At 38.8% G+C, this 72089-nt stretch overlaps 2 protein-coding genes, 2 non-coding genes and 1 pseudogene across 5 annotated transcripts; 2 read left to right on the top strand and 3 right to left on the bottom strand.

The window, feature by feature from the left end:
* Positions 1-9514: 9514 nt before the first annotated feature.
* On the bottom strand, positions 9515-12640 carry LOC117632063 (WAT1-related protein At5g64700). Of its 2 annotated transcripts, XM_034365437.1 has the most exons (7): positions 12367-12640; positions 12206-12268; positions 11970-12086; positions 11362-11623; positions 10791-10949; positions 10306-10457; positions 9515-9847 (listed from the first exon to the last, which is right to left on the bottom strand). In XM_034365437.1, the coding sequence occupies exons 1-7, from the start codon at positions 12537-12539 to the stop codon at positions 9670-9672; spliced, it is 1104 nt and encodes a 367-aa protein (XP_034221328.1). In that variant the 5' UTR covers positions 12540-12640; the 3' UTR covers positions 9515-9669. The 2 variants fall into 2 exon arrangements, with proteins under 2 accessions (XP_034221328.1, XP_034221329.1); XM_034365438.1 differs by lacking the exons at positions 11970-12086; positions 12206-12268.
* A 21873-nt stretch (positions 12641-34513) lies between these two features.
* Positions 34514-38124, top strand: LOC117630341 (annotated as a pseudogene).
* A 7691-nt stretch (positions 38125-45815) lies between these two features.
* On the top strand, positions 45816-57457 carry LOC117630340. Its single transcript, XM_034363076.1, is given in 5 exon segments — positions 45816-47650; positions 52361-52376; positions 53846-54385; positions 54467-54968; positions 55443-57457. Coding segments are annotated over 5 exon segments (4908 nt in total).
* LOC117633339 lies at positions 46374-46480 on the bottom strand. The gene has a single exon (XR_004586647.1). It is a non-coding gene; the product is annotated as a small nucleolar RNA R71 (small nucleolar RNA).
* Positions 52556-52662, bottom strand: LOC117633342. The gene has a single exon (XR_004586650.1). It is a non-coding gene; the product is annotated as a small nucleolar RNA R71 (small nucleolar RNA).
* Positions 57458-72089: the final 14632 nt, after the last annotated feature.

Here is a 72089-nt window from a genome sequence, read left to right as displayed (position 1 = left end):
TTTTAAATAGATACTGTTGTATGGGTAATAAACCTACACCATACAATAAATAAAATAAATGTGGGAATAAAAACCACCACTAAAAATATAAGAGGTGAAACCGTTCATTTTTATTAATTAGTAATTGGAAAGCAAATAAATATAGTGTATTATATTACCATAAACTTTTCATATTAATATTATATATCATGGGATGTCAACCTGAATATCCTTTCTCTCTTTTTTCGTGGGTTCCTCTCAATACTAGAGGAAATGAAAAGTAGGGACAAATCTTAGTGCTAGTCTGCATTCACGTTTGTCTGCTTCCTTGAGTGATAATTTCACGAACAAAGTGGACGAACCTGCACAAGCTCCTCCTGCACACCTTTACTTGCAAGGAAATTTTTTTTTTTCCGATAGATTCTTCTCAAAACCATGATGAAATAATATAATCTTATTATACTAATATACTAGCTATATAGCATATTATATAAAATATGCAAAAAGTGATGGATATCAAGCTTGCTACTGCCTTTCCTCCTGCAGAGCAAGTTAAATAGTGTAGGATAATACTAAAGTAATTGAAAGATAAGGAAGCAGAGGACTTATTTTTTTTTTTAGTGGGTTCTCTATTCTTTCGGTGGGTTCTATCAATACCAAAGTGCAGAACACTATCTCTTCCCTCTTCTGTGGCTACTATGCTTCCACCTTGTTTGAGTTGCTTCTCTTCACCTTTGCTTGCTTCTTTGCCCATAAACCCTTCATCACCTCTTGAGTGGTGTTGAGCTTGTAAACTTGGCCAAGAACAAGAGCATTAGTTGACTGGTCTTATGTGCATTGATCCAACGTCGCCATCTCCATCCTCAAACTCTACCAGAAGTGATAGCCAAAATTTGTTGAACCTTCATTTACATGGAAGGCCACCTGCCTCCCAGGATATTTACATGGCGTAAAGGGGTTTTATTATTTTATCACTATTTTTGTTAGGATTGGAGGGGCACATGGTGGTGGAGATGAGCAGATCAACATAGTGGCTAGGATTGGTCTTCGTGATCTCACTTGCACTCACAGACCAAATTTTTTTTTTTTTTTTCTTTCTTTCCCACTTGGATGTTGATAACCAAAATTGCTGCATCAATTGCTTGACAATTTTCTATTATCTCCCTCTCTCTCTCTCTAACACGGAGACATACAAGGAAAGCTGAAGAAATGGCAAGAGAGGGAGGAAGGTAGGGGAAAGAATCTGGGTTTCATCAGAGATTTCAGTTGGTATATTTGAAAGCAAAATCGTGCTAATAACGTGTTGTAAACTAAAGAGATTATGGAGAGAATTGAGATGGAGAGAGGGCATAGAAGCCTGATCTTTTCATTGAATATTTTTATTCGCTATTACAAGTGAGGGGGAAGCCTTATTTGTAGGCAGAACATTGTGGTTGTTTGATCATTCTTCTTTGGCTTCACGTGGGTGTTGGCAAGCATCATCATTACCATTTTGGGCTCCACATTCCTGACTTTACAACAGTCGTTTTGATTTTGGGCTTTATTTGCATTTCTTTTAGGCTCTAGCTTTCAAACTTTGGACCCTTATGAGTACTGTCTTAAGGGGAACTTTTTCAAGCAAATATTTCTTAAATACGTAGGAGTTAGATTATTCTTGTAAAACTCTTTGTAGATTGAACATCTAAAGCTTTTTACCTATATTGACCTTAGGTCCCTTCATGCATTCATATTATACATGAAAAATTATTTTATATAAAAATATTGGCTAAGTATGAAAATTGATTTTTCAGAATAATCATTTTCTCAAGATAATTTTTGGCGGTTTTTATTCCTTACACATCAAATAAGAAAACTTAATTTTATAGGATTTTAGTATGAAGTATATATTGACTTAATGAGCCATCATTTTTAGCCTAAATCGTATATATTTTACACTAAAACTGATTTTCTCAGTAATGATATATACCATACATCAATGTCATCATCGACATCAATTCCGTCTAATTTTTCATATCAAATTTGGTTACGTTACTTTTATAAAGCAAACTCATCTTGACACTCCCACCCACAGGAATTGAAGTCGAAAATGACATTGATGTGCAACAATAGGTGGAGATGATATTGATCGACTTGAAGGAATAAGAATAGAAATGATTTGTTTGAAATAGCACATATGGAATACTAATGATAAAAAAAATAAATAAAATAAAATAAAAAAAACTTGTTAAAAACTAGACTTACGATTCATGAATTTGTCAACATTCATATCAAGGGTGAGGAAATGAGGATCTCTTTTTGCTGGATCGAAATCTTCATTATGAAAGGTAAGGAATATCATGAGGATCCCCATCTCCTTTATTTAATGGATGCGTGACCAGCTTTGATTTGCTGCATGCAAATTGAAAAGAGACACTACTATCAACTGTTGGTGGTCCCCTCATCAAAAGAAGCTTGTTGTGCAAGGGGTTTAATTATAGGTCAAGTAGTTAAGAGTATTACACTTAAGGACTTAAGTTTGATTCTCTGTTTTTCTAATATTGTTTGTATTAGGAATAGCAAAAAAAGCTTATTATGTTCACCAGACATCCCAGGAAAAGATTCATGCTCTCATCATTGTATCGTTGCTTGCAGACTGAAATTGCTGATCAATGAGCACTATGTAGCCAGTATCAGTGACATTGCTGAAGTAAATTTACTATATAGTTTATATGAGAGAAGCCATAGCTTACTTTGATTGTAGGTTTATAATTCCAAGCTTCTATTCTCTAAGTTTTCATCCAAAAATCATCCTTATAGGGAAAAAAAAAAAAAAAAAAAAAGAAGAAGAGAGAAAAGCTTGTTGGCAAGGGGTTTAATTATAGGTCAAGTAGTTAAAAGTATTACTATGAGAGCAAATATTTCATACTCCAATCACAAGACGCTATGTGGAAAAGAAGAATATCCCTTAAATTAATTAATTGAACCCATTTATTTGGCAAATTAATTAATAGGGATGATATTTTAAATATGAGATATTATATTTATTTAATAAAATAATACCACCAATTTAGATATTATCCTAATTAAGAGATATTATCATCATCAAATTAGAAGATTTGGATCCCAATCAAATACCTAATTGACTCAATCTCTACAATTTTGGGAAAGAATAAACTCCTTCCTAATAATAGTTTTATTCTCTACGAAACCCTAGCCTCTGAGGCTCCTGTAAATAGATGGCTTCATTCATCATTCAAGGTAACTGAAAATCTACTTCTAAAACTCGAGAAAATACCTGAAACTCTCCATCTCTCTCTCTCCCTAGCCGTCGGCGACGCTGCCACACCACTTTCCTCTCTCCATATTTTACATACATGGCTTCAGCCACCACACATGGCTCTGGCTGTCCGGTTCACACCATACTTATATCTTCATACCCTTTTTTAGCTATTGTTTCTCATAGATTCAATTGAACTGACTTAGGCATCGGAGGGCCTTTGGCCAACACCCCCAAGGTGTGGTCGATTTACTCCTATCTTTTACAAGAATCGAGGAACAGAGGGAAAAAAGATCAAAGGTTGAAGAATCACTACTACAATAAAGTTAATAGACAACAGTTTTTAGCTGTTGTTGAAAGTCTTCTAAAACCGTTGAGGTTAGGAGTGTCGTCTTTTCTATCTATTTATGACAACGGTCAAAAACCGTTGTAATATGTCACTTTCAACAACGGTTTTTCTTAAAAACCGTTGTCAATTCTCATAAAAAAACAGGTATAAAAAAGTGACCGTTGTAATATGGCCCTTTCAACAAATGTTTTGCTCAATAACCGTTGTAGTATAACTCTTACTACAACAGTTATTGAACAAAACCGTTGTAATATGGTCATTTCCACAATGGTTTATATAATAACCGTTGTAGTAAGTCACTTCAATAACGGTTTTGATCAATAACCATTGTAATATGGTTCTTTCCACAATGGTTATTGATAACTTTGTACAACATTTTTCATAATAACCGTTGTAAATGTCCTTATTATACAACGGTTGTTGGGTCTAACCGTTGTAATAAGATGATTTCTAACCGTTGTAGTTAAGAAGGTGACCGTTGTAATAATGATATTCCTTTAGTACTGAATATGATTTTTTTGTTTTTTTAAATTAATATTGTTGCATTCCAAAATTAATGAATATAGGCAGGACAATGATGTATTCATATTTCAATATGAAAAGTATTCGAACACTACAATTCCAAAAGGGTAATGATTTTCCCACTCCAATTTTATCTACTTACACTCCTTTTTTAGTTATAAAATGGAGTGTATGTGGATAAAATTGGAGTGGGCAAATCACCACTCATTCCAAAATTTGTTCAATTAGAACAATTTAAGTCTACAGGCAATCTAAAGCTTTGAATATAGTACATGCATCCCAAAGCTACCAACCACAAAATCTAAAACTTTGTACATTCTATGTGAAAATTCTACCATTCACAAAATGACAACCAAAGTGATTGCCACATAATCATGTGGAAAAGAAACCAAAATAGTGGTTGATAGCCTTGTCCACTCTTCTGAGCAAAAAAAACCTTATCCACTTTGAGGTCTGAGCTACACATAGTTAGTCATCACATAATCTGTCCACTCATGCCGTACGTCATCAATTTGATTTGGGTATATGTACAATCATTTGTTTTACTCCACTGTAACAAGATATCAAAAATAAGACTTAGCCAAGTCTCATAATATAAAAAACGTGGCTTAAAGATATTTTGCCAAGCATCAAGGGGAGCGTGCTATCAATAAAGATCTTCAAACACTGTACTCTTTTTCCTTCGTCCAGGTTTTTATCCCACTGGGTTTTTCCTGGCAAGGTTTTAACAAGGCAGTGTCGCGCGCGTGTCAATATACACAGAATTTTATGTTACACGTGGTTATGTACTCTTTTTCCCTTCGACCAGTTTTTGTCCCACTGAGTTTTTACTGGCAAGGTTTTTAACAAGGCATATTCCGTATCATTTGTGGTCTCTAACGGGGAGTGTTGTAAAGTCAAGAATGTGGAGCCCAAAATGGTAATGATGATGCTTGCCAACACCCACGTGAAGCCAAAGAAGAATGATCAAACAACCACAATGTTCTGCCTACAAATAAGGCTTCCCCCTCACTTGTAATAGCGAATAAAAATATTCAATGAAAAGATCAGGCTTCTATGCCCTCTCTCCATCTCAATTCTCTCCATAATCTCTTTAGTTTACAACAACAACGACGTACCTCAAAAATAACATAAATGCCCTAAAATGAGCAGGATTGCGCTAATATATGTCAGCTCTTAGGTCGAATAGGATGAGATGCCTTGGGAGACGAAGAGTATTACGCTAATTTTTTTGGTTTATTATCACATTCTTAGAGATATTTTTGATTTATTGTAGTGTGTGTCTATTTTTTGAAGTTGATGCAGTTCTCTTTAATAATGAACATGAATATTTTGTATGGTTTAATCTATTAACTATGAATTAGAATCCTATCGTTTCATTTCAATGGATCTATTTTGAATAGAAATTTTTTTAACCTTTTACACGTTGACCCCCAGAATGAAAATTCCTAAATCCACCACTGATGTCAAAGATAGTCTCCTACATACTGAGCTATATATGTGCAGGAGATATGCATGCCATTTTTGTTTTTTCTTTTTCTTTTAAGTTTCACCTTAGCAGTTGTGTTTTGTACCGACAGGAACTGTAAGTTGCACTTTTGTTCACATCAAAGTCATTTTCCAATTTTCTGTCCAAAAAAAGAAGTCATTTTCCAATTTGATGATAGACGGTGGTTGCTTTCGAAACTGAAGAAAAAGAAAGAAAAAAAGAAGAAAAAGAATGTTTTACTTTTTTTTATCACTAATTTACAATTCCAGCAAATATATAACGTAAGGAAGCTACTCTCTTTTTGCATAGTGCCACCTTTTCACAAAGAGACTGAAACGTAGTCATCTGCTGAAAGGCCCATATCCTACTCAAAGTAAATCACTTCATTTGTCATATACACTTCGGATAAAGACTACACTGCTCAAAGAAGAAGACAGATAAATGATAGAGGTGTAGAGAGAGAGAGGGAGATAAAATATATATTAAAATCTACGAAATATTCATTTTCGGTCCATGTAGTTTGTTAGGATTTTCTATTTTGGTTTATGTGTGATTTCAATTTGGTGCAATTTGATTCTTGTAGTTTAATATCCATTGTGATTTAATAACACGTCCAACATTCCGTCAAAATACCATTCCACGTGAGCCATTGCGGACTTATAGAGGCGCTAGGAGGTGATGCACCTCTTCTCTCCGAAGCAAGCGTTGCAGGTGTCGGAAAGTTGCCCCTTTGCTAAGTCCGCTGCGCACTCCACCTGTTCGACAAAAGTCCTCCAACAGTTCCTTTCTTTTGCTGCATTGCACGCACTGCATGCAGCACGCGTGTCTTTTTTTAAAAAAAAAAAATCTCTGGTCAAAACGACGTTGTTTTGGAACAAGAAAAAAAGAGAAAAAAAATTCGTAAAAAAATGACAAAACTCCTTCAATAAGGAGAGTTCGCCTTTTATTATTATTATTATTATTTTTTTTTTAAGTTCCTTTTTGATATATTCTTTCCGTCCCCATCACACCAATCGAAGTCCTCATAAAAAGATCATCAAATTCATAATTTTTTTTAATCTCAGGTTTTTTTTTTTTCCTCCTTTTTATTTTGTTTTGAGAGAATTCATTCTTTTATAGAAACTGATTCATTGATTAAGTCTTGTGTCAAGAAAGAAAATATTGTATAGATCAAACTTTTACAGTAACTTTGAATGTAATTCATAGTTAATCTATAAAAAAAATAATATGAAACATGCTGCTTTTTTTTTTTCTTCTTCAGGAAACTTCAGTTTCATTTTTCTTTTAATAATATGTTTTTATATTATTTTATTTTATTAATTTGGCTCTCTCTATATTTGTATGATCATTAGCATATACTTGGGGAGGAATAGGTTGATTTGGCTCTCTCTTTATTTTATCTACTCTTGAAAATATAATGCGATGTTTTCATGATATGAAACCTCGTATGCAACAATTTTTGGTTAGTTGTAATGTTATTTTTTATTATAAATTACGAATTACATTGGTATTGTTTAAATTATAAAGATATTTGGTTGTCATTTTTTTAAAAAGCTTTTAGCCTTTCAAAATTGCACCTCTCTCGAGAAATTCCTGAATACACCAGTGCAAGTGAGGAACATGTGCTTACTCTTTTACGAAATTAAATAGAGTTCAGATATCTTTGAATTGCGATGAATATCATATTATAAAAGTCAAATCATCATAATTAAAACCACATAAACTAAAGTGGAAACAAACTATAGGACCAAAGACAAAAGTTTATCTCAACCCTCTTCTTAAATTGAAATTTATCTTGTATATGCTCATTAGTAATGCTATTTGAAGACACCTATTCTCATTCTCTTTGAAAAAACAAAAAAGTAAAAATAACAAATATTTTCAACCGATTGACCATTGATTTTCTTTTTCTTTTTTCAAAAGAATATTTTTTATTGACAATGTTCTTCATAAGAATCTTGACGGCACTAGTACTGCTGATGGATATAACGCAAAGTAGAAAATCAACTTCATCTATCCATATACTTAACTTGGTGGTTGCATGCATTATTAATTTAATTAATCAAAGTGGTATGAGAATCCCATCCCCACCCACAAAGGTTTATTTGATTTATTACTTTGAGAATCTTACCCTATAAATATAGAATATATTGTTGCTACTTTGTTTACTATATTATTGTTACTGTCTTTTTCTTAAAATATTTTATTTCTACTTTACTTTCACCTGGCTGCTTTATAATTCATAATGATATGCTACCTTTGAGTATTTAATTGAGAACTATAGTTCAAGAAAGAAAGGTAGTCTAAGTAAGATAGATTCTTGTCTGTGTGACAGGGCTCCAATTTTTGTATGGCATTATTTTTATAAAGTTGAAATTAAAGTTTATGATACTTCCTCTCGCTCAATTTACCTCATTTTCGAATTTCATGATCTTTTCAGAAATCACTTCACCTTTAACAACACAATGACCCACATTTAAAAAATTATTCATTTGTTTTGGAACAACAAACCTCTAATTAATCCAACATTTTCCTTCAATAAAATGTTTAATTATTCTAGTTGGTGACTTATTTGTTTGTTTAGTTCAATGGAACTTACCATATTTAAGCCAAAATGAAAGTACATGTGCATAAGTTTTTTTTTTAATTTCTAACCCTGGACCACTCAAAAATCAGGACCGGCCCTTCCCTCACTGCAAAGAGTTTCTAACTTGTCGTTGTGCAAAGACAACTTTCATGTGTTGAAAATGGAATGACATATAGTAGCTATATATGTCACATAACTAATGACTTAAAAAAAGAAGAAGAAGAAGATAAAGCCTTATAGCTACACTTGAAAATTGTTGTTAGAGTTACTATCATTACCATTCGAGTCCCTTTACTAATTGTAGTCTATGATTGTTCCCGTGAAAATAATAGCAATCAGAACACACAATTAAAACATGATATCTGTGTTTTATTCAGTGATGGATAGATAAACGATGGAGTGTCAATTTGATGAGCGTTTCTATTAATCTTGGGACCATTTTTATATGTGAATGAGTTGGAACAATTATGATACGATTGTAGGCTGCATGTGAATTGATGTGGAAAGTTTTGACATATCTACATATACTGAGTCCAATAACTATCTATAAACCATTAGCTCTTAGACGCCACATAGGATCTACTTAATTCATCTCTCTCATCACACCATATGTGAAAGGGAACTACATGGACAATGGAGGAAATTTGGAAAACTATGAAAGATTTAAATTCTTTTTTAAAGAATTTTAGAAATATCTATATAACGGGGATAACACTGTTTTGCTATCCCAATCAATCACGTCCTATCACACGTCACATGACTGAAAGTAATTAGATGAGGATAGAAAAACAGTGCTATATCCCCATGACATGCCAGTTCTTCTCCGACTCGAGACCTCCTCGATGCCCATCGAACCCCTTGAGTGGTTCATATTCTAAAAGTCTAAAAAGCTAGGTCAAAAGTAGTATTTAATATTTTGAAATTTTGGTTTCAAACTTTCTCAACAATGGGATTATAGGACCACTTGAAGGCTACTCAATAACATTCCACATTTAACATTCATGAATGTTGTTGATTATTGTTGAATTTAGCATGTGATGTTATAAATTTATAGGACTGACGACTTATAATTTATCAGTACTCGGAATGCGACACATATGATAATGAAATTGGAGAGGAAAACTTTAAAAACAAGCCATTTATTGCAACGACTAAAGATTTCTATCTCTTTTGTCCAAAAAAAAAAAACACAAACACTTCTATCCCTTTTTCTAAGAACTCCCTATATTTTATTGTGTTTATCTCTCTACTTTTACCTAGTCTTACAATGGTCCTTTTGTTTGTTTTAAATTTGGATCCTATCTCGATTTATGCGTGTCATCAATGCACAGGGACCATGCTATATATAACACAATAGCAGAAATATTTTAGAAAAAAACAACCACCATAATCCCCATTAGTTAACCGGGTTCGGCAACACAATACGACAACTACAAAAGCTGGATTGCATCTTAATTTAAGAAGTGAACAAAACTAGGTTATATATGTTAAACAAACAAGGTTGGTTCAGTGATGGTGGCCTCTGCCTCTTTCAGCTGCGCACTTTCCTTTTCAGGTTGAACTGGAACTGATAAGCAAGTACGATTTTCCATGCTCTTCTGCTCTTTGCTTTTTCCCCACAAAACACTGTAAAGGCTCGCAGCCAACAGGATTCCACCTAAAACACTGCAAAAAGGAGAGCCACATGAGATTATTAGGACATTCGATCTTCCACCCATCATCATTCGAATGCAAACAAAACTTCTAAATTGAATAATTATTCACTTTATAAAGTGACGTTATTTTCCAAAGAATATAAACTTCTTTTCTTTTCTTTTTTGTTAAGTAAAATAATTTAAAAAAATAGATGGTTTAGATCATTGAAAAAAATTCGTAGGGGACTCTAAAGGTATCCCTCAATAGAAAGGAACTGTATATATATAATTTAGAAAATTAATAAAATACTAGTCTCTTTTGTTAAATATATAGATATATAAAAAGATACAAATATTTAAAAATTAAAAAGAAAATAAAAAAGAATGAAAAATATTTTTGTTCAACATGGACATTCTCAGGGTTTTTGAATATTTCAGGGGTTCGAGACTTCTCCCTTTGTATATAAAATATGAAAAGAATTCATTCACCTTCCCAAACTGATGGCCTCCCCTAAGAGCAACACCGAGCCAATAACTGTGATGATGAGATTTAATGGCTGTGACATCGCTTGAAAAACTGGCCCCTTCTTCTCAATCACATATGCTTGCAAGTAGTATGAAAAGCCGGTCACCATGATGCCCTGATTGTTACCACATAAGTCAACTTTTAACTAAAAGAAAATGAAACATGAAAATTTAAACCAAAAAAGAAAAATTTAGTCACTAAAGGGACCCACCTAGACCTGATCATTTAAACCCCCAATTTCTCCAACTTGAATCTTACTTATGCAACAAGCTTTACAAAGTTTATTATTGAACCCTTTTGCCAAGACTCAAATTCTAGAATAACCTACTTCTTTGGCAATGATCTTAATCATGTCGGGTTTTTATTTTTATTTTTTGTTTTCTCTGCTGCCAGGACAAAGTTAAAGAAGGAAAGGCTGCAGAGCAAAAAAAGCTTAAAATCTGCTTACACAATAAGCAATTGCAAGTAAATTAACGTTCCAGCCCAGATTCCACTGACTAGGATCTCTTTCCAAAGCGATGGCAACAACAAATGACTGTGCTGCACTTGACAGGCATTGTAGACTTGTGAAGCGTAGCTTTGCAGGGTACTTTACAAGAAGTTGAGCCTGTTCAACCAAGCCAATAAGACACACTAAATTAAACCACCATCAGCATTCATTTAAGTTTTAAAATTAAGCTAGTCTGTTACCCAAAAAACTAAAAAAATATATCGCCAATGGGGTCTAGACTCTTGAAAAAAGCCTTAATTTTATGATTAGTGGTTTCATATTCGAACCTACATGGCATTTTGGCAGTGTGTGCGATAAAAATCCCCCTCCCTCTTCCTAAATTTAGCAAAAATAAAAAACAAAAAAAATATGCCAAAAGGTTCCCACCACAGTAGAGGTGGATTCCCCCTCTCCCATGGCATCCTGTGGGGTTTCTTTCCTCCAATGTAACAAAAAAAAAGCTAAAAAATATAAAAAGAGAGGAAACTAAATTAATTAAGGGTATAGGACAGGGAAGACTGGTTAGTACCTGAAGTACAAGCCACAAGCTCCAACAAATAATAGAAACGAGCAGGAGGAAACAACCAATCATCCATCTGTGCCCAGAAGAAGAAGCATGAGCTTGTTGTTGGTCTTGATGGCTGTTATGAGACTCCAAGAGGTGATGATGTAAAAAAGGCTTCAACTGGGGTCCCTTGTAAAAACAAAGGACTGCCACACCAATCATGCTCACTCCCAGGCCTGCAACCTTTGCAATCCCAGCTGCTGTCTTTATCTTCACTTTCTCCATCCTGCATTTTAATAATAAAACTGAAATTATTAATACCTTCAAGTACCAGTGCTGGTAATTAAGTAGTTTTGGTTTGGTTGGTGAAAAAGAAATCATAAATAAATAATTTAAAAAAATATATATATATATATATATATATATATATATATATATGTGAGCTTTAACTTGTTTGGACCGCCGCTGATGATGCCTTAGGGGAGAAGAAAAAGAGAAAATGGTGGACTAATATAATCTCTGGTATCCCCTTTCTTTTAATAATCTCCTTTTGTGAATCAATTTCAATTTATGTAGAAACAGAAGTTGAAGAGAGAGAGAGAGAGAGAGAGAGAGCAAAATTAAGCAAGAACCTGAGCAAAACTGCAAAGAAAAATGTTGCAACAGGTAGACAGTTAATGGATGCTGCACCCAAAGTCGCTGATGTGTAGGTAAGGGCAATGCAATAAGCATTTATGGCCAAAGTGATCCTGAAATAATCATAATTTCATAAACCATTGATTTATTTTTCTTTTTGTTTTTTTTGCAAGAGCGATGAACAAATATTAATGAACTTAACAATTAGGAAAAAGATTAAAACCCTACGTACCCCAGAAAAGACAGCATAAAAATCTTGCAGAAGGTCACAACAGAAAGAGGCGTTGCACTTTTCCTGGAATATATCCCAACCAAAACAAAAAAACCAATAACGAACTGTAGATTTGTGATTGTGATCATAAGAAGGAAAAGAAGAAGCGAAGTTTTAATTACCTTTCAAAGATCATGGCAAGAGGGGACATGAACAGAGCTCCTGCCATTTGTCTGTAGAAGACGAACACGTAGCTGTTCATACCACCATTGAAAGCAGCTTTAGAGAGCAAGATCATGCCTGCATATATTATCTGTATGAAAATTACTGCCAAATAAGGTTTCGTTGAACCCATTGATCACAAGGATCGATATAGGCTTGAAACCTTTGGACAGCCTTCAGAAGAATTCAGATCAAGTAGAACTTAGTGACTGAATGGAAGTGCTTTTATATACTTTATATAGCAAGACCCCTTTGCTTCTTCTTTTTTCTTTCTTTCTACTTTGTTTATTTATTTCGGTTTCGTATTCATAATTCACATCCTCATACCGTACCATACACCTCCAACGTTCCCACGCCACGTTTGGAAGGTGAGACAAACTGGGACATTTTCCCTTTTGGCAGCCTTGCCTAGTGTTTAGGTTTTTACTTTTTCGGATTGAAAAATGCAAGAGAGATCACTTTTTTTTTTAATCCTATTTGTGTATCACATAATACGACAAGTGAGGTGCACGACGTGTTGATTACAAATCAGTTTATTTTATCAAATGTGTGACCAAATGTGGTCACTTTATATTTTTTAGTGTTTTTTATTTCCCATGTGTAATGAATGTTACAATAATGAGACTGAGACTGAATTTTAGTAATCTTAGTACGGGAACTGTCCCACGTAATTATGGACAACTTTCCTCCACAGGGATGGGTAGGCCTGGACTGAAATTTATCTCAATGCTTAAGACCATATATATATATATATATATATATATATATATACATACTTGTAAAAAGAGAAAAAGTTATATAGTAGACTACACAATAATTGAAATTTCTACTGTATTTTATTCTCCAAGCAATATCTAATAGTTCTTTTTTTTTTTTTTTTAATAAAAAAATTATGATCATCAATGGGCAACCAGTTGAATCCATTTCATGACTATTCCTTCTGATTGTGTAACATCATCACCGATGACTAATGGCAAATCCAGTAATTTTTCAGGAGAAGGGCAGTATTTAAAAGTAATTTTTCAAGAGAATGGTAGTATTTAAAAGACTAGAAAGGTATAAAAATAAAAAAAAATAAAAAAATTAACAACCACATAGAATTAATCTTATTAATTATAGTCTATTAGGATATCAATTAATATAAACAAAATTCATTCCATTTAGACAATTAGTCTACCAAATTCATATCAAATCATCAATTAATTTAACGAAAATCAATATGAATTAATATATTCAAAATGCATATCAAATTATCAATTAAACAAACAAATTCTAATTAATTATACCTCGAGTCGTGCACCGTGCAGTCTCTTCATACTCGAGTTTGATACCGATCATGCGAATATAGAGAGAGCTAAATTAGAAAAAAAACAATTATAAAAAAAAAAATCAAAGTGATTGCTGAAGAAGAAGAAAAAAATCGGAACCAGACCTTAAGACTTGCTGGGGGAAAGTATCAATTTAGTTAATATCAATATCAACCCAAGGCTTAGGTTGGGCTTTTTATTAATTTCATGCAGCTGCGCACCAAAGAAAATAACTCAGCCTCATTGTGGCATTTTTACATATAGTTGGTAGGCATCTGTAGAGGGGCAACTTTCAGCGCCACCAAAGCTACTTCAGGCAAGGAGAGATGCAGTTGTACCTCCTTACACTTTTATGGGTCCGCCACTACCAATGAGTGGTTTGGAACTATCCCCTACTGTTAAGAAATGTGATCATCATCATCTGCATAATTGTCATAATTGATTCTTGTAATTAATATTTACTTAGTCTGGAAGATATGATTGCAATAGTTTAGAAACCATGTTTGGTAAATAGCTAATTTCTAAGATCTGTATTGTTGTATCATGCCTATATAAGGACATCTCTTTATCTTCGTTAAACACATCAATGAAATCTAATTCCCATATACAATTTCTCATGGTATCAGAGCTTTTCTAAGTTCTGCTTCTCTACCCAATCCCCGTACGCCTACCATGGCCAGAGACGACACCAACCAAAAGGGCAGCGAATCAAAACATGCTTCATCTACTGACATCTATTCAAACCCAGACCACCCATATTACCTATACCAATCAGACCACCCAGGAGCGGTCCTTGTGAAGACACCCCTTTCCACCAAAAACTATGGTAACTGGAGCCGGCATATCAAAACGGCTCTAAAAGGGAAAAACAAAACTGGTTTTATCGATGGTTCTCTTGAGCCATCATTGGAGTTGATCAAACCCACCGAATTCAATCGCTGGAAAAGATGCAACGATATGGTTCTATCGTGGATCATCAATTCATTAGAACCCGAGATAGCGAACAGTGTCGTCTACACCGACTCAGCGCATGAACTCTGGGTCGATCTAGGAGAGAGATTCTCGGCCATCAACACACCCCAAAATTTTCAAATAGAGAGAGAGATTGAAACCTTAATGCAAGGACAAATGTCCATCACCTCCTATTACACAAAACTCAAGAGTTATTGGGATGAATTATCATCTCACAACCAAATCGATACATGTCCATCTGGGAAGTCCTGTGGTGCTACAAAATCAATTATGGAACGTGCAGAATAGCAACATTTAATGCAACTCTTGATGGGACTCGATGAGTCATATGCAAGCACTCGAAGCAACATATTGATCATAACGCCGCTGCCCACTACTCGGAAAGCCTACAGTCTCATCCTCCAATATGAAAAACAGCGCCAAGTAGCCACCATTTCCACCGGTACCAGCGAGAGCATGTCTATGCTCAGCCTTTCTAATAACAACAGCAAGAAGCATAACACAGCAAAGGAAATGTCTTCAAATCGATCACCTTACCCCAACAATAATGGCAATGCGTCAAGCAACAATCAACGAGAGCCCAGACACTGTGTTTACTGTAATGGTGACATACACAATGTGAAAAAATATTTTTTCCTCAAAGGTTTTCCTCCTGGACACAAGTAGGGAGCCACCTATCCCTCCACCACGATCCGATGACTGCTGCTGTGCACATCAAGGGAGGACCAATCAGTTCAACCAAACTGGAACTTGACAACAATTCTCCGCCAACTACATCCAAGGCTCAAAACCACCAACTCACCATCTTCAGTCCATAGCGCCTCACCTCTTCCTTAACCAGTCTAAGCAAATAATGGATGACGTTGGTAAGGAGGATGTTAATGCAACACAAGCAATTTTTGCAGGTCTGAATTCTTTTTCTTGCTTTAGTTTTCATGCCAAAACATGCTTATCGGATGCCTGGATCATGGATAGTGGTGCTACTGACCATATTGCACACTCTCTTAATCTTTTTACCACTTTTTCACACACTTCTCTTCCACCAGTTGGGTTGCCCACTAGGGACAAAGCGCAAATCAGTTCAATGGGCACTATACAATTTTATGATCTTTTTCGCTTTACTGATGTTCTATGTGTTCCGTCCTTTAATGTCAATCTTTTGTTCGTACCACGTCATACTCAATCCCTTCATTGTTTTGTTTTTGTTTTTTTTCCTACCTTTTGTTACATACAGGACTTGTGCACGCAGAAGATGATTGGATTAGGTGAGAGGCATGGGAACTTGTATTACTTCGATCCGCACCACCTCGCTTCGTATCTTCTTCAACCTACCATGTGACTGTTCAAAATAATGCGTGGCACCTCCGATTGGGATATCCTTCTGATGCCAAACTTCGTTTATTATCCAAGCAATTTTCTAATATTTCCCTTCCTAAGCATATTTGTGATTTTTGCCCCTTAGCTAAGCAAACTAGATTGCCATTTCCTTCCTGTTTAATAAAGAGTATTGCATCTTTTGATTTAATTCACTGTGATATTTGGGGACCACACAAAGTTGCGTTTCACTCCGGTGCCAAATATTTTTTAACTATAGTCGATGATTTTTCACAAATTGGGTTTATTTGATGAAATTTAAATTTGAGACACATGTACATTTGCTTATATCTTCCTTCTCTTTTGTGAAAACACAATTTAGCACCAACATCAAAGCTATTCATGTCGATAATGGGGGGGAGTTTGCATCCTTGAAATCCTTTTTCTCTAACACTGGCGTCATCTACCAACACACTTGCACCTATACACCCCAACAAAATGGATTTGTCGAGAGAAAACATCGGCATCTCCTTGAAATGGCACAAGCACTTCGTTTGCATGCTAATCTTCCTTTTCAATTTTGGGGTGGCTGTGTACTCACTGCTGCTTACCTTATCAATCGTCTCCCTACACCTGTTTTAACCAACAAAACACCCTACGAAATTCTCTTTGGATGACCACCTACTTACAAATACCTTCATGTGTTCGGTTGCTTATGTTATGCCACTAACCTCTGACCCACCAATAAATTCGACAACCGAGCTCGTAAATGTGTCTTTGTGGGCTACCCTTTCGGGCAAAAGGAATATTGTTTATATGATTTTGACAACCGCAAGTTTCTGGTCAGCCACGATGTTGTTTTTCATGAAACAATATTCATATTTCTCACACCCAACATCAACACCACACTTCAGCCCACTCACTCTACAATTCCATCAACAGATCCTCCATACACCTTCAATCCGACCAGGCCCACAACGCCTCCTAGCCCACTTTCTACACCACCTACCAGCTCATTACCCATCCAAACCATTGCAACGCCAAACTCACCATCCTTTATCTCCTCTGTACCTACTTTCCTCTACAAAACCAACACCACCTCTCCTCCCTTCCATGCCGACTGCCCAAACACCACTCCTACCCCAACACCACCTCCTCCTCTTCGGCACACTGCACGCATCCCTCAACCCTTTGTTCTTCTCAGAGATTTTGAATGAAACAGTACCATGTCTGTTGATGCTCAAAATGGCCCGGCCAATATTGAGTCCAATTTAGTGATTAGATGTGCTGGGTCTTCAACAGGGAAGAGGGCTGAGGCCCTTGGTGAAATAGGTTGGTGAAAAACCTGCAGAAGATAAAGTGGGAGAAGCAATCGTTAAGCTTCGGACACCGGTGTGGTGCCGGCCGAAGGCTCTCCGATGCCTAAGTCAGTTACGGGTAGTAATTCTGGCAGAGTAACAGTAAAAGTGGGAGAATAATTACCCTTTTTACCTGGGTACTGTTCCCTATTTATAGGGAAGTGAAAGTGGGAACTTTGCACAAAGTTCCAATGTGGGACTTTGTGCAAGTCGTTGTGGTGGCGACACGTGTCCTGGAGATTAGGTTTGGCAGCTGGGAGCTTCGGCAGGTGTCTGGCACCTCGGAAGTGTGTCTTCCTTCGGCATGGGAGAAGGCGTGGCTGCCTTAGTGCTAGTCGCTTTGATGCTGGATCTGCTCGGTTCATTATGGTGTAAACAATGTCCACCGCTCATTTCGATTTATCTTCTGCCATCACACGGGGTAAGAGTTCTAGCTACCCACTTTTTAATTTTATTTCTAACCACAATTTGTCTTCTACTCATTATTCATTTGTCTCAGCAATCTCCAAAATCATTTAGCCCACTACCTATGCCCATGCTTCCACTGATCCTCTTTGGTGTGAAGTTATGGCAAAGGAAATACAAGCACTTGAGCAAAATAAGACTTGGATTCTCACCTCTTTACCTGCAGGCAAACGACCCATTGGTTGTAAATGGGTGTTCAAAGTCAAATACAACTCTGATGTTACTGTTAAACGGTATAAAGCCTGACTTGTTGCTAAAGGTTACACGCAAAAGAAAGGGCTCGACTACACTGAGACATTTTCTCCCACTGCCAAACTCGTTATCCTCCGTTGCCTCCTTGCCATTGTAGCCACTAGTGATTGGCCTTTCTATCAACTCGACATGCAAAATACATTTCTCCATGGCGACTTAGATGAGGAAGTTTACATGGTCCTTCCTCCCGGATTTATCCGACACAGGGGGAACTTAGTATGTCGGCTACTAAAGTCGCTCTATGGTTTAAAGCAAACAAGTCGTAATTGGTTTGCAAAGCTCACCGCTGCCTCCGAGAAGTTGAATTTGTACAATCTATGGCTGATTATTTTTTATTTACAAGGTCCAACAGAAACTGTTTTAGTGCCATTTTGGTTTACGTTGATGATATTATGATTAAAAGAAACAATTCCCAAGCCATTCAATCCATCAAGGACTTTCTCAATTACCATTTTTGCATCAAGAATTTGGGACTCCTGAAATACTTTTTGGGCATAGAAGTGGCACAATCCAGAAAAGGGATATTTATTTCGCAACGCAAATATGCACTTGAATTACTTGATAACACAGGTTTGCTGGGAGCACATCCTTCATCCTTCTCCATGGAACAGACCCTAAGACTCAAGCCCAGCGAAGGAAAATTACTCCATGATCCCACTAGGCCAAACATAAGCTTTGATGTCCACGTGCTCAGCCGCTACATACATGAGCCACACCAACCACATCTTGACGCTACCTTACGGGTGTTATGGTACATTAAAAATTCACTTGGACAAGGTATCTTCTTTTCAGCACAAAATGATCTCAAACTCAAAGCCTTTTGTGACTCAGATTGGGCTACTTGATCTACCACAAGACATTCTGTGACGGGTTATTGTACCTTCATTGGCAATTCCTTGATTTCATGGAAAACAAGGTAACAAAACACCGTCTCACAATCATTAGCCGAAGCAGAGTTCGGGCTATGGCAGACGCTTGTTGCGAACTTAAGTGGCTTATATACATACTCAAGGACTTGAACATTGAACATTCCACATTCTGAACCTATAGCACTTCATTGTGACAATCAATCGGCTCTACATATTGCCAGGAATCCTGTTTTCCACGAGAGAACAAAACATATTGAGCTCGACTGCCACCTAGTGTGACAACATCTTATTTCTGGGCTAATTTCCACAATGTACACACCCACAAAGATGCAGCTGGCTGACCTGTTTATGAAACCACTAGGCAAGGCACCATTCTCTTTTCTACTTGGCAAGTTAAGAATGTATGATATCCACTTACCAACTTGAGGAGACATGTTAAGATATTTGATCATCATCATCTGCATAATTGTCGTAATTGATTCTTGTAATTGATATTTACTTAGTCTAGAAGATATGACTGCAATAGTTTAGGAACCATGTTTGGTAAATAGCAAATTTCTAGGTTCTGTATTGTTGTATCAAGCCTATATAAGGACATCTCTATATCTTCGTTAAACATATATCAATGAAATCTAATTCCCATATGTAATTTCTCACATGCTCATTTTATTTTGTGCTAAAGAAGAAAATAATTAAGGCTTAATGGATTACGGGCCCCACAACTTGCGCACATGGCATATGACTCATTAAAATTGGATTAGTTGTCAAAGGCGGTGACATGTGTTGACATCCGACGAAGTGCATTAAACGGTTCAAATTAAAGATAAAATTAAAGAGAAGAAGCTTCTGTGATTGACTTTGATTTAAATCAAATATTAATCAAGTCAATCAATTGAAGATAATTTGGTTAAATTGCCAAATTATTGAAATTGATTTTAAATCAAATCAAAATCCCATATATCAAGCTCCTAAAGAGAGAAAACCATTTAAATTGAGAACATTGCAGTATCAATTATGGATGTTTAGAATCATTATTGAAAGCTAGACAATGTGGGACAATATTTGGACTATGAGACTACAATATATTCAGACGCATTCGTTAAACATCTCACTCACGTTGGATCGTGTGGTTTGGCCATGGACATTATGTGACTCTTTGAAGGTGAAATCAGGGTATCATCAATTTCATTGTACGCCTGGGGGTATTTCCCTTCATCCCCACTCTTCCCACCAGATTTTGAGGACCATTTGGCAAGATGTTTACCTTGCGAAAATTTTTATTTTTATTTTTATGCGGAGATAGTGGCAGAACTACGCTTAGGCTATTAGGGCTATAGCCCAGTGCAAGTGGGAAAAAGACAAAGACCTTGTACAAATTTTAATTAACTCCTTCTATTCCCACAAATATTAGCCCATCCCTTCTTGCAAAATTAAAAGCTTAGTTAAACTTATATAAGCAAATAAGATAAATTTTTTTGTTTATTTAGAAATGAGCAAGATCAAGATCCCATGAATGAACCCAAAAAAAGTTCCTCATGTAGTGTGTACCTTATTTTCTCTTGGATTGAAAATGAGGTAATTCATTTTTGTAAATATTAATTTTTATTTTTTATGTCTTTGTTTTGTGTGGTTTAGTTTCAAAAGTAAGTCAAACATATATTGAACTTAAATTTCAATCGAATCTTACGATTTCATTCCAATATGTCAATGTCACTAACATATCTAATTTGAATATACTTATTAGTTTTTTTTTTAGTTTTATTACCGTAAATATTTACGTGATGCTTGACAATATGCACTTTTTTTTTTAATGGTATCTTTTCGGATCCTCGATTGGTAATTGATCGGGCAGCTTCTGCCAATGAGGAGTTTCTTATGGCTTGCAAGCACATCCATGTGTTAGGTGTCTACCGATGCAATCCACAAACTTGTGAGTGCTAATAATTTCCCTATGTATTTCGTTGTTTCTCTTTGGGGCTGTTTCCCTTTTCCTTGCACTTGTTATGAAAGTTTGTTATGAACAAAAAAAAAACAAAAAAAAAAACAAAGGGTTGAAATGAATTTTGCTGTGGCAACTCAGGCCCGTTTGTTATCCTATTTGGATCTAATTTTATAAACTCAAAAACAGATTTTAAGTCCAAAATTAAAAAAAAAAAAAAAAACCCTTTTGGTAGGCCCATTTTTTAAAACTCAAACCCAAGAAAAACTCAAAAACACCCCTATTATGAAAAACAAAAAAATGAGGTTTTTCTGCACTCTTGTTTGGGCCATAAATCTGCACGCACAGCCAAGCGCTGGAGGCCCAGAAAGACAAAACTCAGGATCCAGGCAATTTGGGTTTTTTGTTCAAAATTGAATCAAGAGCCCCAGATTAAGAAAAGCCCATGTCAAAATTGTAGGCAGCCACCAGAATCTTTTAAAGATTGGGCCAATTTCCAACACACCCAACCCATTTCTTTTTCCAAAAAAGGACCATAAGACAAAACATTTGGGGCTTTTTATCCACTAAAGAGACTAGCCTAGCCTTTTTCACCATCTAAATCTCTACCCAGAAGATTGACAAAATCAGAAGATCTTTTTAGACAAACCCATGTGGTTATCTAAACTTTGAAAAGTCAATAATTTCAACTAGTTAAAAAAGAAGTTGATTGGAATTAATGGAGGCAGGTCATTACAGAAAGGACTTCTCTGAAACTCTGCAGCCAAAAGATCAGAATCCTTTTCTATATAATTTTGCATCAGAATATGTGGTCTTTTCAAGAGATAAGCAGACTACGTTCTCAAGAGATAAGTAGAGGGAGTTGTTCAAACAGGAAAAGCAAACTGACCATCATGGCAGGTTGTGTTCTTTCTCTCTACGAAGAACAACAGTGAACAAAGAAGAGTTGGTTTTTCTTTTAGAAAAAGCAAGGAAAATACCTTCATGAAAACTGATTATTGATGGTTCTTCTCTGCCAGAACATATAACTTCCCTTCTTTTTTTTTATATATATATATTAAAAATAAAAAGATCTTGGCCTTTAGAAAATCTGGCGCCCATTTTAAGATTAAAAAAAACCCACTCCAGCATTTTCTATAAATATGAGAGGAGGTGAACAGATCAAAGGAGAACCAAAAAAAAAAAATCAATCGAAGACCAAAATCTCAAAATGATAACTTGATCTCAAAGAACCTTCAAACAAACTGAAGCAACCAAAAGCTCATTGAGCCACAAGAAAGAAAACAGCTACAAACCAAAACTTCCAAGTTTCAGACTTAGAGAAATAAGCCATTCAAAACGAGATTTCTCTCGTTGCAAATTTAGTTCAGCAAAAGCCAAACCAAGCAAAGTTCGGGTTTCACAAATATGAAAACCTCAACAAATTTATGGAGAGCCCTGATCAAGCAGAACAAGTACCACAGTGCAGTTTTAGCTCAGTAATCCTCAAGTCCAGCCACTTCCGTCCTCTTCAGACTGAAGAGGCCATTCTGCCTGTTCAAAAAGCCTTCCAGGGCTTGAAATAGATTAAAACTCTGCCAAACTCGAACGTTGGTATCGATTTACAGCTGAAACTTGATAGTTTAAATTGCTGACAGTCCAGTCCAGCCCAGATCAGAAGCATCTATCCAGGCAGAAATTGAAGTCCAGCCTTTTTTTTGTCTTTCTAGAGTTGGTTTTTCCCTTTTGAGTTTCGTAAAAGGCAATTCCGCCTGAAAACAGTTTCACTTTCTTGTCATTTATTCTGGTCAGAACTACCAATCTTGTACTGTGAAAAATTGTGAAGTTCTCACCAGTCTGAGGCAAAAAAAGAATTTACTTGGGAAATATTCCTCACCCAAATTCACAACCACTTGTTTAGAAATCAGTAACTTGGGGTGCAAGTTATCTATTTTAAAGTCTGCTATGATTTTTCATTGTTAGCAGTGGCACACTCGCACACTAAAGAAAGTAGACTTGTTGACCAGTCAATGATTTTCAAGGCAATGGAGAACTTTATCCTACCATCATAGGAATAAACATCAAACGGGTGAACAACTCTCTCTCTCTCTCTCTCTCTCTCTCTCTCTCTCTCTCTCTCTCTCTCCCTATCCACACTAGCCTTTGCTTTCTTATTGCCTCGCTACTGTTACTGTAGGTTGTTTTGATTTCTTTCCTGGTAAACTCAGGTAGCACGCATCCATCTATCCTTTCTCCTCTCTCTCCTCCCTCTTTCAAATTTATTTATTTTTGGTTAATTTCAATTTGGGAATTTAGAGTTTTTTTATTTTAATTTCAAATTTTTTAAGATCTTAAAAATAGTTTGGAGTTCAATACCAAACAAGTTTTTAAATCTTAAAATTAGTATTTTAAAACTCATGTTTTAAAAATAAATCATAATTTTTAAGTTCATTTATTTTTAGTAGGATACTAAATAGGCCCTCAATTACTCCAGCATCATAATATGAGTTTCCATCCTTTCGGAGCTTTGAGATTCTTGATGTTTGGGCCTAATTTGACACACCCTGTAAGAACCCAAAATAAAATATCAAAAAGAAAGAAAATATCTTAAAAAGGTAAGGAAAATATCTTTTAGCGAAATGACCAAATTGCCCTCGCATATTTTAATAGGGGAAAATTTGACTTTTTAATCGGGAAAGAGTTTGGGAATTTCACCTATGCCATTGCGTAGAGCGCGGCGAAAGGAGTTCGTAGACACGGAGTAGACCCGAATCGGAGCCGTAACGAAGAAGTTATGGTCTAAAAATCGCGAGGGGCAAAATGGTAATTTGGTCAAAAAGTCAGATTTTTATAGCTCTCTCTCTCCTCTCCCCCGTCAGCCTTTCTCTCTCATCCCGTTTTGGCTGGGCAGCGACCTCTCGCCCTTCAAACCGTTCCCCCGGCCACCACACTTGGGGCCGATCTCCGGGACCGGTCCCAAATGAACCACGACACGACGGCGAACAACCCCCGACCCAGCGCCGCCGCTGCCGTGGCCGGAGTCGGCCGGAAATAGCCATGGAAGCCGACGGTTCGTCCGAATGCAACTCGAACTTCCAGTTCAGATTTCTCCTCCGTTTCTCCACCAAATCGATCGAGTAAGGTATGTTTTCTCAGCTATTTTTCGTGCTCTAGGTGATGGGTATATGGGCTTTGATCGATTTTAGCGTTAAGGGGTTCGATTTACGACTTGAAGTTTGGCCGAAACTTCGGCCGCTCGAAACTACCATTTCCGGTCACTTTTTGGGGGTGGTCCAAGAACAAAAGTGACTCCAAATGGGGTGTTTTACCTAGAGTAGGAGTTTAGAGTCTTGGTTCCGAAATTTTTCGGCCACCCGGTATCGCTTTGGACACCCAAAGCTGCCCGCGCGTGCTGGAGCGCATGGGCGAGGGTACTGATATAATTCTGTGCAGATTTGTGACCCTCGTGTCGTCACGAGCGTGTGGGATTTCGCGGATCTCGATTCGGAGTCCGTTTGAGCCCCGAACGGATTTTACATATCGCGCGATCCGTGAGTACTGTGTCGTTAAATAGTCGGATCGAGCTGAATTTTGGATATGTCGGTCTACGTGATTTCAGGATCACGTAGGATTCGACGGATTGCGAATCGGAGTCCCGGATACTCCGAAATCGCGAACCCTGGGGCTAGGGTTTGAGTTTTAAGTGATAACGCGATTTTGGCCAATCCGACCGTCCGATTCGGACCAAATTCGCAGAACATGGTTCCCGTTGTGTGAGAAACCTTCAGGGAAATCCAGATTGGCCATCGGAGATTGTGGACCCAACGGGTCCCGGGTCGGCCGATCTGACAGTTATCGCTTAGCTGAGTATCGGACCTCCCAAAACTGGTCCAACTGTCCGAAAAGGCTAATGTGGGCATAGGAGTATTTTTGTAAATTGAAAAGCACGTATTTCTAGGAGCCGGGGGCAGGGTGTTTAGTTGAAATTCGTTTTATTTCAGCAGTTTATTAATTTAATCTTTCGGGGTAATCAGGCACCAGGAGCCCGACAGGATTTTAAAAGGAGACCTCTGAGGGATCGAAGTAGCTCGGACCATCTGTGAGTGGACCTTCTTTCATAAATCAGATTTCATGAATGAATTGATGTGCTTTTATATGAATTGATGTGCTTTTATATAAAATAGATTTTATAAATGATTTTATCTACATGAGTTTTATAAATGAGTTTATTTGAGTAAGTTTCTTCATTCAGTCTTTGAGTAAGTTTTAATACGATTTTGAATATGAGCAGTACAGTAATAATGCTATAAGTCGGTGCTGCTTATTTACCAGTTACAGAAACAGAGTTTGAGTTTTGAATCAGTTAAGACCGCAGCACGACTTGAGTTTTACAGTTATTATTCAAATATTTCTTTTTAAAAGGACATTATTTTAAAACCACCTCGTACCCGTTTTTCTTTATGGTGATTACCCAGAGTCGGACCGATGTCTACGGACATCCAGTCTGATTATAGTTCAGTCAGTGCACTTGACTTGCCTCACGAGTTTCGGGGACGCTCGGACCGTGAGTGCCAGGATTTGCGGCTCGGCAGACTTGGTGTCCCGAGACCTGCCAGGATTGCGGCTCGGCTGACTCTGTGTCCCCGAGACCTGCCAGGATTGCGGATCAGGCTGACTACGGTCCCCTGCATCCTGCCAGAGCGACTCGAGTTGACTTGGTGTCATCGAGGAATCTGCCGGCGGGACAGGCTGATCATAGTCCCCTGATTTCGCCAGTTTGCGGCTCGGGTAAGTCTGTGTGACGCCCGAGACCTGCCAGGGAATTGACGGAAATGACAGGGGTACATACTGGTGGTATTTTCAAAGGATTCTGAGTTTCTTTATTAAATGTTGATTTTCAGTTATTATAAATCAGTTTTTCTGATTTTTCGGACATAGATCCCTTTATATTTATTCAGTTATGAAAGGTCTGAGTACAGAGTTTTTATACGCGTTTGATTTCAGTACTTTTATGAAAGCTTTGAATTCAGTGGTTTTTGTATGAAACTTTCGAGCTTGAATATGACTGATATAGAATGCCTTGAATTGACTATGCGTGATGTAGAAAGTAAGTATTCAGTTTTATTTAGTTAAATTTCTTTTTTTACAATGGGGGATATTATGTTTATGAGAATTGCTTTGAAGAACATTATTTTTGGTCCACTCATATTTTTCAAACTGTTTTTCGCCCCCAGGCCATAGAGGTACGCGGGATCCACCACCGGGCCAGTCATAGCTTCCGCACCACCAAGTAAGGTAGCGATGTAGAAAATCCTTTAAACCCTGAGAACTTGAGAATATGCTCTGATATCCTGTTGAACATAAGAAACTGGAGTTGTGACCTGTTTGCTGGCGTAGTCTGGTTGTTGGTAGGATTTTGAAATTGTTTGACAGGTGGAAGACTTTGGGTATGGTCAAATTACAGGGGAGACTCTGCCGAATTTTCGGCAGAAGTCGGAAGAGAATTTAATTAAAGAAAGGGTAAAAAGGTCATTTGTGTCCGACATTCACCAGGTGTCGGACACGCACAGGAGTCGGCTCGGTTTTCAAAGCGAAAATTGGGTCGGGTCCTGTCACACCTAGCCCAAAAAGCCCAAAAAAAACAAAGACAAACCACAGAGCCCAAGTAGTCTGAACTCTACAAATAAACTTGGGCCTCGAAAAAGAAAAAAAGAGCAATCAGCCCATGGCTCCAGAAAAATCAAAAGGTCTTGGGCATGATTAAAACAGAAGAAGGAGCCCAAAAGGGAACAGACCCACGTGAATCTTTTTCTCTGATTTAGGAAAGTCAACAATTTCAACTGGGTTGATAAAGAGTTGACAGAGGCAGGCAAAAAGAAGATCAAAACCTTTTTATATATTCAGAGATATTGTTTCTACTCCAAAGAAGGCACCATCTTTCAGGATACACAGACTGTGTTTTCTAAAAAAGATAAGCAGGAAACAAGAAGTTGTTCAAACTGGAAAATCAAACTAACCATCATAGTTTGAGCTCTCACAGGGAGCAGTTGGAATTAAAGAGGGATTAACTTTTCTTTCAAAAAACAGAGAAGTGATTGACTTAAAAGAAACTGACCATTGAGAACTTATTTGCCAGAATTGATAAAACCCCTTTTTCTTTACATTTTAAAAATGAAAGATCTTTTAAGAAAATCTGCCGCCCATTTCTAAAGAATCAGAAACCCTACTCCAAAGCATTTCTTATAAATATAGGAGAGGGTGAACAGAGCAAAGTGACTCATTTTTTCAACAATCAATCAAACAATCAAAAATCAACCAAAGGCAAAAACTCAAAATGATCACTTGATCACTGAGAACCTTCAAAACAAAATGGAGCAACCAAAACTCATTTGAGCCACAAAAGAAGCCAGCTATAGATCAGAACTTCCAAGTTCAGACTTAGAGAAAGAAGTCATTCAAAACGAGACTTCTCTCGTTACAAATTTGGTTCAGCAAAAGCCAAGACAAGCCGAGTTTGAATTTTCACAAATATGAAAACCTCAACAAATTTATGGAGAACTCTGATTAAGTATAACAGGTACCATAGTGCAGTTCCGGCTCAGTAATCCTCAAGTCCAGCCACTTCTGCCCCGTTCAGACTAAAGAAGTTGCAGTTCTGCCTGTTCGAAAAGCCTTCCAGGGCTTGAAATATATTAAAGCTCTGCCAAACTCAAACTTTGGTATTGATTTACAACTGAAGCTTAGCAGTTGAAGTTGTTGACAGTTCAGGCCAGCACAGACATACCCAATCCAGCCCGGATCAGAAGCTTCTATCCAGGCAGAAATGGAATTTCAGCCATCTTTTTGTCTTTCTAGAGTTGATCTTTTCCTTTCTAGTTTTGTAAAAGGCAGTTTCTGCCTAAAAAAAAGTCCACTTTATTATCATTTATTCTGGCCAAAACTACCAATCTTATACTGAGATAAATTGTGAAGTCCTCACCAGTCTGAGGCAAGAAAAGAACTTACTTGGGAGATATTCCTCAACCAAATTCACGATCGCTTATTTAGAAATCAGTAACTTGGGACGCTAGTTATCGGTTTCAAAGAAGTCTGCTAGGATTTTTTATTGCTAGCAGTGGCACGCTCGCACGCCAAAGAAAGTTGGCTTGTTGACTAGTCAATGGTTTTCAAGGCAATGAAAAACTTTGCCCTTCCATCACAGGAGTAAACACAAAACGGGTGAACAATTTGGCATGCCCAGTGGGACTTCTCAGTGTACATACTCCTAAACAAATTTTCTAAAGCATATGAATATTGGAAGTTCTAGCCAAAACCCGCGTTGCGCAATGGAGAGACATCAAGCAGCCTTTCGAGAAGGATTGGAATCAGAAGAGAGCGACACTAGGCAATCAGCCCACGACAGCACCGAGAGCAGACGATCCAGAATTGGATTCAGGAGGTTGAATCAAATACAGGAAGCTGTGTTCCGACAAGAGGCCACAGCGTAAAGAAGCCAGGATACCCTGAACAACATGACAGCCATGATGCAATGGCAAGTTAATAGGCAGTTTAGGAAAGATCGTGAGGCTGCCATGGCCAGAGTTTGGAACTCGGATGTTGTGGTCCAACAGCTAGGCCTTCCTTATAGCCCCCCACCAGGATTGGCCCCCACCAGGATTGGCATGGCCATACCAGGAGAACCCTCTCATAGCGTAAATAGCTGGAATACCGGAGCATGGAGGAATTCAAGCTGGACAGAAGGGAAGAGCTCTTCCTGTCCAAGAGCATGAGGTTCCAATTCGGCCAGAAGGCCTTCTACTAGTCCAGGCCCCCCAGGATCAGCCAGAACCTCCACCTATTCCACAACTTGTGGCCCCACGTGATCAACCCTTGGCATTTCTGCCTGAGGCACCAACTGTGTTGCCCTACAGACCCAAAAGGATGGATCCCAATCCATTCCCTTCGCCAGCAAGGGGCAGAAGAGGCAGATGGGGGTTCAACCCCTTTGCCAACAATGACTGGAACAGACTGGGGGCAAACTGGAGGAACCATCCAGTTTTTGAAGAAGAGGAAGAACACAGGGAGGAAGCTTTGCCCATGCCATACAAAATAGAGCACAGGATTGACCATGTCCAACCAGAACAGGGGCGTAATCCATACCCTGCCAATGCTTTGAATGACATGGGAGCACTACAGAGAATGATCAGGGAGATGATGGAGCTTGAAGCTAGAAGGAGGGAAAGGCCCACCTACAGAAAACCATACCCAGCTTACATTGATCAAATACCTCTATCCCCTGGTTTCAAGGTGCCAAACTTCACCTTGTTCAATGGAGAAGATCCCCATGCATCATCAGTTGGGCATATAGGTAGGTTTTTTGTCCAGTGCATAGCCATAAAAAATAACCCTCTGTTAAAGCTAAGGCTTTTTGGGAATTCTCTCTCTGAACAAGCCTTCACCTAGTACACTAGTCTACTAGCTAACTCTGTTCAAACCTAGGAGCAAATGGAAAATGTTTTCCATGACTACTATTTCAGGATCCAGCTAGAAGTCACCATCAGTGATCTTGCTGCCCTCAAACAAAGTGAAGATGAACCTGCACAAGACTTCATAACCAGGTTCAGAAAGCTCAAAATGAAATGCCTAATCCCTATAGAAGAGAGGCACTTCATCCAGATGGCTCAAGCCGCCCTTAAAATCTCTTTGAGAAAATGATTTGATGGGATGCTGTTTGGAGATCTGGTAGAACTGGCAGATAAAGCATCTAAGTATGAGGAGTTGCTTAAGGAAGAACAGCAGAAGAGAAACTCTTCCAAAGGCACATACCACAAAACCCCTTCCTCTTCAATCCATTTGGTTGAGGTGGAATCAGAGGAAGACACAGGAGGCTCGGAGGAAAGCGAAATTGCAGTGGCAGAATGGCAAAGTTGAAACATCCCATCAGCTGCAAGGCTCTTACAAAGCCACCAAAGGATCAGAAGCCGCCACCATTCATAGGAGGGTTTGTTCCAAACAAACCAACACATAACAAGGTCTATTCCTTTGATCTAACCAAGGTTGATGCTTTGTTTGATGAAATGTTGCTATAGAAGGCAATAGAGACACCCCACAGGTTGCCCAAGCCAGAAGAACTTAAGGGCAGACAGTATTGCAGGTGGCACAACTCTTGGAACCATTCCACCAAAAGTTGTGTTGTTTTTAGGGATGTCATACAAGAAGGAATAAAAGCAGGAAGGCTAAAAATGGTGGAAAAACCTCCATCAGTTACAACAGATCCCTTTCCCGAGCCACAAGTCAACATGGTCAACTTAAATTGGCCAAAACAGAAGAGAAGCAAGACAGCAACAGAAGCTAGCTCCAGCAGAGGCAGAAGAGTCATGAGGGAGGCTAATCAAAGGCCAAAGGCAACTATCTCCGCTGGGGTAGTATTGTGCAGCAGGTGCAAGTGTGAGAGTGAGTTAGAAGTGATTCTAGACGGGTAGAATTAGCCCACACCCAGCTTGTTTGACAGGATTGGAATATCATACCAACAGAGTCCAGTTTCGGTTCCATCTAAAGACATAGCCAGACAAAAGGAATATCTTAGGCTTGCTCAGCACAATAAGAGAATGGTAGACCAGCCAAAGAAAGAAATACCAATCAAGATGCCCATGAATGAAAAGCCCTTGGCAACTGTCATAGAAGGTAGATGGTATTCTGTTGGAAAGAGCGGTAGACCGACTCTGGAGTTAACCAGAACTCAGAAGAGGAGAATTCAAAGGCAGTACTGCACCTTTCTCAAGAATAGAGATAACACACAGGCACTTCTAGGGACCAGTTCTGCCAGAAGAGGGAAGAGTCCAGAAATAGCTCCTCAGGCAGAACAAACAACCTGTCAGCCACAAAAGTTGATAAAGACAGAATCTCGAGGCAGACCTTCTACCCATCCTGCCTCATCCCCAATCAATCAGCTTGAGCCTTTACAAATACAAGGTGAATCCAAACCTATTCTAGTTGAAGGACAAGAAGACTGGACTGAAGAGTATGAAGAGGAGTAGTTGGACTATGAGCCATCTACAGATGACCAAATTGGGCTCCTCGAAACAGGAGAACAGGAAGACTGTACAGAAGAATATGGGCAAGAACAGATGGAGTATGACAGAGAGCTATATGAAGAAACTAAGGCTTTCGGTATAGAATTAAAAAGCCTTTTGCAGGGTGATCTAGGTATCAAAATGGTGTTCATCTTGCCGGAGAAATTCAGGGCAGCAGAAGGACAAGAAAACACTCTGGAAGGAGACATGTTTTCTCAAGAAAGCTTTGAGTGCAGGTTGGCAAAGGCAGAGGAAGCACCAGAACAGCAAACACCTATTGCCAAGACAGGCGGAACTGCCATGAAACTGGCTGCAGAACAGCTTTGTTTCTCCAAACCTACCAAGGAGATGGCTAATCACCTCAGACCTCTGTTCATAACAGCAAACTTTGGGGGTGTTCCCATTCCCAAAGTCATGGTAGATGGAGGTGCAGCTATTAATCTTCTACATCATAGATTGTTGAGCAAGATGGGCAGAACAGAGAAGGATTTAATTCCAACACGTTTGACTGTCACCAACTTTGCTGGGGACATCACCAAGACTCATGGAATCCTGGATGTGGATGTCATAGTTGGAACCAAAGAACTGAAGATTGCATTCTTTGTGGTATAACTCATGAACGTGTTATAATATAAATTGATATTTATTGATATTATATCCTAAAAGTGAAAAATTATAACTATATCATCTATATATATTATAATATGTGTACGAATTATACTACGTGACCGTATCCTAGTAACACGTGGACGAGTTATCATGAAAGGAATGCCTTAGGGAATGGGTATGGGAGGAAGTTGTTGCTTGGGCCTTTTGGCACCGCCCAAAATAAATATTATGATGGGCCTCAACACAAGAAACATATGCCCGAGCTTTTGTTGTGTTCAAACTCAGAACAATATATGAACATGCGGCCCGTGACACGAAATCTTTTTAGAGCCCAACCATGTGCATAGCATGTGCCAAGAGGTTTTAGATCGTCTTCCTCTTCCACCCTAAAACCCTCACTCTCAGACTCTCAGTGAACCTTCAAATTTTTTCTTCCCTACTCCCGAATCCAAATAATCACCATGAAATGATAGAACCCATTTCTCATTCCAGTCATTTCCACCCCAAAACCCTTTCGCCTAATCTTAACCCGAATTCTCATCCCACCCACCATGAGACCCATCTCTCTAAGAACCCTTTACCGCTTCTCTTCCTCCTCGCTATCTCCTCCTCCTCCTCCTTTTCTTCAGATTTCTCACTTTTCAACCTTTTCTTCAGGTCACCATTTTCACAGTCACTCTTCTTTCAAACGCCATGATGAGGAGGTTCGGAACGTGAGGATTTCGGTTTGGTGGGACTTTGAGAACTGCCATTTGCCGGCCGGCGTCAACGTGTTCAAGGTATCACATGCGATCACCAGGGCTATCAGGACCAGTGGGATAAAGGGCCCCATTCAGATCACAGCTTTCGGGGACATGTTGTAGCTATCGAGGTTCAACGAGGAGGCCTTGTCGTCTACTGGGGTCAATCTTACTCACGTTCCTCTCGGTTAGTCTCATTTTTCCTTTTTTGAATTATTTAATTACAACTTAAAAGTTACTGCAAATGAATTAAATTTGGGAATTATGTGGTGCAATGCTGAAATAAAGTAGCCTATACTCATATGTGCACATCTGTAATTGTATCGTGTGAGTGCAAATGGTGTGATAGGGGTTGATTAAGTGGAAGAATGCATGAGAAAATTGTATATAAAGTAACTGGGTGACTGCAGTTGTGTATCTGGTCTTTCAATGATGATAAGGTTATATACAGTATTATGACAAAAAAGAATAAGCATGTTATGGCTGCATAGAGTGACCAATCATAGCACTAAAGGAGAACGCAGTTAAGCAGTTAAAGGTGTAATTTTTTGAGGGTCCAGTGGCTGCCTAACATGGTATTAGAGCTCTAGTTAAAATTGTAGTCCCACTTTGTTAGTTTGCAAGGTGCAGTCTGAGGATAAATCCATATGTTTTTCTCTGTCTGCTTCTCCACATGTCCAAAGGGGCTGCATTTTGTTAGTTTGCAATTTGAAGGCTAAGGTCTCATCTTCAAAACCTGTGGTTGCACATTGGTTGCCTAGTCCCTAACAGCTTAAGCATTTAGAGTCTCTTGTTGGCTAACAAAAATAAGATAATCCACTTTGACTTATTTTGGTTGCTATAACTTGGATGAAAGCAATTTGTACCTCCAGCAAGGAAACAAACCAGTACATATAGATTCAATAGCATAAGATATATGTAATAGTAGCCTCTAGTGCTGTATGATTGGATCTTTTTATTTTCTGGTTACAGGGAGGCCAAGCCCTAATAGAACAGCTACAGAAAATCATTCTTGGCCCAGTGCGGCCCTCTTTATCATCTTGTGATAATTCAAGCAGAGAGTGAGGAGGGGTTTCTAACACTACGTAGTTTTATCACTTTTATTTAACAGGTGGGCAGGTATACAAACATAGTACAGAAAATAGGACTTAATTGGGAAAACCAAAATGACTATGAGTCCCTAAATTTATGAAATCAAAAGAACATTGAAGGAAAAAAGAAAAGATGTAGATATGGCTATCAATCTAACAATGCATAAATGTAGCATTGACCTGGCATTGCTGCACAATTGGAGCAATAATTTTCTTTTTCCTTTGATGCTCACATCACAATTTGTAGTAAAGTTAATAGATGTTCAAATTTAATCTCCCCTTTGTATGAATGAAGTGTTCAAGGCTTGTTTTCTCAAGGGTTCTCTCTCAAGTCCGCAAATGGGGACTTGGGTATTTGTACTTGTCAGTATGAAGAATAGCTATATTTAACCGTTGCAGATCTCGAGGTTGACTATCTCTAATCATTGTAAACTTCATCCATTTATAGTTAGCTATAAACATTCCAATAGTCAAGTATCAAACATACTGTTAATTTTGAGATTGTCAACTAATACTAGTATTCTATTATACATGAATTTGGTTAAGGTTTTCTGAAGTATATAACCACTTTTAAGTGTTGCAACTATTGCCTTTGATCCGCATGCAACTCTTTTGGACAGTAGGCTATACTATAATATGCTGAATATAAATCTAGGATCCTTGTACATGACGGATTATTTAATTTTTTGCTTTTATCTTTGGGCTCGTTTGTATTCAAAGTTAGTCATTGCTTGTTTATTGGAGAGAACATTTTAAGATATGTGACTTGCAATTGAAGTAAGGAAGAAAATTTCTCTCATGCTATTGTTCTTAGTAAAGAAGGTGTTTTATCTACTAATAGTTTCAATAAAATTCCAGATATTGAATACAGGTCATGAGTACTTTTCCTTTCATATCTGATGACAAAATTTTATGCAGAACATATAAGTTTTTCACCCATGGTTTTATGTATGTCATCATTTTATGCAAGATGTCATACTGGTGGTAAATGCTTAATGTACCTTCTGAAGTAAAGTTCACTACTGGTTTTTCTTTTCAAAATAAAATTTCAACTTGAAATGTGTTTAACATGGCATTCCCATGCATGTCTGTGCGCATAGACATACATTCAATTATACAACTTTTTTCTTGTATCCTAACCATATTGTATTGTAAATGTTTTTGTTAGTGCAGGTGGAAAGAACAGTGCTGATAGGTCTCTTCTTGTAGATCTTATGCATTGGGTTTCTCAAAATCCCCCACCAGCACATCTTTTCTTAATTTCTGGTGATAGGGATTTTGCTACCATTTTGCACAGGTTAAGATTGAACAACTACAATATATTGCTAGCAAGTCCAGAAAATGCTCCTGGTGTCCTCTGTAGTGCTGAAAGTATCATGTGGCCATGGCATGCTTTGCTTACAGGTGAAAACCTCACTGGAAAGTATTTCAACCAACCACCTGATGGTCCCTATGGTTCTTGGTATGGCCATTACAAGGTGCCTCTTGAAGACTCGTACTCAGTCATTGAGTAGCCAGCACGTTCATAGACTGAGAAGTTGTCTGAACCTGGTTCAGAGTCTAAGCCTCATCCAATTCCAAATACGGTCAAGAAGCAAATTCGTCAGATATTTAACTCACATCCTAAAGGAATCTCCATTATAGACCTTCGCATGGAGCTTGGAAAATGTAATATGAGTTTAGATAGAGACTTCTATGGGTATAAAAAGTTTTCCCGCTTTCTTTTATCAATGCCACATATTTTAAAGCTCCAATCAGTAGGTGATGGAAACTTTCTTGTACATGGTGGAAGCACAAAATCATCTGAACCATGTCAGTCCAATGTAGGTATGCCCATAGAGTCCAGTGGTGATAATGGAGGCTGGATCTCAGTTTAGCTTCACAGTTAGATTATGAGGACAAATCTATTTATGTAAGTACAAATGGAAAGTTGTCATCACCTATATCCCATAAACCAAATGTGGGAGACCCTATAGAATTGCAACATCCCTTTTCCCCTAAGTCAGATGGGAAGTCACTATTGGCTTTTTCCCCTGAGAATGTGAAGTCTTCAGCAAAACCACATCTTTCTCCACTTGATGAGAAGTCACTGTCCACTCATTCCCCTGATAATGTGAAGGCTTTAATGCCCATTGATGAGAAGTTTGTCAAAGTGGCTAAAAATTTAGATACTGAGCCTCATTTTCCTTCGGCGGTTGCACAAGATTCTGCATCTGAGGTGGGTTATTTTAAGAGGATTTGGAGAAAATGGTTTGGCTGTAGTGATAATGTTTCAGGGACTAGAAGTAATGACAGTCAGGAAAAACATTACACTTCTGATAATGTCACTGAGAAGGAAGACGATGACACCCCAGTGAAACAGTGTACTTCTGTTGGTAACTCTAGACAAAGAAAAGATAAGGAAAAGTCTGTGGGATCAATGAGTCAGGTTGTTGATCAAGCATCTCCTACTTCATCTTCCTCATCCTATAATGAATTAGATAAGGACAACAAAACTACGACAAGTTATGAGGTTTATGCTAATAAATCTAAAACAAGTCAAGGGATTTTTGGTCAGATAGTAAACTGGTGTAAATTCCGGAGAAGTATCCCGAGCTCTGATAAATTGAGTGATCAATCCTGTGACAGACCAACCCTGATGAACACTCACTCTCAAGAGCACATGCTCTTTTCGACGGATTCATTTTGGGGCGACATGGAATCTTTCATGGACACACCTAAAGGATCAGTTATTGTTTCCGAATCGAGGACCAGGTTGCATTTACTCCTTTTTTCTCTTCTTTTTTGTGAATTATACAAACACATACACATGCCCAGTTCTACTCTTCACGTTTGTGTTTCTCTGTGTTATGGAATTCTTTTTATGATTAAAAAAAGTGATCCCAACTTCCTATTTTTTTTTTTTTTTCCCATCACAGATAATTCTGTCCAACTCTAGAACTAGGGATTCTCTAAGTTGTTTCTTGATTTTTTGTCTGGCTCTTTAGGTCCTTAGATTTTGTAATTTAATACATATATATGTTGATGTATGTATGCATGCATGTGTGCGTACATAGGGTAGTGTTCTCTTGCTAGATATCTGGCCTGTATGTTGTTAGACTGAAATCAAATTTCAAATTGTAAGTTTGGAAAGATAAAATTTCCTTATATGTATGTGCATGTATGAAAGTTCAACCCTTCAAAAGTCTTGGATATATCATAATCTTTTGGAATGAAAATAACTGAGATAATTTCTTCAAATTAAAAATCAAGAAGGAAAAAAGGATCCATTATGAATTTGTCCATGAGGCAGAAAATTTTGAAGTTGAGTTAATTGAATTGCATCAAGGAGGTCCAATAGAATTTAATTATGGGTGTAGTCTTTCATTGAGGATACAAGGTTGATCAGTCCATTTCGAGATTGCAAAAAGTATGAGAAACCTGAAGATAGGTTCTTTTAAACACCCATTTTGCTTTCAAATTACTATTCACACTCCTGTAGATTTAAACAGTTCTCAATGATCCTTGCTCATACTAAAGTTGATTTTCAAATATCTGGTCATTGGTAATAGTTGAACCCAAATTGATTCTTTTGCTGATATTAGTGTTGTTTAAACTTGATTTCATCGGAAGTTGCTACTAAACTTGTATAGTAATGTTATCCTTGTGTCTTCAATTGTTACAGGGAACATATGGCACTGAATCTTCAAAAGGAAGGACCTTTGTTTCTTAGATCTCTCCACAAAGGTGATCACGTTCACTTGATAGATTTGTTAATATCAGAAAAGAAATGGGTGGAAGAAAGCCCCTCCCAGACGTCACCATTCAAACTCACCCATTGTGATGGAAAGAGTTTTTTAGATCATTCTAATATTACAAATAGGTTGAGATCCATCTTTTTGAATAAACCATCACTGCATGACATACAAAGATAACCAGAGCATGATGGAGAGAAAAAGAAACCCTCCGACAGTTGTAGAAGTGAGATAATAGCCCACTGTCAAAAGCTTGTAAATGAGATATTGAAAGAGTACCCAGAAGGATATAACATGGGTTTATTCTGAAAGTTGTTTCTTGATAGATATGGCTACCACCTTGATTTGCCTATGCTTGGTTATCAAAAGTTGGCATCCTTGTTGCAAACGATGCCTGGAGTTAAACTAGAGTCCTCTTACATCATTCCTGCTTGTAAGACTCCAAAAATGTTTGCTATGGACACTTCTATTCCCAATATCCAAAAACATACTCTCAGTCGTACATTGGCTAATTCAGATAGTAAATTATCTAATGTGTCAAGCAAGGATGATGTTAGCAACTCACCCTGGGAAGAGCTGGGCCCTGTCGCCAACACATCGAACAAAAACGAAGTGGAAGTAGCATCAAGGAGGAAGGCAATAGGATCAAGAGGTTTTGATTATGAACCGTCCCTCTCAGACGACTTGTCAAATTCAAATTCAGAAGGAGAGACTTCGCCTTGTCAAATTCAGAAGGAGAGACTTCGCCCTTAACTGAATCAGAAAGAGAAGGCGCAGCCAGAGTGAACAAGGAAGATAGCTCCCTATTGCTGATCCTTGACTCGTGGTACAGTGGTAAGGATGGCGGAAGTAGCAAGGACATGTCAGAGAATTTTGAGGGGTTGGTTGATTCCACAAATGTTTCTAAGCTATCTGTTTCATCTGGAGTTGGCACCATGAGTGGTGCTTCTTTGGGAAACCATGCCCGGAAGCAAAGATCTAAAAAGAACTACCCTTTTGTTCCAGACTCTGGTGATCACAAAGGACAAGCTAATTGATGGCATACTAGGTAGCTTGAAGAAATCAAGGAAGCCAAGGTTGAGAACCTAGAGGGTATAAATAATTAAGAGCGAGAGCAAGTCAATGAAGCATTTATCTTCTACATTTGGAATACTAAGAAATGCAGAACTTGAGCACTTATAAGTGTGATGTAATCCTGGTCATGCATCATTTTTTTGAGATTAGGTTTCATTTACAAATTTGATTTTTTTTAAAGGCGGAGCTAGGATTCAGGATGTTGAATTAGATTTTCCTATCCTGATTAATTTATACAAAATGGCTTTTCAAAATAATTCATTATTGGTTATGAGCACGTTTTGTAACATTTTTGTGTTTGGTTGTGAGTTTTTATTTTATAGAGTAAATGGACAAAGATGATTGTTCAGAGAGAGCTGAACTTAAACTCAAAACTTTAAAAGAAAAAAAGGAAAAGAACACAGAGAACTCTTTAAATTGGTTTCAGGTTTTCGTTTCATATGATTCTTTCCCACTCTCCTTTTTATTTTTATAAGAACATTAAAAGTTTACAAAGAAAATCCGCAATGAATCTTACGGTTAAATGTAATTCTATAAAGAACATCCAAGGAAAAATTATTAAACTAGATACAAGTATTTGAGGAGTGACGTCCTTAAGACCATCTCCAATCATGTTGGGGCTAAACTCAAATTTCCACCCTCCAAAATACAACTATTCATGTATTTTCAGGACTCAAAATTTGGCACTTTTCATTGTCTGTGAAATTAAGGATGTGTCATCCAGTTATTCTTCAATATTTGCAAAAAGAAAAGGTTCCTTGCAAGCTCACGCCTGGAATTCTCAACACAATTAAGATGTTAAGTTAATCCAACACAAACACCAATCCGAGACATGAATAATTCAACTACACAAATGCAAGGACAAAAAAATGGAGAATCTAGTGGGGATCCAAATTAATGAAAAACCTGGCGGTTGTGCTTTCTTTTGTTCCACGCGAATAATTCATCTCAAGCAGAGCGAATGTTTTTTTTTTTTTTTAAATAAAAAAAATCCAACTAAACTGTGATCACCGTTCACATTTGCAATGAACCTTTCTCTTTTGTTATAAAGAAGAATTAGAAAACACTTTGTTGTTATAAAAATAAAATAATCAGAGTATGAAAAGTACCACTGAATATTGGGAGTAGAATTGTATTTGCTCTTTTGGTGTTTACATTGACAGAATTCTCTCAAATAGAACTCACTAACACTCAGATTTCACACTCTCTCTTCTTTCCTCTCACTCTTCCTTTCTTCTCTTCCTCTCTTTCCTCTCTTCTCCATTGGTGTGTTTTGCTAAGAAATGGGAAGCCTATTTATAGGCAAATTGGATGGCTTCGAACATCATCATTAAGCTTTTTGAATATTATTTCCTTCTTTTCTTTATGTGGGTTCCATCACTTTCTTTACAACACTCCCTCTTGGAGACCACAATGTATGGAATATGCCTCGTTAAAAACCTTGCCAGTAAAATCCAGTGGGACAAAAAATTGGTCGAAGGAAAAAAGAGTACATAACCATGTGTAACATAAAATTATGTGTATATTGACATGCGTGCGACACTGCCTCGTTAAAACCTTGCTAGGAAAAACCCAGTGGGATAAAAACCTGGACGAAGGAAAAAAAGTACAGTGTGTGAAGATCTTTATCGACAACATGCTCCCTCTGATGCTTGGCAAAATATCTTTTAAGCCATATTGTTGATCATCTTTCTGAATGTCATAGTTGACACTACTTCTGTGAGTCAATCTTGTAATATTGTTGGATGTTTTCCCTGAAGAATATCTTCATGACTATCTTTCTAGAGGAAAGATCTTTCGAACTGAGTGGATGATGTAGCCATCAACAATTCATGTAGTTGAGTAAGCAAATATATTTCCAGTGAGCTATCTCTATGTAAATCACAGAAATTTTCAGAGTCGCGAATCAAACGAAACCTGGGCTATTTGTAAGTTCACTTGAAAAGAATATGCCCGTATATGATTTTATGTGGAGATAGCATCAAATATGTCTCACATCATCCCAAAGTGGTGGTGATGGAGCTGAGCTCTATCTGGAAAATATGATGTCCGGTCCAGTATACTTTTGGGAAAAATCATTTAAGTGCCTAATGGATAATCCACATAACCCATAGTAAGAAGGAACGATTGCATCTGTAAACCAACATTTCTTGTTTCTACCAGAAACATTGTGTCATACAAAGTGAATATATTCCTCTTTATTCCAACACTCATGCGTAACCTTCAAGGTTAACATCTCTTTGGGGTTCGTATCATGGGTTTGTTCTTTCACGTTTATTCTCATCTGGAATGGAATTGCCTCTTTTCATTTATGGCCAATGATTTGAGTAGCTACTCCAAAACTAAAAATTATCATTCATCAATTCGTGATCCCACCATTCTCATGTGCATGCGCATGCATCAATTATGAACAGTTCTTTGCTTTTGGGTACCCAAGCCACTTAAGGGACTTTTATTGTCTCTTTCCAGACAGACATCTTTTTATTGTCTCTTTCCAGACAGACATCTCTTATAGGATGAATTATATGAGAATGTGGATCTTAACCTCCAATGGAGCGTTATTTTATAGTAGGGCGTGGATAATCTCCATTTAGGAAGTTGGAACATTTAGAACCCATATATCTGTCATGTTGCAGGCATGCCACAAATTAATATATACATGTCAATTAATTGTCCTTCTGGGACTTTAAACTATATAATTTGCTAGCATTAGGCGGGCACCGTATTAATATTGGCATGTAAATGGATTGTCCTTTTGGGACTTCAATCCATATCATTTGCTACGCAACAGGCGTGCATCATATTGATCACTACTATACCCATGTTCTGTTCTTATTTGACTTTAATCTATGCAGTATATTGTCAATGTATTCAACTCGCAATTTTATGAAATTTGCATTAATAATTCATGAATACATATCAGAATGATACAAGCCATTCTTTTGGAATGGTCATTGATAGGATTTTTAGTACCTGTGCAAATAGGGTTAAAATCATATAAAATACTTGCAAGAATACAAGGCTATTGTAGTATAGTACTAAAAGCAAATTTTAAACAAAAACAAATACGACTGAAGGAAAAAGTTTTAAATACCAATTTATAAAAGCACTAGGGTTTCACCATCACCTAGCAATCCTATGAATTTCTACCAATTACTTATGATTTTGCACATGCCACTTTGAAGGCTAGGTTTTCCTAATTTATATTCTACTTGGAACCTCCAACATAAGTCTGGACGTTCTAATCAAATCTGAACATGAAAGACTCATTAAGTTTTGTGAAAACCCTTTGAAAAACTATGCAACCCTTAAGACGTGGTGTTCGTCTTAAGTGAAATTACAATTATTAATCACAAGAAGCCAGCGTCAATTTCAAGGAACCTTCCGACCAAAATTGCATCTAATTACTTTTCTAAAGATCCCAATGATGATCAGCCATTAAGACAATTAGATAGTTTAAAACAATGATTAACAATTCAAAGTATGCATGCACTCAATCATAAGCAATTAAATAAAAATCACATATTCATGCCAAGGTTCAAGGCTTCACCCTAGCAAAAGAGAATTAGTTACGCATATTCATAATTGAAATCCAAGAAAATATCATTCGAATGAACAAGAATGAAAACACCTGGAAGTCGCAAACATCCAAAACCCTAGCAATTGCTCTCCAATCCCCACAAGGAAACTAAGTTAAAATAAAATAATACTAGGAGATAAAGTCCAAATTGGATTAGGAGAATCTGCCCACAAACTGGTCTGCCACGTTTTGGCCTCAAATTCCTCCAAATCTGGACCAAGATAGCTTGTTTTACAGATAAAAATATTCTAAACACTTCTCCAGAAGGCCACGAATCCATCTAAGGTCATCTTGGGCTCCAAAAACGCAATAAAAGCCCAAAACGTCACTATTCCAGCACCACGCACTACACCTTTATTTTATTGCCAGAAAATAACCGCTTAGTAGAAAAGTCTGAAATTTCGACATGATCAATCTAAGTGACTCACGAACGTCCTCCAACTGGAATTTCTCCAAAATTCGTCCATTTGGTTATGTTTTGCTCCAGAGGAATTCGGAAGTCCTATATTGGAAATATAATTCAAAGTATCAAAATTCTTCCAAAATATTAACCAAAATATCTAAGAATGAGGTTAAATATATAATATAAAATATACCCATCAGTCATAATACAATTCGTTCTTCTGGAACGATCTATAATGCAAGTCATTCTTCTAGAATGGTCCTTTGCATGGCGTTCTTCTCGAATGGCCTTATCTCCCCATTTGGTTACCTTTAAGGATGTTGTACAAAATATCAAATAAGAGTACAAGCATGAAATAACACAACTATTGCTTACATCTTTAAGTGGGAGAAACTTTGCTCAAATATCATTCAAGCTCGTATCGGCTCAACAATTACAATGTAATGCTCGATGATCTAGTTATATCCTGTAAGAGCAAAATTCACAATTCTTCTGTCTCTGTCAAAAAAATAAAAAATAAAATTGAGTGTTAGGTTCACTACATGGACTTCAGATGTTTGTTCTAAAGAAACAAAATCCCGTATGAATAGAGAGTTGTAAAAAGAAAGAAAAGATACAAAGAATTATGATATTGATTGCAAGGTAGGTAAGAAATCAGGGAAAGAAACTAGTGAGGTAATAGACAACAAACTCTCATTTCTCCTAGCTTAGAAGAACTTCAAGAGTTTATAGCATGTGGTTGTCCTTACAGTTCCCTGATCTAGCTGAAACGTGATCATGGATAGTCTCGCTTCTCAAGCACATCGAGCGCCCACTGATAAGAAAAATAAGTGATATTGCATCACTAGATATGGAGAAAGCTAGAGAAAACTGGAGAAAATTGGATGTATTCTGCAAAGAAAATTTCGTTAGTAACATATTTATACACAAATTTGAGGAACAGTTTGATCCGGTGAATCTCAAATTAACTAAAGAAAATTGTGAGGTGCTCGAGATGCTTTTGAAAAAGTAACTCAGTTAAATCCGCAAAGCAAGATCAGCTTTGACGAAAATAATCATTAAAACCCTTAAAGTGCCGACATAAATTAATAGAGGCAGCGTGGAGTTTCGGAATCTAGAAAAAGAAAAAGAGAATTTGGGGATCCGAGAAAATATTAGGATCTTGGAAACGGTGCCACATTTTCATCTATAGATTCCTCTACAAGGCCTGATTGGAGTAACTCGTTTCAACTCAAAAGTATATAAGCCGCGTTTGAGCTATGCCATATGGCCTACCTAACGACAATTGAACACAAAAAAAACCCCAATAATTTCGGCAGTGCGTTGGTAACGCTGTCTTTTCGTTTTCATTTCTTTCTGGTGCCTAGTTAATTGGAGACGATATCCCAAGGGTGACCTAGGATAGATGGGGGAAGCAATCGAAGAGTAGCTGGAGTGACGCGAGTGCAATGGCAAACCCGGTAAACAGCATATCTGGGCTTCGACTTCAGAATTAGGCCCACGAACGGTCGATTTAAAGAGAATAGCGTCGCGAGTAAAACTCATCGTGTTGTTACGGGCTTTTTCGGGCATCCGAAACCGTTTGCTAGGGTGAAATTCAGTTTTGGAAAATTTTGTCATTTTCCGATTTTAATTCCTTTGTAGGCTTTCTAAGCGTATTTAAGCGCACTTTACCCCCGATTGTCTGATAAGGTCATAATTTCACACATTTGCATGCCTTCTTTGCTTAGTAATTTTGTTTAGCTTCTCTTTATTTTGAGTCTCTTACCTATGTTTGTGTGTTTTGTAGGTTAAGATAGCAAGGGGATGACATTTGATACAATTATGCATGTTAAGGGCTAAGTGGCATAAGAGGAATATGAGCTTAAAGACAAAGCCAATTTGAGCCACACTCCTTGTCAGTCCAGTTTCGTAGGTCATATTGCAGGCCTCATTTCAGCAACTTACACAGGTGGGATGAGGCGATATCCTTGATAGAAGTTTTTCCAATGGGTGTCTATTATAACATATCCAAATTTCAGCCCAATTGGATAAATCTGGAGCCCTCAACACGTCAAAGACTGAACCAAGTACAGAGAAATGTCATGTTGGCTGCCATCACATTTAATGTGGCTACAATCCATAGAGCCATGTGCTACACATGGGCAGCCACACATGGGAGTCAAATCAGCTCAGAAGCTCAGAAAGATGAACAAAAGTCAAGATTTCCATAAAAAACCCATACCAAAGCATGTATTTGTCAGCTGGAGCAGTTGGCAAGTATGGACTGGAGCAGTTGGGAGCAGAAGAGGGGTGTGCTTCACTAGCCAAATGGGAGGACGAAATTGCACTCTATAAATATAGAGTTGCACACTCATTCAAAGGGGTCAGACACACACATTCACTTCATCCATTACTCTCATACACACATTCAGATTCACCACAAACGAGAGAAGGGAGCTTGGAGCTGTCCTGGGAACTTCCTTGCTGCCATCATCTAGTTCTTCTCCTCTCTTTATCCTATCTATGTATTTCTTATTTTCTGTATTCATAGTTATGTCTAACTAATCCATTTAGTTAGGGCTTAGGATGAAGCCCTAGTCATGAATATTCAATGTTATGGATGATTTTATAGTTAATTGATTTCCTTGCTTTTTGTTATCAAGTTGTTAATCTCCAGTTTATTATGTGCTTGATGTATGTTTTCTTGGAGTAGCTAACTAGGATTTTATGCATCTAGCACAGGTTGGGAAGGGGTTTAGATTCACCAATTCTACTCTCCTTTCACAAGCAACACATGAATGGCCTAAGAATCATTCAAGGGGTTAATAACCATAGGTTGACTAGGACAGATACCATGTTCTAGGACTTGTGTGATTATCATATTCTCAAGGAGCTTAATGACTCTTGTATGCTTTATTCTAAGTAGATACCATGCTTAGGTTGCATATTAGAGATCACGTGTTGTGTAGATACCATGCATAATCACATGCCTTAGGAGAATCATGCATCCTGCACCTAGATACCATAGGCTTGTATGCGATAATCTATTGTTGATGAAGCTTGAGTCAATTTCTATGCATTCATAACTTGGATAGGAAAACTAGTGGTGGATTCCAAGGCTCTAACACCTCTCAATCATTGTTTCACAACTTGTTGATTGCTGCTAGTGTTTTACTTTCGAGCACTTTCATTTCACTTTCTTCTTTTCATTTCAACAACAAAACCCCCCATTTCGAGTGCGTGTGTGGTGCTAGGATTCTGTCCTAGACCTTGAGTAATTAGCAAGAGGCATTGTTGAATTCGACCTTGCCTTTAGCTAGTTAGTCAATTTCTTGTGTTCTATGTTTTTTTTCTAGCATTCTAAGTAATTTAACTTGGAACCAAGTTACCATTCTCCGTGGGATCGACCTCGTATTTACATAAGCTATACTATAAATGGTTTGTGCACTTGCGAGAATTAAAGTTGCTGTTTTTAATAACTCATTTTAGTTGTTAAGAATTGGCTCAACAAGTTTTTGGCGCCGTTGCCGGGGATTCGGTAACGATGGTGCTATAGTTAGATTACTTTGATTGTTTTGTTTTTGTTTGTTTCATTTGTTTCTTTTCGTTGGTTTTTCTTTTAGTATTCAGTTTTTGTATTTAGTTGTTATCTCCATTGAAAGCACTGAATTGACTTCCTTGGTGTGTGCATGTCCGAATCTGACCAGGAGCAAAGTTCACCTGAGCCACTTTCACCAAGAACCGCTGCTGTACGTGCTGGTTTGAGGAGGAATTATAGTTCTTCAAGCGTTGAATCTAAAAGTTACGAATCTGAAGGTTCAAGCAACATGGCAGAGATTCCAAACAACAACAATGATGAAGGAGGTGGTGCGCTTGTTGTCCAACCAAGAAAACCCCTGCGTGAGTTTTCCATTCCCAAAGTCACCGATCAACCTTCGTGCATTGTCTATCCTCAACTCACAGTTGACAGGTTTGAGCTTAAAAGTGGTATGATTCATCTTCTTCCAACTTATTATGGTAATACCACTGAGGATCCTTATATGCATATTAAGCAATTCTTTGAAATATGTGCTACGATCAAAATTCAAAACCTTGATGATGAGCAAATTAAGATGAGGCTATTCCCATTCAGTTTAAAAGATAAAGCTAAGTCTTGGTTATACTCTTTGCCTAATGCTTCAATTCATACTTGGGAAGAGCTTTCTAATAAGTTTTTGCAGAAATTCTTTCCGGCTCAAAAGACTAACAAGATTAGAAAGGAAATTCTTGGTTTCACACAAAAGGAAGGAGAAGCTTTTCATGAATGTTGGGAGAGGTACAAGGAGATGATAAGTTCTTGCCCACACCACAACATAGAGAGTTGGATGCAAATGCAATCTTTCTATGAAGGTTTGCTAGATTCCGAAAGGATGATGGTAGATGCAACAAGTGGAGAAGGACTGATGAACAAAACAGCAGATGAGGCTTTTACTCTCTTTGAATCCTTGAGTGCTAACTCTCAACAATGGAGCCACAATAAAGGAAGAGGAGCTCCTATGAAAGCTGTGGTCTCTGAGGTAAGTACTAATAATGAGATTGCTGCAAAACTTGATGTTATGTGTTCTTTGCTTCAACAGGCAGTGACTGGCCCTCTAGGAAACAAAGTGGAAGTTCAAGACCAATCTTTTGCGGAGCACATGCTAGAACAAGCAAATGCCCTTCAAGCAAGGAATCCTCAAAATGATCCTTATTCAAACACATACAATCCGGGATGGAGAAATCATCCTAATTTCAGGTGGAACAACAATCCAAATGTGCAACAATCTCAAGGACCTCCCCAGGATTCCAAACACAACAAAGGCAATTCCAAGCAAGCTCCCCAACAAGTGCAAGAGCAAAGGGGTGATCAAATGGGAGAATTGCAAGACATGTTCAAGAAGTTCATGGGGCAACAAATGCAAACCAATCAGAACCTTCAAAATGCAGTGAACAAGCTAGAAGTGCAAGTTGGGCAGATTGCATCCTCCTTGAGCAATAGAGCATCCGGAACATTTCCAAGCCAAACGGAGGTGAATCCAAGGCATTATGAGCAAGTTAAAGCAGTACACATCTTGAGAAGTGGTAAACAAGTTGATAATAAGGTTGGAGATGCCAATGAAGAGCAAGAAGATGGAGAAAACGTGGAGATCATTCAGCCACCACATGGGCAGCCCACAGCTTCCAACAAACAGTCCATCAATGCTCCTGGAAAGAGCACAGGCCCTAAGGTATCATCTAATGCTAATCAAGTTCCAATTTCAACTAATGCTTTTAGGCCTATTGCACCCTTTCCCAGCAGGTTATCAAAGTCAAAGAAAGATCAAGGCTTGGATGAGATAATGGAAACATTCAAAAAGGTGCAAATCAACATCCCATTGCTCAATGCTATTGCTCAGATTCCAAAGTATGCAAAATTTTTGAAGGATCTATGCACTAACAAGAGGAGATTCAAAGAGCATGAACAAGTTGCATTGAGTGAAGAGGTAAGTGCAGTCTTACAAAGAAAGCTACCTCCAAAGCTAAAGGATCCAGGTTCGTTTTCTATACCTTGCATTGTTGGTGATTTCAAGATTCCAAAAGCTTTGCTTGATCTCGGTGCATCCATTAACCTTATGCCATATCATGTTTATGAGAAACTTAACCTTGGTGAGTTGCAAGCCACAACTGTGAGCATTCAATTGGCAGATAGAACTATTCGGTACCCCAAGGGCATTCTAGAAGGCGTTTTGGTGAACGTAGAAGGTTTAATCTTGCCAGCTGATTTCTTAGTCTTGGAGATGGAAGAAGCACCAATTCCTGACAATGAATTGCCCCTTATCTTTGGCCGACCCTTCATGGCTACTGCTAAGACCAAGATTGATGTAGAGCAAGGCACTCTCACCATGACCGTTAATGGAGAAACTGTTGCCTTCAAAGTGTTTGATGCCCTGAAGCCAAATGTTGTACAAGATTGTTTTCAAATTGAAGTATTTGGTAATCCAGGGAAAGAGAGATTTGATGGCCTTCCTTATTCAGTAGAATCATGCTTGCTGAAAAAAGGAGACAAGGAGGAGCAGGGGGCAGCCCACATGTTCAATGCTCCAATTCCCACACACAAGAAGGGGCTGCCCAAATTTGGAGATGTGAATATTCCAATCATTCCTACAATTCATTGTGATTCTATTCATAAACAGAAAAGGAAAAGAAAAGCAGCAAGGAAGCAATGGAAAAGGAAAACAAGCTTGGTGAACTCTCTTGCATTGCATGAGGTGTCGATTGAGCCCAAACCCCCCCATTCACTATAGAAAGTTGGATGTCTGGCTGAAGACATGAAACTTAGCGCTTCTTGGGAGGCAACCCAAGGTGACGAGGAGAAGATAGAATATGCGAGGAAGCTTGCTTGCGTCCTAATCGCTTCAAAGGGGAGTTTTTCTGAACTCTAACCTTTGGTTATGTCTTTCCCTTGTCTTCTTTCCTTTCATTTATGAGGCATTGCTTTTTCTTACACTCTAAACATTGAGGACAATGTTTCATTTAAGTTTGGGGGGAAGGATTTAGTTATGTTGTTTCAAATTGTCAAATTTTAAAATTTTGAGTGTGTCTAATGGCCAAAAACGCAGGATTTTGTGTCTTGTTTTGTTATCCTTCCAAACACCTATGATAAGACTTGGATCTAATACTAATATGGTTTCTCAGAAATTGATAGTCATTGTTTAAGGACTTTGTGTGGTTCTGAGTTAACTCTGTCTTGCATGCCATCCTTGCACTTATTGAGCACTTTGCCAAGTTAGTCCAATTTCTTGCTACTTGGAGACGTTATGCAATTCTACTTATCTCATGATCTTGGTTTCGTACTCTAGAACTTATTTGAATATCTCTTGAGACATTTTGTTGCCATACAATGCTTAGGAAGTGATTTAGGCCATGTTTGAACCGTTTGAGCTTTTCTAACCATCCCTCTACATGTATTCATCCCTAGTCAACCCATTTGAGCCTACGTTAAGCCTCTCTTTGTGTAAACCATTCCTACCATAATGAACCTCTGTTTTCTTATTCTTACTTATTCTATGAGCAATTAAAGTTATCTTCAAAAGAGAGTTATAAAGAATGCAAGGTTTTTGGAGCAAAAGTGAATCATTAGTGCCATAACCCAAGTGTTGAAAAGAAATAAGTTTGGGGGTATTGGTAACTAATCAAAAGAGGTAATGAAGTGTGACCAATGTAGTCACGGCCCTAGGGTGTTATAAAAGAGAAGATCATGGTGATCTAGGGTAAAGAGCCACAAAATTAGGCCAAATACACAGATATGAAGGTGCTGAAATTATGTTGAAAATATGCTCATGTATGTGTTCCTTGCTTGTTACAAAGTTCAGTAATCTCTCATGCTCTTACCTATGCTTTAGTTGTGCTCAAGATGTTGTTATATATCCATATCCCCTCTTCCATTCAACCACTACCCTAAGCCTCATTACAACCCTTGCAAAGTCCTTTTGATCCTTGGTATTGTATGGTATTACTGTGGAGAGCTGATTTGATAATGAGCTTATGGGGTTCGGAATTCTTGATTTTGTTCTAAGTGTGTGCGCATGTACTTATCTGAGTTGCAGGTGTTGTACTATTTGGAATTCACACACTACACTTAAGGATGTCATTGTGAGCTTTGGTTACCCTTGAATCATGTGTGGAACTTAGATTGTGATTGTTGTGTTTCTTTGGAACCATATACGTTGGTGATTCTTTGAGGATATTGTTTGGAAGGCTAGTTGCTTATTTCCTGTTTCCTAAGTTGTAGTTTTATTTTGTTTTGCTCGAGGACTAGCAAAATCTAAGTTTGGGGGTATTTGATAAGGTCATAATTTCACACATTTGCATGCCTTCTTTTCTTAGTAATTTTGTTTAGCTTCTCTTTATTTTGAGTCTCTTACCTATGTTTGTGTGTTTTGTAGGTTAAGACAGCAAGGGGATGACATTTGACACACTTCATGCATGTTAATGGCTGTGTGGCACAAGAGGAATATGGGCTTAAAGACAAAACCAATTTGAGCCACAGTCCAGTTTCGTAGGTCATCTTGCAGGCCTCATTTCAGGATAAGGAGACATCCTTGACAGAAGTTGTTTCAATGGGTGTCTATTATAACATATCCAAAGTTCAGCCCAATTGGATAAAGCTGGAGCCTTCAGCACATCAAAGACTCAACCAAGTTCACAAAAAAGTCATAGTTGGCTGCCATCACATTTAATATGGCTACATCCCTAGAGCCATGTGCTGCACATAAAAGCAGCCACACATGGAGACAAATCAGCTTGGGAAGTCAGAAAGATGAACAAAAGTCAAGCTTGCCATAAAGAGACCAAGAATAATTCACCAAAGCATTTATTGGGCAGCTGGAGCAATTGACATTTTGGGCAGCTTGAGCAGTTGGCATTTATTGGGCAGCTTAGGCAATTAGGAGCAGCTAAGAGAGGTGTGTTTCACCAGGTAGAGGGGAGGACGAAATTGGCACTCTATAAATAGAGAGCTGCACACTCATTCAAAGGGGAGGAGGGAGATATAGAAGGCAGACACACACATTCACTTCATCCATTACTCTCATACACACATTCAGATTCACCACAAAGAGAGAAGGGAGCTTGGAGCTGTCAAGGGAGCTTGGAGCTATCCTGGGAACTTCCTTGCTGCCATCATCTAGTTCTTCTCCTCTCTTTATCCTATCTATGTATTTCTTATTTTCTGTATTCATAGTTATGTCTACCTAATCCATTTAGTTAGGGCTTAGGATGAAGCCCTAGTCATGAATATTCAATGTTATGGATGATTTTATAGTTAATTGATTTCCTTGCTTTTATTATCAAGTTGTTAATCTCCAGTTTATTATGTGCTTGATGTATGTTTTCTTGGAGTAGCTAACTAGGATTTTATGCATCTAGCACAGGTTGGGAAGGGGTTTAGATTCACCAATTCTACTCTCCTTTCACAAGCAACACATGAATAGCCTAAGAATCATTCAAGGGGTTAATAACCATAGGTTGACTAGGACAGATACCATGTTCTAGGACTTGTGTGATTATCATATTCTCAAGGAGCTTAATGACTCTTGTATGCTTTATTCTAAGTAGATACCATGCATAGGTTGCATATTAGAGATCATGTGTTGTGTAGATACCATGCATAATCACATGCCTTAGGAGAATCATGCGTCCTGCACCTGGATACCATAGGCTTGTATGCAATAATCTATTGTTGATGAAGCTTGAGTCAATTTCTATGCATTCATAACTTGGATAGGAAAACTAGTGGTGGATTCCAAGGCTCTAACACCTCTCAATTAGTGTTTCACAATCTGTTGATTGCTGCCAGTGTTTTCTTTCGAGCACTTTCATTTCACTTTCTTCTTTTCATTTCAACAACAAAACCCCCCATTTCGAGTGCGTGTGTGGTGCTAGGATTCTGTCCTAGACCTTGAGTAATTAGCAAGAGGCATTGTTGAATTCGACCCTGCCTTTAGCTAGTTAGTCCGTTTCTTTGTTTTATGTTTTTCTAGCATTCTAAGTAATTTAACTTGGAACCAAGTTACCATTCTCCGTGGGATCGACATCGTATTTACATAAGCTATACTATAAACGGTTCGTGCACTTGCGAGAATTAAAGTTGCTGTTTTTAATAACTCATTTTAGTTGTTAAGAATTGGCTCAACAAGTTTTTGGCGCCGTTGCCGGGGATTCGGTAATGATGGTGCTATAGTTAGATTACTTTGATTGTTTTGTTTTTGTTTGTTTCATTTGTTTCTTTTCATTGGTTTTTCTTTTAGTATTCAGTTTTTGTATTTAGTTTTATCTCCATTGAAAGCACTGAATTGACTTCCTTGGTGTGTGCATGTCCGAATCTGACCAGGAGCAAAGTTCACCTGAGCCATTTTCACCAAGAACCGCTGCTGCACGTGCTGGTTTGAGGAGGAATTATAGTTCTTCAAGCGTTGAATCTAAAAGTTACAAATCTGAAGGTTCAAGCAACATGGCAGAGATTCCGAACAACAACAATGATGAAGGAGGTGCTGCGCTTGTTGTCCAACCAAGAAAACCCCTGCGTGAGTTTTCCATTCCCAAAGTCACCGATCAACCTTCGTGCATTGTCTATCCTCAACTCACAATTGACAGGTTTGAGCTTAAAAGTGGTATGATTCATCTTCTTCCAACTTATTATGGTAATACCACTGAGGATCCTTATATGCATATTAAGCAATTCTTTGAAATATGTGCTACGATCAAAATTCAAAACCTTGATGATGAGCAGATTAAGATGAGGCTATTCCCATTCAGGTTAAAAGATAAAGCTAAGTCTTGGTTATACTCTTTGCCTAATGCTTCAATTCATACTTGGGAAGAGCTTTCTAATAAGTTTTTGCAGAAATTCTTTCCGGCTCAAAAGACTAACAAGATTAGAAAGGAAATTCTTGGTTTCACACAAAGGGAAGGCGAAGCTTTTCATGAATGTTGGGAGAGGTACAAGGAGATGATAAGTTCTTGCCCACACCACAACATAGAGAGTTGGATGCAAATGCAATCTTTCTATGAAGGTTTGCTAGATTCTGAAAGGATGATGGTAGATGCAACAAGTGGAGAAGGACTGATGAACAAAACAGCAGATGAGGCTTTTACTCTCTTTGAATCTTTGAGTGCTAACTCTCAACAATGGAGCCACAATAAAGGAAGAGGAGCTCCTATGAAAGCTGTGGTCTCTGAGGTAAGTACAAATAATGAGATTGCTGCAAAACTTGATGTTATGTGTTCTTTGCTTCAACAGGCAGTGACTGGCCCTCTAGGAAACAAAGTGGAAGTTCAAGACCAATCTTTTGAGGAGCACATGCTAGAACAAGCAAATGCCCTTCAAGCAAGGAATCCTCAAAATGATCCTTATTCAAACACATACAATCCGGGATGGAGAAATCATCCTAATTTCAGGTGGAACAACAATCCAAATGTGCAACAATCTCAAGGACCTCCCCCAGGATTCCAAACACAACAAAGGCAATTCCAGCAAGCTCCCCAACAAGTGCAAGAGCAAAGGGGTGATCAAATGGGAGAATTGCAAGACATGTTCAAGAAGTTCATGGGGCAACAGATGCAAACCAATCAAAATCTTCAAAATGCACTGAACAAACTAGAAGTGCAAGTTGGGCAGATTGCATCCTCCATGAGCAATAGAGCATCCGGAACTTTCCCAAGCCAAACAGAGGTGAATCCAAGGCATCAAGAGCATGCTAAAGCAATACACATCTTGAGAAGTGGTAAACAAGTTGATAATAAGGTTGGAGACGCCAATGAAGAGCAAGAAAATGGAGAAAACGTGGAGATCATTCAGCCACCACATGGGCAGCCCACAACTTCCAACAAACAGTCCATCAATGCTCCTAGAAAGAGCACAGGCCCTAAGGTATCATCTAATGCTAATCAAGTTCCAATTTCAACTAATGCTTTTAGGCCTATTGCACCCTTTCCCAGCAAGTTATCAAAGTCAAAGAAAGATCAAGGCTTGGATGAGATAATGGAAACATTCAAGAAGATGCAAATCAACATCCCATTGCTCAATGCCATTACTCAGATTCTAAAGTATGCAAAAATTTTGAAGGATCTATGCACTAACAAGAGGAGATTCAAAGAGCATGAACAAGTTGCATTGAGTGAAGAGGTAAGTGCAGCGTTACAAAGAAAGCTGCCTCCAAAGCTAAAGGATCCAGGTTCGTTTTCTATACCTTGCATAGTTGGTGATTTTAAGTTTCAAAAAGCTTTGCTTGATCTTGGTGCTTCTATAAATCTTATGCCATATCATGTTTATGAGAAACTTAACCTTGGTGAGTTGCAAGCCACATCTGTGAGCATTCAATTGGCAGATAGAACTATTAGGTACCCTAAGGGCATTCTAGAAGATGTTTTGGTGAAAGTGGAAGAGCTAATTTTGCCAGCAGATTTCTTGGTGTTGGAGATGGAAGAAGCACCAATTCATGACAATCAGTTACCACTCATTCTAGGTCGGCCATTCATGGCAACTGCCGGTGCTATTATTGATGTGAAGAAGGGTACATTGACCATGAATGTGTTTGATGAGACAATAGCATTCAAAGTGTTTGAAGCCTCCAAGTTTCCAAGTGATGAGCATGAAGTTTTCCATCTGGATGCAATTGATACTATGGTGAAAGAAGCACTGCCAATGAGTTATTTGGAGCCCATTGAAGCATGCATCACACAAAGCATAAGGAAAGAAGAAGTGGACAGCTTAGAGGCTGTGATCTCTCCTTTACTTCTTGAGCTTGCTTGCAGCATGGATAGCTACATAGAAATTGGAAAGAGGTATGCCAACCAATTTGAATCATTACCCCCACCTACTAATAAGGTTTTACCTTCTATTGTGCAGGCACCAGAGTTGGAATTAAAGCAATTGCCAAAACACCTTAAATATGCTTATTTAGGTGAAAATGAGACTCTACCTGTTATCATTGCCTCACATCTCGGACCAAATGATGAAAATAAGCTTTTGAGAGTTCTAAAAGAGCACAAAACTGCAATTGGGTGGAGCATTGCAGATATCAAAGGCATAAGCCCAACACTTTGCATGCACAAGATATTATTGGAAGACAATGCAATGCCTAAGAGGGATGCCCAAAGACGTCTCAATCCGAACATGAAGGAGGTGGTAAGAAAAGAGGTAATTAAGCTTTTAAATGTTGGTATTATTTACCCTATTTCTGACAGTAAATGGGTGAGCCCAGTGCAAGTTGTCCCCAAGAAGTCAGGTATCACGGTGGTGAAGAATGAAGCAAACGAACTTGTACCTACACGGATGACCACGGGCTGGAGAGTTTGCATTGATTATAGGAAGCTCAACACAGCGACAAGCAAAGATCACTTTCCTCTTCCATTCATTGATCAAATGCTTGAGAGATTAGCTGGCCATAGCCACTATTGCTTCCTTGATGGATATTCAGGCTACAACCAAATCGCCATAGCCCCAGAGGATCAAGAGAAGACGACCTTCACATGTCCCTTTGGCACTTTCGCTTATAGGAGGATGCCTTTTGGTCTCTGTAATGCCCCAGCCACTTTTCAAAGGTGCATGATGAGCATTTTCTCCGACATGGTAGAAAGGTTCATTGAGGTATTCATGGATGACTTCTCTGTCTTTGGTGATTCTTTTGATCAATGCTTGCATAACTTATCCAAGGTGTTGGCTAGATGTGAACATACTAACCTTGTGCTTAATTGGGAAAAATGTCATTTTATGGTTAACCAAGGCATAGTTCTTGGTCATGTCATCTCTAGTAAAGGAATTGAGGTAGATAAAGCTAAGATTGATTTGATTGCCTCTATGCCCTCACCTACTTATGTCAAAGAAGTACGTTCTTTCCTTGGCCATGCAGGTTTCTATAGGCGTTTCATTCAGGATTTTTCTAAGATTGCAAGGCCTATGTGCAATCTCCTTGCCAAGGACATGGATTTTGTGTTTGATCAAGACTGTGAGAATGCTTTCAATGCTTTGAAGAAGATGCTCACAACTGCCCCAATCATTATACCACCGGATTGGAGCTTGCCTTTTGAATTGATGTGTGACACCTCAGATTATGCTGTTGGAGCTGTTTTGGGACAGCGAGTTGATAAGAAGCCACATGCCATCTACTATGCTAGTAGAACCCTCAATGATGCCTAACTCAACTATTCCACCACAGAGAAGGAGTTGTTAGCTGTCATATTTGCTTTAGAGAAGTTCAGATCATATTTGATTACTAACAAGGTTATTATTTACACTGATCATGCAGCATTGAAATACTTGTTAGCTAAGAAGGATGCCAAACCTCGACTCATTAGATGGATTCTCTTGTTGCAAGAGTTTGACTTGGAGATAAAAGATAAGAAAGGAAGTGAGAATGTCGTGGCTGATCACTTGAGTAGATTGGTGCATGTATCTAATGAAGAGGAGGATTCATTGCCATTGCGTGAAAGCTTCCCTGATGAGCAACTCTTCTCCATTTATGCTTTGAATTCTCTCAATCCATTGCCTTGGTTTGCTGATATTGTTAACTATTTGTGCACTAACGAACTCCCTACAGGGTTATCTACTTTCCAACGTGACAAGCTTAGGAAGCAAGCAAGATACTACTTTTGGGATGATCCCTATCTATTCAAGCATTGTCCAGACCAAGTAATTCGAAGGTGTGTGCCTGAAGGTGATTTTAAGAGCATTCTGGAGTTTTGTCATTCCCACGCATGCGGAGGCCATTTTGGAGCAAAGAAGACTGCCAGCAAAGTGCTACAATCAGGTTTCTTTTGGCCTACCCTTTTTAAGGATGCTTATGTTTTTTGTGCTTCATGTGATAGATGCCAACGGATGGGTAATTTACATGCTAGAAATCAGATGCCTCTCACCAATATCTTAATCATTGATATATTTGATGTTTGGGGAATTGATTTCATGGGCCCTTTTCCTACCTCTTATGGATTTGAATATATATTAGTTGCTGTCGATTATGTTTCTAAATGGGTGGAAGCCATTGCCACTAGAACTAATGATGCTAAGGTTGTGATCGGTTTTCTCAAAGGAAATGTTTTTACAAGGTTTGGCACACCTAGAGCAATCATTAGTGATGGTGGCTCCCACTTTGTTAACCAAGCTTTTGCAGCACTCTTGAAGAAATATGGAATCACACATAAGGTGGCAACACCCTATCATCCTCAAACTAGTGGGCAGGTTGAGATAAGCAATAGGGAGATTAAGCACATACTTGAAAAGACAGTGAACACCACAAGGAAGGATTGGTCCATGCGTTTGGATGATGCATTGTGGGCTTATAGGACTGCTTATAAGACCCCTATAGGTATGTCTCCGTATAGACTTGTTTTCGGTAAACCTTGTCACTTACCAGTGGAGCTTGAGCACAGGGCTTATTGGGCAATCAAGGCCTTCAATTTTGATATGAAAGCCGCTGGTGAGAAGAGGAGGCTTCAACTCAATGAGCTGGAGGAGTTACGACATGAAGCGTATGAGAACGCGAAGCTTTACAAGGAGAAAACAAAGCAATATCAAGACAAGAAAATTCTTAGGAAGACGTTTGAGAACGGGCAGAAGGTTCTCTTATTCAATTCATGCCTTAAGCTCTTCCCAGGTAAGCTTCGTTCTCGTTGGATTGGCCCTTTTGTTATTACTAATGTGTTTGATCATGGCGCAGTGGAGATTCAAAACATTAAGGATGGCAGCACATTCAAGGTGAATGGACATCTGTTGAAACCTTACTTTGATGCCAATATTGAGTCTCAAGCACTCAAGGAGCCTTCACCACTCTCTTGAAGCTCACCAGAGTTTGGACGTCTAGCTGAAGACATAAAACTTAGCGCTTCTTGGGAGGCAACCCAAGGTGACGAGGAGAAGATAGAATATGCGAGGAAGCTTGCTTGAGTCCTAATCGCTTCAAGAGGGAGTTTTTCTGAACTCTAACCTTTGGTTATGTCTTTCCCTTGTCTTATTTCCTTTCATTTATAAGGTATTGCTTTTTCTTACACTCTAAACATTGAGGATAATGTTTCATTTAAGTTTGGGGGGAAGGATTTAGTTATGTTGTTTCAAATTGTCAAATTTTTAAAATTTTGAGTGTTTCTAATGGCCAGAAACGTAGCATTTTGTGAGTTGCTTTGTCATCCTTTCAAACACCTATGATAAGACTTGGATTTAATTCTAATTTGGTTTTGCAGAAATCAATCATCTTGTTTAAGGTCTTTGTGTGATTCTGAGTTAACTCTGTCTTGCATGCCATCCTTGCACTTATTAAGCACTTTGCCGTGTTAGTCCAATTTCTTGCTACTTGGAGACGTTATGCAATTCAACTTATCTCATGATCTTGGTTTCATACTTTAGAACTTATTTGAATATCTCTTGAGAAATTTTGTTGCCATACAATGCTTAGGAAGTGATTTAGGCCATGTTTGAACCGTTTGAGTCTTTCTAACCATCCCTCTACATGTATTCTTCCCTAGTCAACCCATTTGAGCCTACGTTAAGCCTTTCTTTTTGTAAACCATTCCTACCATAATGAACCTCTATTTTCTTATTCTTACTTATTCTATGAGCAATTAAAGCTATCTTCAAAAGAGAGTTATAAAGAATGCAAGGTTTTTGGAGCAAAAGTGAATCAATAGTACCATAACCCAAGTGTTGAAAAGAAATAAGTTTGGGGGTATTGGTAATTAATCAAAAGAGGTAATGAAGTGTGACCAATGTAGTCACGGCCCTAGGGTGTTATAAGAGAGAAGATCATGGTGATCTAGGGTAAAGAGCCACAAAATTAGGCCAAATAAACAGATATGAAGGTGCTGAAATTATGTTCAAAATATGCTCATGTATGTGTTCCTTGCTTGTTACAAAGTTCAGTAATCTCTCATGCTCTTACCTATGCTTTAGTTGTGCTCAAGATGTTGTTATATATCCATATCCCTTCTTTCATTCAACCACTACCCTAAACCTCATTACTACCCTTGTAAAGTCCTTTTGATCCTTGGTATTGTATGGTATTACTGTGGAGAGCTGATTTGAGAATGAGCTTATGGGGTTCGGAATTATTGATTTTGCTCTAAGTGTGTGCGCATGTACTTATCTGAGTTGCAGGTGTTGTACTTATTCAGAATTCACACACTACACTTAAGGATGTCATTGTGAGCTTTGGTTACCCATGAATCATGTGTGGAACTTAGATTGTGATTGTTGTGTTTCTTTGGAACCATATACGTTGGTGATTATTTGAGGATATTGTTTGGAAGGATAGTTGCTTATTTCCTGATTCCTAAGTTGTATTTTTATTTTGTTTTGCTCGAGGACTAGCAAAATCTAAGTTTGGGGGTATTTGATAAGGTCATAATTTCACACATTTGCATGCCTTCTTTTCTTAGTAATTTTGTTTAGCTTCTCTTTATTTTGAGTCTCTTACCTATGTTTTGGTGTTTTGTAGGTTAAGACAGCAAGGGGATGACATTTGACACACTTCATGCATGTTAATGGCTGTGTGGCACAAGAGGAATATGGGCTTAAAGACAAAACCAATTTGAGCCACAGTCCAGTTTCGTAGGTCATCTTGCAGGCCTCATTTCAGCAATTTACACAGGTCGGATGAGGAGACATCCTTGACAGAAGTTGTTTCAATGGGTGTCTATTATAACATATCCAAAGTTCAGCCCAATTGGATAAAGCTGGAGCCTTCAGCACATCAAAGTCTCAACCAAGTTCACAGAAAAGTCATAGTTGGCTGCCATCACATTTAATGTGGCTACATCCCTAGAGCCATGTGCTACACATAAAAGCAGCCACACATGGGAGACAAATCAGCTTGGGAAGTCAGAAAGATGAACAAAAGTCAAGATTGCCATAAAGAGACCAAGAATAATTCACCAAAGCATTTATTGGGCAGCTGGAGCAATTGACTTTTTGGGCAGCTTAGGCAATTAGGAGCAGCTAAAGATGAACAAAAGTCAAGCTTGTCATAAAGAGACCAAGAATAATTCACCAAAGCATTTATTGGGCAGCTGGAGCAATTGACTTTTTGGGCAGCTGGAGCAGTTGGCATTTATTGGGCAGCTTAGGCAATTAGGGGCAGCTAAGAGAGGTGTGTTTCACCAGGTAGAGGGGAGGACGAAATTGGCACTCTATAAATAGAGAGCTGCACACTCATTCAAAGGGGAGGAGGGAGATATAGAAGGCAGACACACACATTCACTTCATCCATTACTCTCATACACACATTCAGATTCACCACAAAGAGAGAAGGGAGCTTGGAGCTGTCAAGGGAGCTTGGAGCTATCCTGGGAACTTCCTTGCTGCCATCATCTAGTTCTTCTCCTCTCTTTATCCTATCTATGTATTTCTTATTTTCTGTATTCATAGTTATGTCTAACTAATCCATTTAGTTAGGGCTTAGGATGAAGCCCTAGTCATGAATATTCAATGTTATGGATGATTTTATAGTTAATTGATTTCCTTGCTTTTATTATCAAGTTGTTAATCTCCGGTTTATTATGTGCTTGATGTATGTTTTCTTGGAGTAGCTAACTAGGATTTTATGCATCTAGCACAGGTTGGGAAGGGGCTTAGATTCACCAATTCTACTCTCCTTTCACAAGCAACACATGAATGGCCTAAGAATCATTCAAGGGGTTAATAACCATAGGTTGACTAGGACAGATACCATGTTCTAAGACTTGTGTGATTATCATATTCTCAAGGAGCTTAATGACTCTTGTATGCTTTATTCTAAGTAGATACCATGCTTAGGTTGCATATTAGAGATCACGTGTTGTGTAGATACCATGCATAATCACATGCCTTAGGAGAATCATGCATCCTGCACCCAGATACCATAGGCTTGTATGCGATAATCTATTGTTGATGAAGCTTGAGTCAATTTCTATGCATTCATAACTTGGATAGGAAAACTAGTGGTGGATTCCAAGGCTCTAACACCTCTCAATTAGTGTTTCACAATCTGTTGATTGCTGCCAGTGTTTTCTTTCGAGCACTTTCATTTCACTTTCTTCTTTTCATTTCAACAACAAAACCCCCCATTTCGAGTGCGTGTGTGGTGCTAGGATTCTGTCCTAGACCTTGAGTAATTAGCAAGAGGCATTGTTGAATTCGACCCTGCCTTTAGCTAGTTAGTCAGTTTCTTTGTTTTATGTTTTTCTAGCATTCTAAGTAATTTAACTTGGAACCAAGTTACCATTCTCCGTGGGATCGACCTCGGATTTACATAAGCTATACTATAAACGGTTCGTGCACTTGCGAGAATTAAAGTTGCTGTTTTTAATAACTCATTTTAGTTGTTAAGAATTGGCTCAACACTAGGGTAAAGAGCCACAAAATTAGGCCAATTACACAGATATGAAGGTGCTGAAATTATGTTAAAAATATGCTCATGCATGTGTTCCTTGCTTGTTACAAAGCTCAGTAATCTCTCATGCTCTTACCTATGCTTTAGTTGTGCTCAAGATGTTGTTATATATCCATATCCCCTCTTTCATTCAACCACTACCCTAAACCTCATTACTATCCTTGTAAAGTCCTTTTGATCCTTGGTGTTGCATGGTATTACTGTGGAGAGCAGATTGGATAATGAGCTTATGGGGTTCGGAATTCTTGATTTTGCTCTAAGTGTGTGCGTATGTACTTATTTGAGTTGCAGGTGTTGTTCTGATTTGGCATTCACACACTACACTTAAGGGTGTCATTGTGAGCTTTGCTTTCTCGTGAATCATGCATGGAACTTAGATTGTGATTGTTGTGTTTCTTTGGAACCATATACGTTGGTGATTCTTTGAAGATATTGTTTGGAAGGCTAGTTGCTTATTTCCTGTTTCCTAAGTTGTAGTTTTATTTTGTTTTGCTCAAGGACTAGCAAAATCTAAGTTTGGGGGTATTTGATAAGATCATAATTTCACACATTTGCATGCCTTCTTTGCTTAGTAATTTTGTTTAGCTTCTCTTTATTTTGAGTCTCTTACCTATGTTTGTGTGTTTTGTAGGTTAAGACAGCAAGGGGATGACATTTGATACAATTCATGCATGTTAAGGGCTGAGTGGCACAAGAGGAATATGAGCTTAAAGACAACCAATTTGAGCCACACTCCTTGTCAGTCCAGTTTCATAGGTCATCTTGCAGGCTTCATTTCAGCAACTTGCACAGGTTGGATGAGGAGACATCCTTCATAGAAGTTGTTCGAATGGGTATTTATTATAACATATCCAACTTTCAGCCCAATTGGATATATCTGGAGCCCTCAGCATGTCAAAAACGGAATCAAGTCCACATAAAAGTCATGTTGGCTGCCATCACATTTAATATGGCTACATCCCTAGAGCCATGTGCTACACATGGGCACCCACACATGGGAGTCAAATTAGCTCAGAAGCTCAGAAAGATGAACAAAAGTCAAGCTTTCCATAAAGAAACCATACCAAAGCATGTATTTGTTAGCTGGAGCAGTTGGGAGCAGCTAACAGAGGTGTGCTTCACCAACCAAAGGGGAGGAAGAAATTGCATTCTATAAATAGAGAGCTGCACACTCATTCAAGAGGAGGGGAGACACACACATTCACTTCATCCATTACTCTCGTACACACATTCAGATTCACCACAAAGAGAGAAGGGAGCTTGGAGCTGTCAAGGGAGCTTGGAGCTGTCCTGGGAACTTCCTTGCTGCCATCATCCCGTTCTTGTCCTCTCTTTATCCTATCAATGTATTTCTTATTTTATGTATTTATAGTTATGTCTAACTAATCCATTTAGTTAGGGCTTAGGATGAAGCCCTAGTCATGAATATTCAATGTTATGGATGATTTTATAGTTAATTGATTTCCTTGCTTTTGTTATCAAGTTGTTAATCTCCAGTTTATTATGTGCTTGATGCATGTTTTCTTGGAGTAGCTAACTAGGATTTTATGCATCTAGCAAAGGTTGGGAAGGGGTTTAGATTCACCAATTCTACTCTCCTTTCACAAGCAACACATGAATGCCTTAGGAGAACCATGCATAATCACATGCCTTAGGAGAATCATGCATCATGCACCTAGATACCATAGGCTTGTATGCGATAATCTATTGTTGATGAAACTTGAGTCAATTTCTACGCATTCATAACTTGGATAGGAAAACTAATGGTGGATTCCAAGGCTCTAACACCTCTCAATCATTGTTTCACAACTTGTTGATTGCTGCCCGTGTTTACTTTCGAGCACTTTCATTTCACTTTCTTCTTTTCATTTCAACAACAAAACCCCCCATTTCGAGTGCGTGTGTGGTGCTAGGATTCTGTCCTAGAACTTGAGTAATTAGCAAGAGGCCTTGTTGAATTCGACCTTGCCTTTAGCTAGTTAGTCAGTTTCTTTGTTCTATGTTTTTCTAGCATTCTAGGTAATTTAACTTGGAACCAAGACACCATTCTCCGTGGGATCGACCTCGTATTTACATAAGCTATACTATAAATGGTTCGTGCACTTGCGAGAATTAAAGTTGCAAATTTTTAATAACTCATTTTAGTTGTTAAGAATTGGCTCAACATCCAATCCCGAGAACTATACAATACACCAATCACTCCATTTCAGAACGAACTTCGTACAAACCTGAATTTTCTGATTTCATTGACCAATCGATATCGGATTGAGTCCAAAACATGGGGAACATCATAATATTGTGGGAGGAGCCATTTGGTGGGTTTTGAGTGAAATCCAATCCCTAGAACAATACAATACACCAACCACTCCATTTCATAACACAGTTCACACGAACCTGAATTGGCCGATTTCCTAGACCAATCGATATCGGATTGAGTCCAAAATTTGGGGAACATCATAATATTGTGGGAGGAGTCATTTGGTGGATTTTCAGTGAAATCCAATCTCCAGAACTATACAATACACCAACCACTCCATTTCAGAACATAGTTCACACGAACCTGAATTGGCTGATTTCATGGACCAATCGATATCGGATTGAGTCCAAAACTTGGGGAACATCATAATATTGTGGGACGAGTCATTTGGTGGATTCTGAGTGAAATCAAATCTCTAGACCTATACAATACACCAACTACTCCATTTCAGAACACAGTTCACACGAACCTGAATTGGCCGACTTTAGGGATCAATCGATATCGAATTGAGTCCAAAACTTGGGGAACATCATAATATTGTGGGAGGAGTCATTCGGTAGATTTTGAGTGAAATCCAATCACTAGATCTATACAACACACCAACCACTCCATTTTAGAACACAGTTCACACGAACCTGAATTGGCCGATTTCATGGACCAATCGATATCGGATTGAGTCCAAAACTTGGGGAACATCATCATATTGTTGGAGGAGTCATTTGGTGGGTTTTGTGTGAATCCCAATCCCTAGAACTATACAATACACTAACCACTCCATTTCAAAACACAGTTCGTACGAACCTGAATTGGCCGATTTCATGGACCAATCGATGTAATCCTGAGAACTATTCAATAAACCAATCACTCCATTTCAGAACGAACTTCGTACGAACCTGAATTTTCCAATTTCATTGGCCAATCGATATCGGATTGTGTTCAACACTTGGGGAACATCAAAATATTGTAGGTTTTGAGTGAAATTCAATCTTTAGAACTACACAATACACCAACCACTCCATTTCAGCACACAGTTCACCCGAACCTGAATTGGTCGATTTCATGGACCAATCGATATCTGATTGAGTCCAAAACTTGGGGAACATCATAGTATTGTTGGAGGAACAACTGGTGGATTTTGAGTGAAATCCAATCTCTAGAACTATAGAATACACCAACCAGTCCATTTCAGAACACAGTTCACACGAACCTGAATTGGCCGATTTCATAGACCAATCGATATCGGATTGAGTCCAAAACTTGGGGAACATCATAATGTTGTGTGTGGACTCATTTGGTTTGTTTTGAGTGAAATCCAATCCCTAGAACTATACAATACACCAACCACTCCACTTCAGAACGAACTTCGTACGAACCTGAATTGTCCGATTATATGGACCAATCGATATCGGATTGGGTCCAAAACTTGGGGAACATCATAATATTGTGGGAGGAGTCATTTGGTAGATTTTGAGTGAAATCCAATCTCTAAAACTATACAATACAGCAACCACTCCATTTCAGAACACAGGTCACACGAACCTGAATTCGCCAATTTCATGGACCAATCGATATCGGATTGAGTCCAAAACTTGGGGAACAACATAATATTGTGGGAAGAGTCATTTGGTGGATTTTGAGTGAAATCCAATCCCTAGAACTATAGAATAAACTAACCACTTCATTTCAGAACACAGTTCGCACGAACCTGAATTGGCCGATTTCATGGACCAATAGATATCGGATTGAGTCCAAAACTTGGGGAACATCATAATATTGTGGGAGTAGTCATTTGGTGGATTTTCTGCGAAATCCAATCATTAGAACTACACAATACACCAACCACTCCATTTCAGAACGAACTTCGTACGAACTTGAATTGTCCGATTACAAGGACCAATCGATATCGGATTGAGTCCAAAACTTGGGGAACATCATAATATTGTGGGAGGAGTCGTTTGGTGGGTTTTGAGTGAAATCCAATCTCCAGAACAATACAATACCCCAACCACTCCATTTGAGAACACAGTTCACACGAACATAAATTGGCCGATTTCATGGACCAATCGATATCGGATTGAGTCCAAAACTTGGGAAACATCATAATATTGTTGGAGGAGTCATTTGGTGGGTTTTCAGTGAAATCCAATGCCTAGAACTGTACAATACACCAACCACTCCATTTCAGAACGAACTTCGTACGAACCGGAATTGGCCTTTAAATCGGAGCAATCGATATCGGATTGAGTCCAAAACTTGGGGAACATCATAATATTGTTGGAGGAGTCATTTGGTGGATTTTGAGAGAAATCCAATCCCTAGAACTATACAACACACCAACCACTCCATTTCAAAACGAACTTCGTACGAACCGGAATTGTCAAATTTCGTGGACCAATCGATATCGGATTGAGTCCAAAACTTACAGAACATCATAATATTGTTGGAGGAGTCGCCTGGTGGATTTTGAGTGAAATCCAATCTCTAGAACTATAGAATACACCAACTACTCCATTTCAGAACACAGTTCACACGAACCTGAATTGGCCGATTTCATGGACCAATCGATATCGGATTGAGTCCAAAACTTGGGGAACATCATCATATTGTTGGATGAGCGATTTGGTGGGTTTTGAAAGAAATCCAATCTCTAGAACTATGCAATACACCAACCACTCCATTTCAGAACATAGTTCACACGAACCTGAATTGGCCGATTTCGTGGACCAATCGATATCTGATTGAGTGCAAAACTTGTGGACCAGCATAATATTGTTGGAGGAGTCATTCGGTGGGTTTTGAGTGAAATCCAATCCCTAGAACTATATAATACACTAACCACGACATTTCAGAACGAACTTCGTACGAACCTGAATTGTCAAATTTCGTGGACCAATCGATATCGGATTGAGTCCAAAACTTGGGGAACATCATAATATTGTGGGAGGAGTCATCTGGTGGGTTTTCAGTGAAATCCAATCCCTAGACCTATAAAATAGACCAACCACTCCATTTCAGAACACAATTCACACGAACCTGAATTAGCCGATTTCATGGAACAATTGATATCGGATTGAGTCCAGAACTTGCGGAACACCATAATATTGTGGGAGGGGTCATTTGGTGGGTTTTGAGTGAAATCCAATCTCCAGAACTATACAATACACCAACCACTCCATTTCAAAACACAGTTCAGAACGAACTTCGTACGAACCTGAATTGGCCTTTAAATCGGACCAATCGATAGCGGATTGAGTCCAAAACTTGGGGAACATCATAATATTGTTGGACGAGTCATTTGGTGAGTTTTGTGTGAAAACTTGGGGAACATCATAATGTGTAAAAATTAAGATTTCTTTATTCTAGCCAAAAGACAATTTTGCCCTCGCATATTTTAATGGGGGAAAATTTGACTTTTTTTATCGGAAAAGAATTTAGGAACTTCGTTTGCCCCGTTGCGTAGAGCACGGCGAAACGAGTCCGTAGACACGGAGTAGACCCGAATCGGAGTTCTAACGAAGAAAATACGATCAAAACACCGCGAAGGGCATAGTCGTAATTTGGAAAAGTCAGATTTTTAACCCCTCACTCTCTCTCTCCCCGTCACTTTCTCTCCTCCCTCTCTCTCCTTCAATTCGCGCGACCGGCCAGCCTCCCCAACTTCCGATCGAGCCCGCCGCCAGCACAGGTCACGGCGACCTCCGCCACCGGTCCCGTTCGACACACCACATCACCGCCTTCCTCCTGTGACCAGTCGCCGCACCCAGCTCGCCGGATATTGGCCGGAATCGGCCATTTTTGCCGACTGTGGTGATCGAACTTCCATTCGATCGTTCTCCCTCATTTCGCCACCAATTCTTTCGAGTGAGGTATGGTTTTCCACCTATTTTGAGTGCCCTAACTGATGGCTGGCTGGGTTTAGATCGATTTCGCCTCTAGGTTGTTCGATTTTCGAATTGAAAATCGACCGAACTTCGGCCGCCGTGATCAGCCATTTCCGGCCACTTTTTGGGGGTGGTCCCAGAACAAAAGTGACTCCAAATGGGGTGTTTTACCTAGGGTAGGAGTTCGGAGTCTCGGTTCCACGATTGTTCCACACACCCGAATCGCTTTGGACACCCGATCTGCCCGCGCGTGTGGCGGCGCGTGGGCCAGGGTAATGGCATGGCTATGGCTAGTTTTGAGGTCCTCGTGTCGTCACGAGCGCGTGGGATTTCGCGGATCTCGATTCGGAGTCCGTTTGAGCCCCGAACGGATTTTCCATATCGCGCGATCCGTGGGTGCAGTGTCGTGTAATCGTCGGATCGCGCTGGATTTTGGATATGTCGGTCTACGTGATTTCAGGACCGCGTAGGATTCGACGGATCGCGAATCGGAGTCCCGGATACTCCGGAATCGCGAACCCTGGGGCTAGGGTTAGGGTTTTAAGCGATAACGCGATTTTGGCCAATCCGACCGTCCGTTTCGGACCAAATTCGCAGAACTTGGCTCCCGTTGTATGAGAAACCTTCAGGGATGATCAGATTGGCCATCGGACACCGTGGACCCCACGGGTCCCGGGTCGGCCGATCTGGCAGTTTATCGCTTAGCCGAGTGTCGGACCTTCCGGAACTGGTCCGGGTGTCTGTAAGATATTATGTGGGCATAGGAGTAACTCGGGATAAAATGCACGCATTTCTAGGAGCCGGGGGCAGGGTGTTTAATTTAAATTTCTTTTTATACAGCAGTTTATTAATTTATTATTCTTGGATAAGCAGGCACCAGGAGTCCGGCTAATCTACAGGAGGGACCCTCGAGAGGTCCACCTAGCTCGGACCAGCAGTGAGTGGACTTTTATTTCTTAAAAGGATTTTATAATTATATTTTATATTTGATCTTGAATAAGTGTTTTAGCATGAATTTTATTATGCAAATACTGTTATTTTTATGAAAATTAGCTAAGCAACAGATTTGAGATTTTTGAGCCAAAACAATAGTTTAGCTCAGAGTTACAGAATTCAGAGGACATCAGATTTTATCAGAAATAGTGATTTTAGACCACCATGTACCCACCCTACAGTTGGTGATTACCCAGAATTGGACCGATGTCGACGGACGTCCGGTCCGATTTCAGTTAGTCAGTGCACTTGACTTGCCTCACGAGTTCCGGGGACGCTCGGACCGTGAGTGCCAGGATTTGCGGCTCGGCAGACTTGGTGTCCCGAGACCTGCCAGGATTGCGGCTCGGCTGACTCTGTGTCCCCGAGACCTGCCAGGATTGCGGATCAGGCTGACTACGGTCCCCTGTATCCTGCCTGAGCGACTCGAGTGACTTGGTGTCATCGAGGACCTGCCGGCGGGATCAGGCTGATCATAGTCCCCTGATTTCGCCAGTTTGCGGCTCGGGTAGCCTGTGTGACGCCCGAGACCTGCCAGGGAATTGACGGTTATCAGGGGTACAATTAGGTGGCAGTTTTAAAGGATTTTAAAGCTTTTAATGCAGTTATTGTTTACTCATTTTTATTAGTAAACTCATTTGAGTTATACTGATATATCTTTGTTTAGTATGTGATTATAATCATGTTATCTATATTTATTTAAATATCTCGAATTGATTATGATCAGATTTTAGTTTTTATATCCCTATGTTTTCAAACGGGGGTTATTATGTTCTCAAATGTTTTCACGAGCATTATTTTTGTCCACTCACACTTTTAAACTTGTTTTTCACCCCCAGGCCGTAGAAGAACGAAGGAAACCACCCGGGCCATCAGCTTAGCTCCCGACCCACCACCAAAGTGTAGGATTTCGTTGTAACTTTGTCTTCATCTTGTAAATTTGTATAAACATGCTCTGATATCCTGTTGAACATAAGAAACTGAAGTTGTGATATGTGTATTGAATTAGTCTGGCCGTTGGTAGGATTTTTGAGACTGTTTGACAGGTGGAAGATTTTGGTTTTGGTTAAAATACAGGGGAGACTCTGCCGAATTTTCGGCAGAAGTCAGAAGAAAATTAATTAAGGAAAGGGCAAAAAGGTCATTTGTGCCTGACACCCGCCAGGTGTCGGACACACACAGGAGTCGGCTCGGTTTCCAAAGCGGAAATTGGGTCGGGTCCTGTCAATTTGGTATCAGAGCATAGGTTTTACTTCCTGTAGACCCTACTACTTGTTACTGAACCTTTGTTCTTATTTCAGTGAATTATGGGCCCGAAGCGTGGTGGTTTCCGTAGGGGGACGAGACAGTCGTCTCGAGTGAGGGGACAGAACCCTCCTCCTGAACCAGAGAATTTCCCTATCCCAGAACCGGTCCAGGAACCGGTTGAGCAATCGTTTGTTGGAGGCCCCTCAGGGCCCGCTCCTCCTATGCCCACAGTGATGGGAGACCCAAACCTCCAGCAGACCTTGGAGCTTTTGACACAGGCTCTGTCCCTGGCCGGGCAGCCCCGAGACCCGTCCTTGGGATATGCGGACCAAGCAAAAAGAATTGGGGCCACAGATTTTGACGGAGATGTGATAAGGTCATAATTTCACACATTTGCATGCCTTCTTTTCTTAGTAATTTTGTTTAGCTTCTCTTTATTTTGAGTCTATTACCTATGTTTGTGTGTTTTGTAGGTTAAGACAGCAAGGGGATGACATTTGACACACTTCATGCATGTTAATGGCTGTGTGGCACAAGAGGAATATGGGCTTAAAGACAAAACCAATTTGAGCCACAGTCCAGTTTCGTAGGTCATCTTGCAGGCCTCATTTCAGCAATTTACACAGGTCGGATGAGGAGACATCCTTGACAGAAGTTGTTTCAATGGGTGTCTATTATAACATATCCAAATTTCAGCCCAATTGGATAAATCTGGAGCCCTCAACACGTCAAAGACTGAACCAAGTTCACAGAAATGTCATGTTGGCTGCCATCACATTTAATGCGGCTACAATCCCTAGAGCCATGTGCTACACATGGGCAGCCACACATGGGAGTCAAATCAGCTCAGAAGCTCAGAAGGATGAACAAAAGTCGAGCTTTCCATAAAGAAACCATACCAAAGCCTGTATTTGGCAGCTGGAGCAATTAGCAAGTATGTCAGCTGGAGCAGTTGGCAAGTATGGGCGGCTGGAGCAGTTGGGAGCAGCTAAGAGAGGTGTGCTTCAGCAGCCAAAGGGGAGGACGAAATTTCACTCTATAAATAGAGAGTTGCACACTCATTCCAGGGAGCTTGGAGCCAGACACACACATTCAGTTAATTGATTTCCTTGCTTTTGTTATCAAGTTGTTTATCTCTAGTTTGTTATGTGCTTGGTGTATGTTTTCTTGGAGTAGCTAACTAGGATTTTATGCATCTAGCACAGGTTGGGAAGGGATTTAGATTCACCAATTCTACTCTCCTTTCACAAGCAACACATGAATGGCCTAAGAATCATTCAAGGGGTTAATAACCATAGGTTGACTAGGACAGATACCATGTTCTAGGACTTGTGTGATTATCATATTCTCAAGGAGCTTAATGACTCTTGTATGCTTTATTCTAAGTAGATACCATGCTTAGGTTGCATATTAGAGATCACGTGTTGTGTAGATACCATGCATAATCACATGCCTTAGGAGAATCATGCATCCTGCACCTAGATACCATAGGCTTGTATTCGATAATCTATTGTTGATGAAGCTTGAGTCAATTTCTATGCATTCATAACTTGGATAGGAAAACTAGTGGTGGATTCCAAGGCTCTAACATCTCTCAATCATTGTTTCACAACTTGTTGATTGCTGCTAGTGTTTAATTTCGAGCACTTTCATTTCACCTTCTTCTTTTCATTTCAACAACAAAACCCCCCAATTCGAGTGCGTGTGTGGTGCTAGGATTCTGTCCTAGACCTTGAGTAATTAGCAAGAGGCATTGTTGAATTCGACCTTGCCTTTAGCTAGTTAGTCAGTTTCTTTGTTTTATGTTTTTTTCTAGCATTCTAAGTAATTTAACTTGGAACCAAGTTACCATTCTCCGTGGGATCGACCTCGTATTTACATAAGCTATACTATAAGCGGTTCGTGCACTTGCGAGAATTAAAGTTGCTGTTTTTAATAACTCATTTTAGTTGTTAAGAATTGGCTCAACAAGTTTTTGGCGCCGTTGCCGGGGATTCGGTAATGATGGTGCTATAGTTAGATTACTTTGATTGTTTTGTTTTTGTTTGTTTCATTTGTTTCTTTTCATTGGTTTTTCTTTTAGTATTCAGTTTTAGTATTTAGTTTTTATCTCCATTGAAAGCACTGAATTGACTTCCTTGGTGTGTGCATGTCCGAATCTGACCAGGAGCAAAGTTAACCTGAGCCACTTTCACCAAGAACCGCTGCTGTACGTGCTGGTTTGAGGAGGAATTATAGTTCTTCAAGCATTGAATCTAAAAGTTACGAATCTGAAGGTTCAAGCAACATGGCAGAGATTCCGAACAACAACAATGATGAAGGAGGTGGTGTGCTTGTTGTCCAACCAAGAAAACCCCTGCGTGAGTTTTCCATTCCCAAAGTCACCGATCAACCTTCATGCATTGTCTATCCTCAACTCACAGTTGACAGGTTTGAGCTTAAAAGTGGTATGATTCATCTTCTTCCAACTTATTATGGTAATACCACTGAGGATCCTTATATGCATATTAAGCAATTCTTTGAAATATGTGCTACGATCAAAATTCAAAACCTTGATGATGAGCAAATTAAGATGAGGCTATTCCCATTCAGTTTAAAAGATAAAGCTAAGTCTTGGTTATACTCTTTGCCTAATGCTTCAATTCATACTTGGGAAGAGCTTTCTAATAA

This window comes from Prunus dulcis, chromosome 6 (assembly GCF_902201215.1).
Source record: "Prunus dulcis chromosome 6, ALMONDv2, whole genome shotgun sequence".
Taxonomy (NCBI): domain Eukaryota; kingdom Viridiplantae; phylum Streptophyta; class Magnoliopsida; order Rosales; family Rosaceae; genus Prunus; species Prunus dulcis.
The sequence above is the reverse complement of the archived record's forward strand: the minus strand, read 5'-3'. Positions and strand labels throughout refer to the sequence as shown.

Coding starts and splice junctions, on each gene's coding strand:
- LOC117632063 (XM_034365437.1), bottom strand. CDS start 12,539: ATGGGTTCAACGAAACCTTATTTGGCAGTAATTTTCATACAGATAATA. Junction 10,950..11,361: donor GCTTGTGGCTTGTACTTCAG/GTACTAACCAGT, acceptor TTGGTTGAACAG/GCTCAACTTCTTGTAAAGTA. Junction 9,848..10,305: donor GAGGCCATCAGTTTGGGAAG/GTGAATGAATTC, acceptor TCCTTTTTGCAG/TGTTTTAGGTGGAATCCTGT.